Source organism: Anolis carolinensis, unplaced genomic scaffold (assembly GCF_035594765.1).
Source record: "Anolis carolinensis isolate JA03-04 unplaced genomic scaffold, rAnoCar3.1.pri scaffold_12, whole genome shotgun sequence".
Classification (NCBI taxonomy): Eukaryota; Metazoa; Chordata; class Lepidosauria; order Squamata; family Dactyloidae; genus Anolis; species Anolis carolinensis.
The window spans coordinates 18,413,210-18,485,298 of NW_026943823.1; the positions used below are offsets into that span (position 1 = coordinate 18,413,210).

General features: G+C 40.3%; 3 protein-coding genes across 4 annotated transcripts in view; all 3 read left to right on the top strand.

Moving 5' to 3' along the window:
- Nucleotides 1–4,040: 4,040 nt before the first annotated feature.
- LOC103280977 (adhesion G-protein coupled receptor G4) lies at nt 4,041–12,847 on the top strand. Its single transcript, XM_008121488.3, has 4 exons — nt 4,041–4,657; nt 10,048–10,680; nt 12,178–12,234; nt 12,591–12,847. Exons 1-4 carry the CDS (start codon nt 4,447–4,449, stop codon nt 12,785–12,787), a joined length of 1,098 nt encoding a protein of 365 aa, XP_008119695.3. The 5' UTR covers nt 4,041–4,446; the 3' UTR covers nt 12,788–12,847.
- A 2,288-nt stretch (nt 12,848–15,135) lies between these two features.
- On the top strand, nt 15,136–58,750 carry LOC103280974 (adhesion G-protein coupled receptor G4). 2 transcript variants are annotated; one of them, XM_062963687.1, is made up of 19 exons: nt 15,136–15,230; nt 16,777–16,816; nt 20,462–20,487; nt 21,808–21,950; nt 25,423–25,555; nt 27,363–27,481; nt 30,218–30,425; nt 34,558–34,723; nt 34,850–34,999; nt 37,097–37,219; nt 38,518–38,563; nt 41,951–42,054; nt 44,899–45,023; nt 47,524–47,792; nt 49,449–49,545; nt 49,640–49,929; nt 54,041–54,139; nt 56,679–56,844; nt 58,356–58,750. In XM_062963687.1, exons 1-19 carry the CDS (start codon nt 15,202–15,204, stop codon nt 58,384–58,386), a joined length of 2,364 nt encoding a protein of 787 aa, XP_062819757.1. In that variant the 5' UTR covers nt 15,136–15,201; the 3' UTR covers nt 58,387–58,750. The 2 variants fall into 2 exon arrangements, with proteins under 2 accessions (XP_062819757.1, XP_062819756.1); XM_062963686.1 differs by having other exon boundaries at nt 15,137–15,230; nt 58,351–58,750.
- A 10,444-nt stretch (nt 58,751–69,194) lies between these two features.
- Nucleotides 69,195–72,089, top strand: part of brs3 (bombesin receptor subtype 3) — a 12,208-nt gene continuing 9,313 nt past the window's right edge. Inside the window, exon 1 of the mRNA XM_003230412.3 lies at nt 69,195–69,917. Within this exon, the coding sequence (XP_003230460.2) occupies nt 69,463–69,917 (455 nt within the window). The 5' untranslated portion in view covers nt 69,195–69,462. The remainder of the gene's footprint in view (nt 69,918–72,089) is intronic.

Genomic DNA, 72,089 nt, shown 5'->3' on the forward strand with positions numbered 1-72,089 from the left:
GTTGACAAGCTGGAAAGCGTCCAGAGGAGGGCGACTAAAATGATTAAGGGTCTGGAGAACAAGCCCTATGAGGAGCGGCTTAAAGAGCTGGGCATGTTTAGCCTGCAGAAGAGAAGGCTGAGAGGAGACATGGTAGCCATGTACAAATACGTGAAGGGAAGTCATAGGGAGGAGGGAGCAAGATTGTTTTCTGCTGCCCTGCAGACTAGGACACAAGGGAACAATGGCTTCAAACTACAGGGAAGGAAGGAGATTCCACCTGAACATCAGGAAGAACTTCCTCACTGTGAGAAGGGCTGTTCAGCAGTGGAACTCTCTCCCCCAGACTGTGGTGGAGGCTCCTTCCTTGGAGGCTTTGAAGCTGAGGCTGGATGGCCATCTGTCAGGGATGCTTTGAATGCGATTTCCTGCTTCTTGGCAGGGGGTTGGACTGGATGGCCCATGAGGTCTCTTCCAACTCTACTATTCTATGATTCTATGAGGCTATAAAGCAGGCTTGGGCAAACTTGGGCCCTCCGGGTGTTTTGGACTTCAACTCCCACAATTCCTAACAGCCGGTAGGCTGTTAGGAATTGTGGGAGTTGAAGTCCAAAACACCCGGAGGGCCCAAGTTTGCCCATGCTGGCTATAAAGTAATGGATATTGGTACAACACTGACCTCTGCAGGATAAGAGCATAAAATGAGAATAAAATGATTTATTAAGTGCTTCGGCAACCGAAAAGCACAGCTTTGCAGACTTTGTACACACAACTGCTTCCATATTCCTTTGCTCTGAGCCCAGCAAATCCTTCGCAGCAAAATATTACATTCAATATATTAATGCTGATCTTTCTTTGTGGCAAAAAGGGAAAAAAATCCTGGTTCAATGCTATGGGATATTGGGAGTTGAAGTTTCCCAAGTTTTGAAGTTCCCAAGTTTTGCCTTCTCTGCCAAAGACGGCTGGTGCTCTAACAAATGACAACTTCCATGATTGTGTATCAAACTGCATTCGTTCCACAGTGTAGACGCACCCTATTCCCTCTATCCTCGCCAAACTTCCCTTTGGTTTTATTGCATTATTACACTCATATAATATATTTATAGCTCTCTATCAAGATTAGGTTTTATGGTCTAATACCTCAGCTGTCATTGGTATTTCCATGGTTGCTTCAGCCTTTAATAGTGATCATAGGTCAGAACCATCTGATCTATTCATTTTGCTCAGAAACTCACTTACGGTGCTTCTACATTGCAGAATTAATGCACTTCGACGCCACTTTCACTGCCATGGCTCAGTGCTATATAGACACCTGGGAGTTGTAGTTTGACAAGGTCCTTAGTCTTCTCTGCCAAAGAGGGTTGGTGCATCACTAAACTACAAATCCCAAGATTCCATAGCATTGAGCCATGGGAGTTAAAGTGCTGTCAAACTGGATTAATTCGACAGTGTAGACTAGATGCAGCCATAGCCTCTGTTCAGATTTGAGAGCACGGCACGCACACTATCCAAGCTTTCCTTTGGCTTTACAAGGAATGCACTCAAGTTTCTAGACCTCATGAATCCAGAGAGGTTATGAAAATGTAATGGTAATCTATTGTCATAGCAAATAACAAACGCCTAATGACAAATCTTCTATATATATAAAAGAGTGATGGCATCAGGGCAGCGGACAAAGCAACAAAACTACAGGCCCCCCAACCTCGAAATTTGACAACACAACCCATCATCCACGGCTCTAGGTTTATAAAACAAAAATAAAAATAAAATCCTAATTACAGGGAGAGGAATAATAGTTTTTTATCCAATTGTTGCCAGTTTGAAGGCTAAGCTCCGCCCACTTAGTCTCCTAGCAACCCACTCAGCCCAGGACACAGGCAGAGTTAGGCCTCACTTAGGCCTCTTCCACAGATTATCTAATTTGCACTGGATTATATGGCAGTGTAGACTCAAGACCCTTCCACATCTATATAACCTATTTAGAATCTTATATTATCTGCTTTGAACTGGATTATCTTGACTCCATACTGCCATATAATCCACTTCAGTGTGCATACTAAACATAAAGACAACCATACAACAGACATTCAATACCACCACTACCTCAACAATTTCTCACCAACACCACCAGACAACGTCACAGCAACGCGTGGCCGGGCACAGCTAATAACAAATATAATAATAACAACAACAACAATAATAATATTTTGCTTTCGAAGGGAGCAAAAAAATACTTGCTGTAAGAAAGCCCTTGGAAAACTCCTGAAATACTGCTTTGCATCTTAATGTAGAGATAAAAGTATTATTATTATTGTATGACACAGCAAACAAGATAGATATGCTGGATTTCATATCAAAAAATCACAACACTTCCCAAGTGTCTAGGACTGTGTGATGTATTTTTGGATGATACACGCAGATTCCAGTAGGGTGGCCTCGTATTATTATTATTTTTATTTATATGATGATTATTATTTCTATTATTATTATATTGTATGACACAGCAAACAAGATAGATATGCTGGATTTCGTATCACAAAATCACAAGTCGAACACTTCCCAAGTGTCTAGGACTGTGTGATGTATTTTCGGATGATGCGCCCAGATCTCAGCAGGGTGGCCTTTTGCAGTTGGCAGATCGTAATTTTGTCAATGTCTATTGTTTCCAAATGTCGGCTGAGATCTTTTGGCACGGCACCCAGTGTGCCGATCACCACCGGGACCACTAGCAATGGTTTCTGCCAGTCTTTGAAGTTCAATCTTGAGGTCCTGATAGCGGCTGAGTTTTTCCTGTTGTTTTTCTTCAATGCGACTGTCACCTGGGATGGCAACATCAATGATCCAAACCTTTTTCTTTTCCACAACTGTGATGTCTGGTGTGTTGTGTTCCAGAACTTTGTCAGTCTGGATTCGGAAGTCCCACAGTATTTTTGCGTGCTCATTTTCCAATACTTTTGCAGGTTTGTGATCCCACCAGTTCTTTGCTGCTGGAAGGTGGTACCTGAGGCATAAGTTCCAATGAATCATTTGGGCCACGTAGTTGTGCCTCTGTTTGTAGTCTGTCTGTGCAATTTTCTTACAGCAGCTGAGGATATGATCCATGGTTTTGTCGGTTTCCTTGCAGTCTGCATTTTGGGTCATCAGCTGATTTTTCGATCTTGGCCTTAATTGCATTTGTTCTGGTGGCTTGCTCCTGGGCTGCAAGAATCAGGCCTTCTAATAATTCTAATAATTCTAATTATTATTATTATTTTATTATGACACAGCAAACAAGATAGATATGCTGGATATTATTATTATTATTATTATTATTATTATTATTATTATTATTATTATTGTGATTATTATTGTGTTGGTGGTAGAATGACCCCTTCAAATAGTGTTCTAAACCTTTCAAAACAGCCCCAAAACATGCCATTTTGCTAGAGGAGAATTTTGCTACTAGTCGTGGACCACAGCAGGTAAAGTGGAACAATAGTGTGATAACTCGGCAGTGTGGACAGATCCCTTGTTGGATCACAGCCTCTATTTATGGCGCAGCATTTAGAGTGGCTTCAGTCAAAGATGTGTTCTTCCTCTTTTATTATGGAGACAAAGTTATGCGCTGCCCATAAACCAGGAAGCAAGGCTTTGAATGATGGAAAAGGGAGAAGTCATAAAAGAGAAGTTGGGCTGGAGGCGCATCACCTAGATTTCTTAGATCGCCTGAAAACTTTGCAAGGGAAACATTGTAGGCTGGATAGGAATCAATTTTTAAAATATATGTGTACTGAAACTGCCTCAAACCAGATCTTTCAGTAAGAAATGTTATTGGAGAGCATGGAAAACACATTAGATTCGGCAAAGTCGGATCACCGATCTCCTTAAGCTGCTTTCCTGCCAGGTAAGAGCACTCGTTTCTTGGTAGAAATGTTTGATATGGAAACTAAAACAGTTGTCCATGGGTTGATTTGTCTTTATATTGTTTTTGCTACTGTTCATCACTTTAAATCCCTTCAAAAGAAATTATTATTATTATTATTATTATTATTATTATTATTATTATTATTATTATTATTATTTGCCGATACATCATACAATCCTAGACACTTTTTTACTTTTTTACCAGCCTGCGCCACAGCCCGGCCCCTAACAATGCCATAACATAGAAGAGAGACAGAAACAGACGCAGGCTGGCCTCGAACTCATGACCTCTTGGTCAGAGTGATTTGTTGCAACTGGCTGCTAACCAGCCTGCGCCACAGTCTGGTGTAATGAGCTCCGTGCCTCTCCATGCTTGGAAAGAAGCTGACGCGTCCTATCGGGGGAAATGTCTCAATGTGATGAGGTCGATTGTGCAGTTCCGTCCTTCCAGGACACTTTGGTCTCTTTTCAACGACGGAGGGCTATGCATGGTGGCCGGAAGGAGTTTAATTCATGTGATGAACTCCATGCCTCTCCATGCTTTAAAAGGAATTTCTCAATGTGATGACATGGCTAATCTCTGGAGCCGGCATCCAAGGCTCAAAACACTCAATATATACAGGAAAGAGTTCACGAATGATTCCATTCCTCTTGCTTCTAGATGATGTCCAGAGAATGGGAGGACAAGGGCTGCGTGTCGCCGGGATCTGTCCACCGAAGTTCCTTTGCATCCTCCTCATCACTGCGGCCGCCTTGCTTATTCTTGCAACCGGAGGTAAACTTTCTCAACTGGAGAAGCCCATCTGCACGTACCAAAACATCCTGGTTTAATTAGTTAATTATTTATTTACAGCATTTATATTTACAGAACACATATACAGCAAACATTCAATGCTGTTATACACAGACATAATTTAGCACCAAAATATCACGATATATTGAAAACATTGACTACGAAAATGGCTTGGATAATCCAGAGGCTTGGATAAGCGAGACTGGGATAAGTGAGACTCTACTGTATTAACAGAGGTTTGCAACCAGCCTGCTAAGTCTTTGCTGCTTTCAGTTTGCAAAAGTATCCTTTTGTTCTTGAGACCGCCCCTCTTTCCTGGGGATGAAATCTCCATTTTGAGAAGCCTTTTTTGCCTTTTTACTGAAGAGAAAAGAACTCAGATGTGCTTGTGTGGTCAAGCCAGGCCAGCTCAGACAAGCCATCGTAAGTACTAACCTCTTGCCTTTAAAACTGGTTCTGAGTTTAGATAGAGAAAGACCTGCTCTTTCTAAAAATAGTAACTCAGCACTGGGGCAGAAAGTATCCCAGGATTTTTCTGCCATTGGAAGAAGCTCTAACCACTTCGTCTCCAAACTAGTTTTGAGTTTAGATAGGGAAAGACCAGCTCTTTGCTGCTTTCAGCTTGCAAAAGTATCCTTTTGTCCTTGAGACCGCCCCTTTTTCCTGGGGATGAAATCCCCATTTTGAGAAGCCTTTTTTGCCTTTTTACTGAAGAGAAAAGAACTCAGATGTGCTTGTGTGGTCAAGCCAGGCCAGCTCAGACAAGCCATCATAAGTACTAACCTCTTGCCTTTAAAACTGGTTCTGAGTTTACATAGAGAAAGACCTGCTCTTTCTAAAAATAGTAACTCAGCACTGGGGCAGAAAGTATCCCAGGATTTTTCTGCCATTGGAAGAAACTCTAACCACTTCATCTCCAAACTAATTTTGAGTTTAGATAGGGAAAGACCAGCTCTTTCTGCTAGAGCAACTCAGGGTTAGGGTAAAGAGTATCCCAGGATCTCTTCACCTTTGGAGGAAGTTAAGCCAGCAGCTAAAAGGATCTTCCTCCTCTTGTGTCTTCATCCCCTTCTCTTCCTTCTCCTCTTCGATATCTATTTAGGATCTTTTGATCAACCGAGGACACCAAAGAAAGGCACATTCCATTAAAATGACTCTTTGAATCCCTCAAATAGCTAGAAACCTATAGAAAGATTTCGAAAACTTGGCGCTTTCCAAACTTCTAAACTTCTAAACTTCCGTTCTGTGCAGTGAACTCAGTTCCCAAGATCTAGTTTGAAATAGAAATAAATACACCAAACCCTCTTGCTTGGGGACATAATCCATTGTGTGATCTAATGGTTTGGGCATTGGGCTGTGATTCTAAAGGTTCAAATCCCCACTTGGCCATGGAAACCTATTGGGCAAGTCGCACTCTCTCAGCCTCAGAGGAAGGCAATGTCATCCCACCTCTGATGAGGCTTGCCTTAGGCTTCCCATAAGTCGGAAAGGACTTGATGGCCCATAACAGCAGAAAGTTAAGCCACTCTCCTTTGAATTTGCAAAAAGATGTAGTGATAAAGGATCACACAAATGTGTATTCAATTTCCACGGTCAGTTTTCCACCTGCCATTCAAATGCATGGTTCCAAGTGGGCTGTGGCACACAACAATATGGGGGGATATTTGCATTTGTTTTGAGTGCTTCATGGAGGTGACATGAGTCCACTCCTTTGTGACGATCACAAAGCTGACGATCACAATGGAAGCACATATTATCTTTGTTTCTGCCCCAATATGGAAATCACTCCAAGAGCCAACTCATTGGGATTTCAGTACAACCTGGTTCCTTGGGCCATGATAAACTTTGGACTTCCTCCACCACGACCTCATTGTGGCGAATTAGGACTGATGCTATGATTCTGCTGCCATGGCAATGCAGCAATGCCCTTTGGGATTCTGGGATATGTAGTTTGCTAAGGCATTGGCGTTGTTTGTTCTCAGGCTGTGCGTTCCAAATAGTTTCCCCTTTTGAGTTGTTGAAGGTTTTCATGGCCAGAATCACTGGGTTGCTGGGACCATGTTCCAGAAGCATTCTCTCCTGACGTTTCACCTGCATCTATGGCAGGCATCATCAGAGGTTGTGAGGTCTGTTGAAAACTAGGCAAGTGGGATTTGTAGCACTTTATCCGTTATCTTGTGTTTACAACTTATAACAAAGTGCACTTTAGCTAGTCTATTACTCAACTTCGCTGTTTTTAATTCCGTGTTTATTAAGTGTGTTTTCATTTTCATAGGTTAATGTTTAAATTTTATAATTGGTGTATGTTTTTGTTTACTGATGAACTGTTTATTGTCATTGTTTTTATCTAATATTACAGTAGAGTCTCACTTATCCAACACTCGCTTATCCAACGTTCTGGATTATCCAACACATTTTTGTCGTCAATATTTTCAATATATCATTATATTTTGGTGCTAAATTCGTAAATACAGTAATTACTACATAGCATTACTGTGTATTGAACTACTTTTTCTATCAAATTTGTTGTATAACATGATGTTTTGGTGCTTAATTTGTAAAATCATAACCTAATTTGATGTTTAATAGGCTTTTCCTTAATCCCTCATTATCCAACATATGCACTTATCTAACGTTCTGCTGGCCCGTTTATGTTGGATAAGAGAGACTCTACTGTATCTGTGAGCCGCCCGAGTCCCCTTCGGGGGAGATGGAGGCGGGGTATTTATTTTATTTATTTACTAGCTGTGCCCGGCCACGCGTTGCTGTGACGTTGTCTGGTGGTGTTGGTGAGAAATTGTTGAGGTAGTGGTGGTATTGAATGTCTGTTGTATGGTTGTCTTTATGTTCAGTTTGCACACTGAAGTGGATTATATGGCAGTGTGGAGTCAAGATAATCCAGTTCAAAGCAGATAATATAAGATTCTAAATGGGTTATATAGATGTGGAAGGGCCTTGAGTCTACACTGCCATATTATCCAGTGCAAATGGATCTGTGGAAGAGGCCTAAGTGAGGCCTAATTGTGCCTGTGCCCTGGGCTGAGTAGGTTGCTAGGAGACCAAGTGGGCAGAGCTTAGCTTTCTAACTGGCAGCAATTGGATAAAAACTATTATTCCTCTCCCTCTAATTAGGACTTTATTTTTCTTTTCTTTTTGTTGTATCAACCTAGAGCCGTGAATGATGGGTTGTGTTGTTAAATTTCGAGGTTGGGGGGCCTGTAGTTTTGTTGGTCGCCGTGATGCCATCACTCTTTTATATATATAGATTTACAGTATTTATATTCTGCCCTTCTCACCCCGAAGGGGACTCAGGGCAGATCACATTACACATACAGTAGAGTCTCACTTATTCAACACTCACTTATCCAACGTTCTGGATTATCCAACGCATTTTTGTAGTCAATGTTTTCAATATATCTTAATATTTTGGTGCTAAATTTGTAAATACAGTAATTACAACATAACATTACTGCGTATTGAACTACTTTTTCTTTCAAATTTGTTGTCTAACATGATGTTTTGGTGCCTAATTTGTAAAATTATAACCTAATTTGATGTTTAATAGTCTTTTCCTTAATGCCTCCTTATCATCCAACGTATTTCCTTATCCAACATTCTGCCGGCCTGTTTATGTTGGATAAGCGAGACTCTACTGTATAAGGCAAACATTCAATGCCTTAACATAGAACAAAGACAAGACAAACGCGGGGCTCCGAGCTGGCCTCGAACTCATGACCTCTTGGTCAGAGTGATTTGTTGCAGCAGCTCAACAGCTTGTTCAATGGTCAAAGTTGGGACAAAGATGGAATGGGAAAAAAAAATAGCCTTGAACTCAGCATCATAAAACCGTCAGTTCTGTGGCACTTCCCTTTTCGAAAGCAAATTATCTTTAACGGCCTTGATAAACATGCCGGATGATCCCAGCTGGTTTAATCTAAGGCTGAAGAAGGATAGTTTGCATTTTCAACTTTTCAAACTTTAGCAAGGAATGTGAGAAAGAGAGAAGGGAAAATATGTTGTCAAAGGCTTTCATGGCCTTTGGAAATCAATGGAAATCAAAGTCCTAAATTGTTCGGAACCTGCCTATCTTCTCGACCTAAAAACGTGGATGTTCTGTTGTGCCTTCAATTAAGCAGTTCACTAGATACTCAGCCCCAACTTATTATCAGCTCCTGCACTTTATCACTGTCCCTTGTCTTATATGTTTAGCATTTAATTTGACATTGCCCTTCTAGCCCTAATTTATTATTGCCCTTACACTTTCAACTAGCCTGTCCCGAAGTCTATTGCACAAGCTCCTACCCTCCAAATTCCAGTATTTATTACCGTTCAGGCTATTGATTGTTGATGATATTGTTTTATGTTGTTATAATGATGTTAAATTTACTGATTAATGTTTTTAATCTATGTTTGATTGGCTTCATCCTTATGTAAGCCGCCCTGAGAGTCTTCGGGGAGATGGAGGCGGGATCAAAAAATAAAAGTTATTATTGGGTTGTTGTGTGTCTTATTATTATTTTATTTTATGACACAGCAAACAAGATAAATATGCTGGATTTCGTATCACAAAATCACAAGTCGAACACTTCCCAAGTGTCTAGGACTGTGTGATGTATTATTATTATTATTATTATTATTATTATTATTATTATTTTATGACACAGCAAACAAGACAGATATGCTGGATTTCATATCACAAAATCACAAGTCGAACACTTCCCAAGTGTCTAGGACTGTGTGATGTATTATTATTATTATTATTATTATTATTATTATTATTATTTTATGACACAGCAAACAAGACAGATATGCTGGATTTCATATCACAAAATCACAAGTCGAACACTTCCCAAGTGTCTAGGACTGTGTGATGTATTATCATTATTATTATTATTATTTTATTTTATGACACAGCAAACAAGACAGATATGCTGGATTTCGTATCACAAAATCACAAGTCGAACACTTCCCAAGTGTCTAGGACTGTGTGATGTATTATCATTATTATTATTATTATTTTATTTTATGACACAGCAAACAAGACAGATATGCTGGATTTCGTATCACAAAATCACAAGTCGAACACTTCCCAAGTGTCTAGGACTGTGTGATGTATTTTCAGATGATGATGTTTATATTATTATTATTGTGAGTGGTCCAGGCTGTATGGCCAGGTTCCGGAAGCATTCTCTCCTGACGTTTCACCCACATCTATGGCAGGCATCCTCAGAGGTTGTGAGGTATGCCTGCCATAGATGTGGGCAAAACGTCAGGAGAGAATGCTTCTGGAACATGGCCACACAGCCTGAAAGACATACAACAACCCAAAAGAGGGTCTTATTTTTCTTTCTTGTCCTCCTGTTTATAAACAGAAAGCAGCACCTCTCTCAAAGAGAAGCAGCTGGATTATCGTATGCAAAGGGATAAATACGTTTTCTTGGATGGTCACCCGGAGAGGGAACTGTGCAGCTTTACGGTGTGCATTGATATCAAAAGAACAGATGCCAACCTGGCTACCTGGCCAGCGTTTTCCTACGACGTCAACGGCTCCTCCGAGGACTTCAGGAAGGCGGAACTGGCTCTGTCCATGAACAAGTCCATCCTGCAGGTCTTCATCTTGGGCAGCGTGGTCGAGGTGAAGCAGGACCTCCCCGCCTTCAAGATGCACCGCCTCTGCTGCATTTGGGACGGTGCCAAGAGCCTCTTGGAGATCTTCCACCACGGGAGCAAGGTGAACACCACCACCGTCCACAACGTGACACACAAGTGCCTCAGGCCCAGAGGGACGCTGGCGTTGGGTCGGCTGCACAAGAACCAAGACGGCATCATGGTCCCCGAGCAGTTATTCACCTTCACTGGCATCCTGCACTATTTCCAAATGTGGGCTTCTGTCCGGGACCAGCAGAAGATGACCAGTTGTGACCGAGGGGACGTCATTAGCTGGCAGGACAGTTATTGGCATTTGAATGGAATCAAAACCGAGTCTGCCCACAACCAACACTGCGGTGAGTCTCCCGCCCAAATTTGGAGTGCTTCCAGTTGTCCTTATGGCCCCAGTTCCCATTGATCCCATGTCCAATGGTTAGGGATGATGGGACTTGTAGTCCAACAGTATGGGAAATAACTGCACCCAGTCTCTGGGCACATATCCCTTTGGGAAAAAATGGCAATCATAACCTTATTGAAAAGGAAAAATGATGTCACATCCATTTGGCAAATGTAAATCTCCATAATAATAATAATAATAATCATAATAATAACTTTATTTTTATACCCCACCCCATCTCCCCAAAAGGACTCGGGGCGGCTTACACGGGGCCTTGCCCGATACAACAATATAATAACAATAACAAAACAATAACACAATTATCCCAACAATAAAAACATCAGCATCAATAAAACAGTCATTAAAATCAACATGCAGCATAAAATGTTAAAAACACGAGACTAATTCATAGATCTAGGCCAAAGTGCAGAATATTCCGAAATGGGGAGAGGTAGTTTCACAGCTAAAATGGACAATAAAGTGCAATGTAATAATGGCAACGCATCAACAACTTTGTATATTGTATTTTATGACTATTTTATGACTATTTTATGATTGTTTTAACTGTTTTAATCATTTTAGTTTATTGTATATCTGTGCAACGGCATCAATTGCCACTTGTAAGCCGCCCTGAGTCCCCTCGGGTGAGAAGGGCGGGGTATAAATAATTGAAATAAAATAATTGAAATAAACAATGGAGCTATTTTAGAATGGGCCATGAACAAGTGGAGAACGCCTTTTGAAAACCACTAGTCAAGAAAAGCATGACTTTGTTAGAAGTCAACGCTTAGAAGAAGTGATATTAATGTAATGGCACACAGGTAACCCAGCTGTTAAACTGCATAACCATGTCTTTAAACTTCTAAGGACAAAGACATGCCACTACAATAATATATTTGGTTAGCAGAGGATGGTTGTTTCTTTGAAGCTGAAATTGCAGAAAGATATACACTCCAACAGACAATGTCTAAAGCATGCATGGGCAAACTTCAGCCCGCCAGGTGTTTTGGACTTCAACTCCCATAATTCCTAACAGCTGGTAGGAAGCTTAGGGAACTGGGAATATTTAGCTTAGAGAAGGGAAGGTCAAGAAGGGATAAATATTGAAAAGGATGTCCCACTGAGGAGGGGGAAAGTGTGTGTTTTACTGCTCTAGAGACCAGGGTTCAATGTACACTGCATTATATGGTTAGTGTTGAGCCATGTAATGCAGTTCAACCTGCATTATATGGGTTAGCACTGAACATATAATGCAGTTCAGAAGGCATTATACTGCCTAGGTCATCAAGGGGCAATGGATCTAGATTATAGGAAAGGATATTCCGCCTCCACATTAGGAAGAAATACCGTATTGACTCGAGTCTAATGCGCCATCGAATCTAATGCGCACCTCAGTTTTCAAAACCCTTAAACCAAAAATAAAGGAAAAGTATTTGTTCTTTGCTCTCTCTGATAGGTAAAGAAGAAGTCACTCCACCGCTCCCAAGCAAAACACCTGAATCCTCAGCTACAGGTACGGATGGACAGGAGGGCTTGGTTGCATCTACAGTGTGGAAATAATGCAGTTTAATACCACTTGGACAGCCACATCTCAAGGCTATGGAGTCCTGGAAGGCCTCTCTTGGGCTTAAGAAAGCCCAATTACAACTCCCAGCATTTCCTATCCCTGAAGCTATGGCAGCCGAAGTGGTTTGAAACTGCATTCCTTCTACAGTGTAGATGTCCCAACGCAGGATACAATGGGAAACCCAACAGGCTTGGAGTTGATAGCATTCCCAAATGTCCTTATCCATTGAATTTTTTTTTAAAAAAAAGGATTCTGAGAATGTTAGCCCAAATGAAAACTCATTGTCTTCTCTGTTCTTGCAGAAACCTTCTACAGAATCCGAATGGAATCTTCCATGTCCTTCCCTTCTCTGGAGATGTTTGATTATTACGATGCGATGGATCTTCTGAGAAAATTGGCAAGTTCTATTTCCCCAGCATATGTAGAGGCTGGTTGGTTTCCTAATGGTGGTTGGAAAAAAAATTATACTCATGAACTACAACTTCCAGAATCCATTTAGATCCCTGGGGATTCTGAGAGTTGTAGTCCAAAAATAGAATTTCCCCAATCACCAACTATATTGATAATGCCTGTTGTTTTTAGAGAAATACAGAATAATTTTCACCTTTGAATCAATTCAGGATCAAATTGTTTTGTGTCACAACAACAACAATTTAATAATAATAATAATAATAATAATAATAATAATAATAATAATAATAATAATAATAATATCTGCCTAGAAGATCAGGGGGCATAGGACTCTTACAAATAAATCAAGCAGTCAAAGAAGAAGAACATGCCCTGGCAGAATATGCAAAGCCAAGTGATGAACATGCTTTGATTGAAGTAAAAAATCAGAAATTCCTCAAAGCACAGCAGACAAAAAATCAGTACAAGAAAACCACACTACAAACTAGAGCTGACAGCTGGCGCAACAAAACATTGCATGGAAAGTTCCTTGACAAAATTGAAGGAAAAGCCGACAAGAAGAAGACCTGGCTCTGGCTCACGAATGGGACCCTGAAGAAGGAGACAGAAGGCCTGATCCTTGCAGCCCAGGAGCAAGCCATCAGAACAAAGGCAATTCAGGCCAAGATCGAAAAATCAGCTGATGACCCAAAATGCAGACTGTACAAGGAAACTGACAAAACCATTGATCATATCCTCAGCTGCTGTAAGAAAATCACACAGACAGACTACAAACAGAGGCACAACTATGTGGCCCAAAGGATTCATTGGAACTTATGCCTCAAGTACCACCTTCCAGCAGCAAAGAACTGGTGGGATCACAAACCTGCAAAAGTATTGGAAAATGAGCACGCAAATATACTGTGGGACTTCTGAATCCAGACTGACAAAGTTCTGGAACACAACACACCAGACATCACAGTTGTGGAAAAGAAAAAGATTTGGATCATTGATGTTGCCATCCCAGGTGACAGTCGCATTGACGAAAAACAACAGGAAAAACTCAGCTGCTATCAGGACCTCAAGATTGAACTTGGGTTCTTAGTGCACTCTGGATGTAGGTGAACTACAACTCCCTCTAAAGACCTCCAGTATTTTTTCTTGGTTCTGTGTGCCAAGTGAGTTCCAGGTCCATCTTTGGTGGAGTTCAGAATGCTCTTAGATTGCAGGTGTACTATACATCCCAGTCCCTACAACTCCTATAAATCATGGTGAATTCCTTCCAGAGTTCTCTAGTATGTTCAGTTGCTGATCAATTCCTCTGTTTGCTGTGAGCTGTAGAAAAGAATAGGAAAGGGCTAAGGGAGAAGCAGTGGGTGGGGTCATGCAAATTTCACACGAATAGAGAGTGAAAGGAACACTGGGATGTCTGTGGTGGAGGAAAAACAGAAAATCCAGGATGAAGTTGTCCCGATATGAAAGCCTTCACTTGGGTGGTGGGCAGAATGGTATTAGTGGAGGACATGGGCAGGGCTCTTGGACATGTTTATGGTGCTCGCTATAACCGGCAATGACATTGGAAAGAGGGCAATTGAGTAGCTATTTTTGGAAGTGGGAGCTTGTCTGTATAAGTGCACATCTCAGCCACATACTTACTATATATACTCGAATATAAGCCTAGTTTTTCAGCCCTTTTTTTAAGACTGAAAAAGCTCCCCTTGGCTTATACTCAGGTGAGGGTCCTGGTTGGCTTATATTTGGGTCAGCTTATACTCGAGAATATAAGGTACATTTATTATTTTTCTTTATTATTATTGGTATTATTACATTTATTATTTTTCTCTATTATTGTTGCTACTATTACATTTATTTTACTCTATTTTTATTATGATTATGAATGCATTTATTATTTCACTCTGATCTTATTATTATTGCATTTATTATTTTGCTCTATTATTACATGTATTATTTTCCTGTATTATTATTAATATTACATGTATTATTTTACTCTATTATTATTGAAAGGATACATAAGCACATTTACATTGAAGAAGATGAGAATAATGATTTATGTCTTATCTTAAATTTGAGCTTTATGTAAATATTCAAAAACATTTAACCTACTGATGCCTCAATTAATGTAATTTTATTGGTATCTATTTTTATTTCTGAAATTTACCACCCTCGGCTTATACTGGAGTAAATGTTTTCCCAGATTTTTTGTGGTAAAATTAGGTGCCTCGGCTTATCTTCGGGTTGGCTTATACTCGAGTATATATGGTAATAATAATAATAATAATAATAATAATAATAATAATAATAATAATGTCTTCTGAGTAGTGGGAGCTAAAGCTATTTGTGCAAGTGGGAGCTTGTCTGTGTAGGTGGACACCTCAGCCACACAAATACATACATACATATTTTCACTTTTATTGTATGTGCAGATAATAATAGTTTCTTTCTCTGTCTTCTCTTTCCCCCATTCAGTTTGAGGAAAAACTCAAGAGTTTCAAGTTTGTCATAATGAACATTCAGATCAAGCTAAATCTCACGTAGGTATTTTATTCACTTTCAACAATTTCTTATCACAGCTTTTTGTCACTCAAATTTAGTCTATAATTAAAATCTATCAGGAAAAAAAAATCTGGGGGTGGGGGAAAGTCTTACTTTGTTTGTGTCTGGAAGCTTTTTTATCTTCAATAGTGCATCTCCACTGCGGAATTAATGCAGTTTGATACCACTTTCACTACAACAGTGCAAAGTTATGGAATAATGGGAGTTCTAGTTTTGCAAGGTCGTTCGCCTTCTCTGCCAAAGAGGGCTGATGAAAAAAGTGGAATAATAATAACAACAACAGCAACAACAACAATGGTGGTTAAAGTGGTGCCAAACTGCATTTATTAGACCAGGGATCCTCAAACTTTTAAAGCCGAGGGCCGGTCCACAATCCTTCAGACTGTTGAGGGGCCAAATTATCATTCCTATGCACAAATTCCTATGCACACTGCACATATCTTATTTGTAGTGCAAAACAACAACAATAATAATGAAAGAACAATACAATATTTAAAAATGAAAATAATTTTAACCAACATAAACCTATCAGGATTTCAATAGGAAGTGTGGGCCTGCTTCTGGCCAATGAGATAGTCAGGTTAATTTGGATTGTTGTTGTTGTTGTTGTTGTTGTTGTTGTTGTTGTTGTTGTTGTGTGTCTTCAAGTCATTTCAGACTTTGGGCGAGCCTAAGTCCAAAATTATTTATTTATTCATTTACTACATTTATTTACTACATTTATATCCCACCCTTCTCACCCTGAAGGGAACTCAGAGCAGCTGTATGTACATACAATATATTATATTATTAGCATAGCACAATATTAGCATTATACTATATTGAACTATGCCACTATACTGTAATATTATATGTAATATATAACATATAATTAATATTATTATATGATATTATTGTTAGTATTGTATTGTATAAAATGATAATATTATTATCAATATTATATGTACAGTAGAGTCTCACTTATCCAAGCTAAATGGGCCGGCAGAAGCTTGGATAAGTGAATATCTTGGATAATAAGAAGGGATTAAGGAAAAGCCTATTAAACATCAAATTAGGTTATGATTTTACAAATTAAGCACCAAAACATTATGTTATACAACAAATTTGACAGAAAAAGTAGTTCAATACACAGTAATGTTATGTTGTAATTACTGTATTTACGAATTTAGCACCAAAATATCAAGATATATTGAAAACATTGACTACAAAAATGGCTTGGATAATCCAGAAGCTTGGATAAGTGAGACTCTACTGTATATACAATATATTATATTATTAAAACTGATATAAAAATATTATATAAATGAGGGTAGGGGCCAGGTAAATTACCTTGGAGGGCTGCATCAGGCCCCCCGGCCTTAGTTTGGGGACCCCTGCATTAGACAGTATAGATGCACCCCTAAGGTGGAACTGCTTCCCATATGAAATAGCAACAGCTTTGCAATAAGTGATCTTTAATATGTTTATCCATCCCAAGCTTGTACTTCTTTCTTCAATATCTCTCTTCCTTTGTTTTTGATATAGAGGAAGCACCGCACAAACAGATCTGCCGGTTAGAAGCAAGGTACGTATTCTGTATACTTTGAATAAAAGTGATCACTTTCATTTTCCTTCGTCTTGTTTTTCGCACCTCTTAGAAATTAGTTTCACAGTTTACCCGCCTTCCCTTTTTCTGTCTTGAGTTTTCTTGTCAAAGCAGAAGGAATTGCCATGGCAGCCGTGGGAAATATACCATGGCAACTAATATGGGGCGGTTAATAGTCATTTATGGCTTGAGGTTTCGTGTGTGTGTGTGTACATGCTGTTAATGTTGTTGTGTATTTTCAAATCGTTTCCGACTTATGGCAGTTTTTCCATGGGCCTTAGTTACTAACTTAGTTACCTATGAAGCTGAGAGAGTGTGACTCACCCAAGGTCACCTAATGGGTTTCCATGGCTGAGGTTGGATCTACACTGCCATTTAGTTCAAAGCAGATAATCTGGATTCAGAAACTGGCTTATATGGTGTAAAGAAGTGTGTGATTTTATTTTGATTTATGGATGACATGTTTATTTGATTTTGTTTAAACAGTCAGGTTTAGTTAAGTTTAAAATGGTAAGTATTGGAGTTGATAATACCAGAAGGTAACCAGCTCAGCATTGTGAGACAGGTTGCCATGACGACGGGGGCGGAGCCAACCGCTGTTTGGAAAAGAAAAGAGGGAATGTTTAAAACCCAGTTTAGTCTGTGATTTCTAGTCACAGGGGACAGACTGGTTCCAAGTTTGAGGAAAGCAGGGAAGTTTAAATCTTAGTCTGTGATTCTTAGTCACAGGAGAAAGACTGGTTTCAGATTAGGAAATCAGGGAGGCAGACCTCTAATAGGCCAGACTAAGCAAGTTGGGTGACTTGTTTAGGGTTATTTGTAGAGGCTGTGGAGTAAGGGAAATTAATCCCAGTGGATCCAAGTGATCAGTTTCTAGTTTAGTTTTGAGAGAAGGAAGTATTTTGAAAGTTGGAACACCTCACATCTATTTGTAACCGTTATTTAATTGCCTCAAAGAAGTTATAGAAACCATAAGCTTTCTTGAAATAAACTTGTTTTGGTTTTTAATCCATCTAAGTCTCTGTCACACTCATATTCTAAGCTAAGCAACAGCACCATCAAAAGTGAAATAAATAAAGAAGGCTTAAAAAAAGAATAAGTATCCTCTGCCTGACATCTCCTCTATTGGTGGCAGCGAAGATAGTTAAATATATAATAATATAATTAAAATCATCATCAAGACATCTTTACAATTGGTGGTAACTGTGTGGTGGGATCTGAAAGCATTCCTCCCTGCCACATCATCATTACAAATTGGTGGCAGCGGTGGGATCAAAAGGATTCCTCCCTGTCACAGTCCTCCACATATGGTAATGTAGATGACCCAGAGCTTTGATTCGAACCCTGGTCCCCAGAGTTATAGGCTGAGTCTACACTCACCATATCATGCAGTAGAAGCTACTTAGACCCATATACTGCAGCTCGCACTGCATTGAATGGCATTGTATGGGTCTATAATGACCTTATAATGCAGTTTGAAACTACTGTATATACTCGAGTATAAGCCTAGTTTTTCAGCCCTTTTTTTAGGCCTAAAAAAGCCCCCCTTGGCTTATACTCAGGTGAGGATCCTGGTTGGCTTATATTTGGGTCAGCTTATACTCGAGAATATATGGTACATTTATTATTTTTCTCTATTAGTATTGGTATCATTACATTTATTATTTTACTCTATTATTATTATTACTATTATTATTAATACATTTATTATTTCACTCTGATCTTATTACAGTAGAGTCTCATTTATCCAACATAAACGGGCCGGCAGAATGTTGGATAAGCGAATATGTTGGATAATAAGGAGACATTAAGGGAAAGCCTATTAAACATCAAATTGGGTAATGATTTTAAAAATTAAGCACCAAAACATCATGTTATACAACAAATTTGATAGAAAAAGTAGTTCAATACGCAGTAATGTTATGTTGTAATTACTGTATTTACGAATTTAGCACCAAAATATCACGATGTATTGAAAACATTGACTACAAAAATGTGTTGGATAATCTAGAACGTTGGATAAGAGAGTCTTGGATAAGTGAGACTCTACTGTATTATTATTACATTTATTATTCTACTCTATTTATTATTATTATTATTACATGTATTATTTTACTCTATTATTATTAAAAGGATACATAAGCACATTTTATACGCTATATACCGCATCTTGCACCACATTGAACTGCATTGCATGGGTCTACACTGACCATATAATGCAGTTAGTAACTACGTAAACCCATATACTGCAGCTTGCACCACATTGTACTGTATTGTATGGGTCTACACTGACCTTATAATGCAGTTTGAAATGATAAAACTCAGATAATGCTGTTTGCACCACATTGAACTGCATTATATCAGCCTACAATACAGTTAGAAACTACGTAGACCCACATAATGCGGTTTGCACCACATTGAACTGCACGATATGGCATGGGGCTGTAGTTTACAAGATTTGTAGCTGTAACACCCCTAGACTGCATGAGCCAATAAGGAGGCCAATAAACAATCTAATATCTTTATTAAAGCAATAAAAGAATAAAACAAAAGTATGCAGAGTATATAGTCAAGCAATTGTCTTTATAGAAAAGATCAAAAATAGTCCAAATAAATGAAGTTATATGTCCAGTATTAGAGTCCAAAGTCTACAATCCAATAACCGAAACACACTCAAACTCTTTGGAAGTTTGAGTGGGGAAAGAGCAAGGATTCACCGGGAGATTCTTGAAGTAAGTCCAGACAAGGATTCGAGGCTAGGCAAGGTAATTCGTGGTGGATCTGAAACGCAGTCCAAACTTGAACAGGAGTGAAAACACAACTCCCGGTCTACTCGTGAGTAAGCGCACCGAAAGGCCGCTTAGGAGCTCGGAAACAAGGGACGATGTTCTTCTTTGATTAATCACGTTGACACCGCGATAGGGAAAGCTCAGTGCAGAACTTTTATGAAAGTTCAAGAGCTCCCCCCAACAGGTGTTTAACTCCCCAATTGTTCCCAGAGAAAGTAGCTGTTTCAACATGCCTGCCTCCCCGAAACTTCTCAAGGGAAACGGTTTAATTACAATCGTCTCTCTCCGCTAATCTTGCGCTTCGTCTCAGAAACTCCTTATGGGAGCAATGTGTTTTGAGAAAGGACTTCCTATCAAACACAACACTTTCCGGGGAACCAGGCTCTGTTTCAAGGGCGTCCGTAATTGGCTTTGACACGAAAATGTCAACAGGGGACATCTGGAATGGAACAGAATCTTGCTGAGATGGAAAAAAACCCATATCCTCTTCAGTTTGATCTATGATGGCTGCGGGATCATGGGGCAAAGGTCCCTGAGACATCACAGTAGCCTTCTCTGCCAAAGGATGCTGATACTTCATGACACTACAAATCCCAGGATCTTATAGCATTGAGCCATGGCCATTAAACAGAGATGGCCACAATTCTACAATGTAGACATACCCAAAGTCATCATCAGTGCACAGTGACTAACGTAAAGCTAGATTCTGCTGTTTATTTTACATAACACAGTTTGCCTCTTTTTCTCTATCTTCTTTCTTTCTTTCTTTCTTTCTTTCTTTCTTTCTTTCTTTCTTTCTTTCTTTCTCCTGGGCATTGCATCTTGTGAACTGAAGAGGGAAGCTGCAATGACCTCTCAAAGGTAGGGCTATGCATTTCCCAATGTTTTGCATTTTGGTGTTTTTTGGTTCATTTTCTGAAAAGCTCCCAATTGACTCCATGAATTTTGCAGCATAGATGCCGCCTTGGCTATTAAGCATGATGAAGGCAAGACTCGGAGTATCATGCATGGCTGAGTAATATCCATTATGAATCACCCGGATAAGTGAACTCTGCTATATATCCCCCCTTTAACAGCATGAGAGTCAGAAGCTAGATTGTCCTCCTCCGTATAAAACTTGCCTGGGATCTTATACCAAACGTTAGATTTTTTTCAACTGTTTTGAGCTTTTGGGGAGAACATTTTTTAAAAAATATATGTGATTGAATAAGAAAATGCCTCATTGCCAGTGCTTTAAAAAGGTGTTATTTCCAAACATACATTTCTCTGTATGTGTGTTTCTACAAAGAGTGCATCTCCACTGTAGAGTTAATTAATTAATTTATTATTATTTACAGTATTTATATTCCGCCCTTCTCACCCCGAAGGGCGGATTACAATGAACACATATATGGCAAACATTCAATGCCAACAGACAAACAACATAGACAGACACAGAGGCATTGAACATTTTTTTCCCAGCTTCACGATTCCGGCCACAGGGGGAGCTGTTGCTTCACCGTCCACTAGTGGCTGTACTTCCTCATTCCTTTCCTCGTGTTTTGCTGGCAATTTTTTTTATGATGTTGTAAATTAGTTAAATTAGCCTCCCGCATAAAGTGTACCTAAATTTCCCTACTTGACAGATGCAACTGTCTTTTGGGGCTGCATAGGTCAACAGCAAGCCGGGCTATTTAATGGTCAGGAGCTTAACCCGACCCGGGATTTGAACTCATGACCTCTCGGTCAGTAGTGATTTATTGCAGCTGGTTACTAGCCAGCTGTGCCACAGCCCGGCCAAATTTGTCCGTTAATGCAGTTTTACACCACTTTCAATGCCATGGTTAAAGGCTATGGAATCTTTGAAGATGCAGTTTGACAAGGTCTTAAGCTTCATCTTCCAAAGAATGTTTGGTGCATCCTTAAAATCCCAGGGTTCTATAACATTGAGCCATAACACTTAAAGTGCTGTCAAACTGCTTTAATTTTACAGTGTAGCTTTGGGGAAAAAATAGTTTAAGTGATACCCATGCATTCACTGAAACAGCCAAGTAGAGTCCCATTTGTGATATGGGGACCATGCACTCTGGACATGCTCAGAGGTGCTTGCATTGACTTCATAGGGTTTTAAGGTTTTTCCAAAGGAAAAAAAAACAACCGTTGTTGACGTAGGATTTTGTGTGTGTGTTATTATGGTTCCAGATATTCCTCCAAGTCGATTGTTCGGATCACATCCGAACTAACCAAAAGGGAGATACAAATGAGGCTCGGAGCATATCTACTAGGCCATTATGGGGGACTGGGTTGCTCAGTGAAGGTGGACAACACAAACATCACTAACTTTGGTAAGAAGCCATCTGATTTCCCTTTTGCTATAAAGAGTCAGCAGGATAACCTAGGACCTCATCCCATTTGGGGCAGAAAGCGGAGGGAATCATCTTCTCCCCGAAGCGTTTAGTTTCTTTCTGTTTTTAAGAAAGCTGGTTAATATATTCAACCCATCACATGCAATGAGCTTTGTCCATTTCTACAGAAATCCTCCGAATTCTGAGCAATCACACAAGCGAGTTTATTCTCTCCCCATTCCACATTCTTTATATCTATCTATACACATAATAAGAGTGAAAATATGTATGTATGTGTGTGGCTGGAGTGTCCACTTCCACAGACAAGCTCCCACATCCACAAATGGCTATAGCTCCCACAGTATCTGAAAAATGTGCACCACGATAAAGGTTCAAACCATAGAACACAATATGTATATTTGAGCATCATATACATAATAATGTTAATACCCTGTTTCCCCTAAAATAAGACAGCCTCAGAAAATAAGACCTAGTAGAGGTTTTGCGTAATTGCTAAATATAAGGCCTCCCCTGAAAGTAAGACCTAGCAAAGTTTTTGTTTGGAAGCATGACCGCCGAACAGAACACCAGAGCATGCAGGATCCGTAAATGTATGTATCATAGATTGTTGTATATGGAAATAGTGGTAGTAACAAGAAATTCTTGATAGGATTCACAGTTTGGTTATGTTGGTTTGTGATGACAACTACGGTACAGAATATAATAAATGTTATTTTTTTTTGTTCAATAATAAATGTGAATTCTTCTTCATGGAAAACTAAGACATCCCCTGAAAATAAGACCTAGCACATCTTTGGGAGCAAAAATTAATACAAGACACTGTCTTATTTTCGGGGAAACACGGTAATAATACAAATAATAATACAACTGATAATCAAATTCTGTCAGCTGTAGTGGCATACAATCATCCAGATTTAAATGCTACATAGAGCAGTTTTCAGTATAAAACATATATCAGACATATATCAACAAGACTCCAACTAAAGTTTGTTAGCGACACAGTATGTGTACATCCAGTCTGTCCAAATGCATGTAATATGCTGTAAAACTCAATAATCTGTGGTCAAATCAATTGGCTCAAACTTGGCTTGGAGTCAAAACAAATCAAAGTCTCTGCAGTCTTGAAGCAGTTCTGTAGGACTCCTCTGGATGTAAATACAGTCAATACGCTGTAGCATTTAAATCTGGATGATTGCAGTCTATAAATCTTTGTAAGTTATGACTGTATGCCACTACAGCTGACAGAATTTGGTTATCAGTTGTATTATTATTTGTATTATTGTTAACACTATTATGTATATGATGCTCTAATATACGTATTGTGTTCTATGGTTTGAACCTTTATCGTGGTGCACATTTTTCAGATATTGTTTAGAACAGACAGCTGTGTTTAGTTATTATTATAGCTCCCACAGCTCAGGAGACACCACTGGCCCTCCCTCCAATGACATTGTAGGTTATAGGGAGTGCCGTAAACATGTACCCCATGACCAACAAAAATACTGGAGGTCTTTGGAGGAGTTGTAGTTCACCTACTCCCAGAGCAGAGTAAGAACCCAAACAATGACGGATCTGGACCAAACTTGGCATGCATACCCGATATGTCCACATTTGAATACTGGTGGGTTTTATCTGCTTTGAACTGGATTAATTATCTATATATATAAAAGAGTGATGGAATCCTGGCGACCCACAAAACAACAAAACTAAACACCCCACAGCCACGAAAATTGGCAGCACAACCCCTCATCCATGCCTCTAGGTTGATACAAAGAAAAGAAAAATAAAGTCCTAATTAGAGGGAGAGGAAGAATTGTTTTTATCCAATTGCTGCCAGTTAGAAAGCTAAGCTCCACCCACTTGGTCCCCTAACAACCCACTCAGCCCAGGGGACAGGCAGAGTTAGGCCTCACTTAGGCCTCTTCCACACTACCTATAAAATACAGACACCACCAGACAACGCCACAGCAACGCGTGGCCAGGCACAGCTAGTATATTATATATTACATGTAATATTATTAATAATATCACAATATATATAGTAAGGTAAAGGTAAAGGATTCCCCTGACGTTAAGTCCAGTCGTGTCTGACTCTGGGGGTTGGTGCTCATCTCCATTTCTAAGCTGAAGGTGTCCGTAGACACCTCCAAGGTCACGTGGCCATGGGCATGACTGCATGGAGTGCCGTTTCCTTCCCACCAGAGCAGTACCTATTGATCTACTCACATTTGCATATTTTTGAACTACTAGGTTGGCAGAAGCTGGAGCTAACAGCGGGTGCTCATTCCGCTCCCAGGATTTGAACCTGGGACCTTTCGGTCTGCAAGTTCAGCAGCTCAGCGCTTGAATGCACTTAGCCACTGGGGCTCCTTATATAGATATAGTACAATATATAGTACAATATGGTAATTTATTGCCAGTATTGTGCTATGCTAATAATATAATATTGTACAGTAGAGTCTCACTTATCCAACATAAACGGGCTGGCAGAATGTTGGATAAGCGAATATGTTGGGTAATAAGGAGAGATTAAGGAGAAGCCTATTAAACATCAAATTAGGCTATTATTTTACAAATTAAGCACCAAAACACCATGTTGTACAACAAATTTGACAGAAAAAGTAGTTCAATATGCAGTAATGCTATGTAGTAATTACTGTATTTACGAATTTAGCACCAAAATATCACGATGTATTGAAAACATTGACTACAAAAATGCGTTGGATAATATAGAACGTTGGATAAGCGAGTGTTGGATAAGTGAGACTCTACTGTATGTAAATTTAATTTGTAAGCCGCTCTGAATCCCCTTCAGGGTGAGAAGAGCAGGGTAAAATGTATTAAATAAACGAATAAATAAAATTATACGCAGGCCTATTTGCACTGCCATATAAAATCCAGATTATCTGCTTTGGACTGGATTATATAGTAGTGTAGACTCGCATAATCTAGTCCAAAGCAGATATTCTGCATTATAATCTGCATTCAGAAACTGGGAACAATTGGATTAAATGGAAGTGTAAATGGTGCTTTAGACTCAGGATTAAACCAGATCCAATCTGGATTATGTGGCAGTGCGGGTCCAGTCTGAGTCTACACTACCATAAATCCAGTTCAGTGCAAATAATCTTGTTTTTTATATAACTTTGTAGATCCAGCCTCACATAATCCAGTTCAACGCAAATAATATGGATTATATGTCAGTGTAGATCCAGCCCCAGATCTCATTGTTAGTCTCAACTGGAGTAGTCCCATTGATTGAAAGGAAATTATCTCTGTATTGATTTCTGAAGTTACTGTTGATCCCATGGACCAACTATGAATGGGAATGACATTTCAGATTTAAAACATATAGATAAAAACAAGACCATTAAAACACATATATTAGAAGACAGATGCATTGCATGTTCATGATTTAAGAGGTGCCCTTATGTTCTTCCCTTGCTCTGAGATCCCGAGATGTGCCTTGAAGAAGCCATCCAAACCAAGTACAAGGGGAACTTCAGGTGGCCGAAGACAGTTCCTGGCAATGTGACACACATCTCCTGTCCGAACAACACAACGGTTTTGGCGGAAAGGACCTGGTGAGTTTGGGCCCATTGCTTTCCGCTCCTATCAACGAGGTAGGAATAATTCTCTGAAGGACAACGGAGGGAGCCTTTTCTCTGCTTCCAAGCTGAAAGGTGTTGTTCTACACTATGGAATTAATGCAGTTTGACACCACTTTGAACTGCCGTGCCTCAATGCTATGGAATCATGGGAGCTGTATGTTAGAGGTTGTAGATATAAATAAATAGAAGCTTTATCACAGTTTCTGAACCAAGATATACCCTGCAGTATAATAAAGTGTCACTCAGACTTGCGTAACAAGTAACGGTATCTTTACTTCAGTTCAAAAGGTCAAACAGGGCAACAATATATACAGCAGTCTCTCTGAATTCACACAGAGAACAGAGGAAATAAACAGTTTAAGCCTTTAAGCAGTCTTTAAATATATCTCGTTTTTCTTATAAATAACCAGGTTTCGGAGAGTGGCAGCCATTTCCTCCCTGACTATTTCCAGTCAGCGCTCTCTTCCTTCTCCGAGATGAAAGCGTCATTTAAAACTGTTTGTTTCAGCAGCAAGCTAGAGAGAGCAGCCAATCGGAATTCTTGCTCCTGGCTGACTCGGCCAATCAGCTGTCGACACATGCCTTTTCAGTCAATCCATTCCATCATGGTGTCTGTTTACAAATCCTCACACTGTAGTTTTGTCTTGAGCCAAAGAGAGCTACAACTCCCAGAACCCCATATCATTGAGGCACAGCAGTGGAAGTGATGCCAAACCACATTAAATCTACCCAGGGTTATTGCAAGCACGGTGTTGTAGATCAGCCAGAGGCTGATGGTTTCACTGAGGATTTAGAAAGGATTGTGGGCTTTCCTGTAGCACAAAGTGATGGGCTCTCAAGTCTGGGAAATTCAGATCTGGGAAATGATGTTCCTCTGTGTGAGAAAACTGGCTCAGAAAGTGCAGGGCCTTAAGGCCAGTTTGAGAAGTCAATAGTAGATAAGGATTCGAGTGAAGAGCTGAGTGATAAGGAGGGTTCCCAGGAGAAGCCACCTGTAGCTACGGAGATCAACAAAAGTCTCAGTTTATAAACCAGAGCCAAAAATAGAGTACTGAGAGATTACGTGGGAAAGCTGCGGAGAAAATTTAGGGGAGACATAATGCTTTCATGGGTGGCTATTAAACAACAAGTTGTTTACTTTAAGGGCAGTTCAGGCAACTCTGTGTTAGAGTGAAAAGCTAAGTCTGAGTTCTCTTGTTCATGGTTCAAGTTAAACCTTGATTTTGGATTTAATATATCCTGGAAGTTTTCTATGTCTATGTTCATGTGCTCCTGCTCAAATCTTGCTAGTTATATCTTCCTGATTGTGGATTTATGCTGTATCTGGGATTCTTGGCTGGTCCTGGACTTTGTCACCTTAGGAACTTTATGAGACATTTGAATTATTATTTGGTTCTCACCTTTTGCTAAACCTTATTGGGTTATATATCTTCTTTTTCCTGATTTTTAAAAATATTTTATCTGGTTTTTTTAAAGGTTTTTTTTTACAATAAACAGTTGGTTTATATTCCTAATCTCTTGTGTGGTCATAGGTGTTTCCAGGCCTGGAGTGCAACACATGGCCGAAAAGCTCTTAAACTACTTTACTTTTTCATAATCTATATCCTTATTACTTTTTTAGTAATACAAGTATCATTATAGGATGAGTAGGGTTTTTTAAAGTAATTTTTTAATTTTAGTTTTATTTTTGGAATTTACTAAACTACCGCATTACTGATGTTGATGATCTATTACATGTTTTTTAATCCCGCACTTTCAATCTCTCTGCCCTCATTTAAAGTTCAATCAATATCAAGAATGAAAAAGCCCTTTGGAGAAGACACAACGTGACCTCATGTCAGCTACTGGAAAAATTGCCAGATAATATTATATCCCTTGATAATGTGAGCATCACAATGGGTAAGAGCTCCAGTGAGATTGTGTTGTTGTTGTTGTTGTTGTTGTTGTTGTTGTTGTTGTTGTTGTTGTTGTTGTTGTTGCCGTGTGCCTTCAAGTTGTTTCTAACTTATAACAACCCTAAGGAGAATCTTTCACTGGGTTTTCCTAGCAAGATTTGTTCAGAAGAGGTTTGCCATTGTCTTCCTTTGACCCGCTAAAAATAATTTAGTTTCATGTAGCAAACTGCCCAGATTAACAAGAGTGTAATGAAGCCACATTTCAACAATGTAACCGACTGAAATTACTGTGACAATAATAACAATAAGGCAACAAGTATCCAGTGTGTATTTACTTTTGTAGGATACTTTTAAAGTGGATTTTACGAGGTCTTTGGCAAGTTCTTCTGAAGTTTCCACAAAGTAACAAAAAGTCATCAAGTAACATAGCAAGATGTTTGTGATCACCACAACAAGTCATTTTTTAGTTTGCAAAACACTGCAGAGTGGTGGGAGAAACAGTTTAGGAAAAAGTAACTTTCCAAACTCTTGATCCAAATCGTTCCATCCATTTGGATCCTTATTATTCTGTTTGACTCCTTGCAATCCTTGTTGATTTTCACCTTCAAGGGAGTAATTCTCAGATTTGGAGTTTTGAACTTTTAAGACTCTCCTGTTCACAAGGGCGGGTCTCTTGCCCGGTATGCAGTACTACCTTGAAAGCCAGGAAAAATATGATCGCGTTTGAAGGCAGAAACAGAAATTTATTCATCTGGCCAGGTGGATGTCGGAACAACTTTATCGCCAAAAGAAGTGACATAACTATACAATACAGGCATCTTATCCCCTTTGGAAGCCAACCAAAAGACCCGCTCCCTGCCCTGATTGATTCAGAAATGGCCGATCTAGGATCCAAGTTGTCGTTGGCTGGGGATTCTCTGTGATGTCAGAGATGGGCAGAGCCTTCCCTGTTTTAGGGAAAAATGGAGAGCTGCTCTTTATCCATTTGAAGCTGGAACAATTGGAAAAATCCTCCCAGGAGGCAAAGGACAAGGCTTAGGAAATGGTCTAAGGCAATATAAATAGTCCAGGATGGGATTATAGGGATTTTCAATCAGTGCCAGCTCCAGAGATAAAGACTATGCTTATGTAAATACAGTAGAGTCTCACTTATCCAAGCCTCGCTTATCCAAGCCTCTGAATAATCCAAGCCATTTTGGTAGTCAATGTTTTCAATATATCGTGATATTTTGGTGCTAAATTCGTAAATACAGTAATTACAACATAACATTACTGCGTATTGAACTACTTTTTCTGTCAAATTTGTTGTATAACATGAAGTTTGGATGCTTAATTTGTAAAATCATAACCTAATTTGATGTTTAATAGGCTTTTCCTTAATCCCTCCTTGTTATCCAAGATATTCGCTTATCCAAGCTTCTGGCAGCCCGTTTAGCTTGGATAAGTGAGACTCTACTGTGTCTATGTGCTTGGGAAACTATTGTGGGGGTTGAATGCTCAGGAAGCCAAGCAAATATCCATTGATATATCCTCAGAGAAACAAGGCATCTTTAAAGATGTAATAAGATCAGATTATGAGAAAGCCATCCAGATGTTTCGGAAATATCAGCTAGGAGATGTGCCTCAACGAAATCTGTATTGTGTTCATAGAATTATAGAATACTAGAGTTGGAAGAGGCCACATGGGCCATTTAGTCCAACCCCCCTTCTTCCATGCAGGAAAGGCACAATCAAAGTATCCCTGACAGATGGCCATTTAGCCTCTGTTTACAAGTTTGCCAAGGAAGGAGCTTCTACCACAGAGTTTGGAGTGTGGTGGAAACTCCTTCCTTGGAAACATATATGTTTTATATGTTTTCTAATGAGTTGTATATACAGTAGAGTCTCACTTATCCAACATAAACGGGCCAGCAGAATGTTGGATAAGCGAATATGTTGGATAATAAGGAGGCATTAAGGAAAAGCCTATTAAACATCAAATTAGGTTATGATTTTACAAATTAAGCATCCAAACTTCATGTTATACAACAAATTTGACAGAAAAAGTAGTTCAATACGCAGTAATGTTATGTTGTAATTACTGTATTTACGAATTTAGCACCAAAATATCACGATATATTGAAAACATTGACTACCAAAATGGCTTGGATTATTCAGAGGCTTGGATAAGCGAGGCTTGGATAAGTGAGACTCTACTGTATATAGTTCAAGTTTGTTTGGGCGCCCAGGAATATGTCCGTGGTTGCACTCCAGTGCTTGAGCATACATATGCGAGTCCTCTCCCTGCTTTGTTCATTAATAAGGAAAAGATATGTGCAAGGGTTCTTCTCCAGTGGCAGATTGAAAAACATAGTTAATTCAATAAAGTTGTGTATACTTTTGTGTAGACAATAGTAGCAGAGTAGAGAGGAAAAGAGGAGAATTGGTTTGAGGAAGCATAAATGGGGTCTCATTCTTAATTGCATTGTAATGAAAGACCTTTTCCTGTTTGCGCTGTTTGGAATGAAGGGATTTTCTTGCCAAACTAGTTTTCCAGTTTGTCTCTTAGGCTTGGAAAATGATTAGATTAATCCTCCCGGGATGGGTTGGGGCTGGGCTGGGGCTCGAGAACCAGCCAAGCTCTATTTGTACGAGTCAGTAAAATATGTTATAAATTTATAGCTAGTATTAAAGGAGGGTGGTTGAATTTCGATAACTCTCTCCATGGTCTTTTCTCCTCCTTGGCCCTTCTCCTTTGCAGATAATGCTGAAAATCTCGTGGATCACATTTTGAGCCTGTTGAATTCTTCCACTTGGAGTCCAGAGGTAGTGGAGGTTCTTGTGAATAAACTGACTGCCATCGCCAACTGCGAGGAAGTCAGCTCAACATTGGCGCAGAAATCATTGCAAGTAATAGATGCCTTTATGACAATAGAAGCCAGTGACCACTTGCAAGGGAAGCTCAACAGGTAAGGGATTCAGTGAGAGCATCACTTGTCAAATAAAGGGATTGAAATGGAACCCTTTAAGGCAGGGGTACCCAAACTTTTAAAACTGGGGGCCAGTTCACGATCCTTCAGACCGTTGGAGGGCCGGACTATAGTTGGCCACCGAGCAATAATAATAATAATAATAATAATAATAATAATAATAATAATAATAATAATAATTTATATTCTGCCCTTCTCACCCTGAAGGGGACTCAGGGCAGATCACATTGTACACATATAAGGCAAACATTCAATGCCATATACACATAGAACAGAGACAGAGATAGATGCAGAGGCAATTGAAACCTTCTCCAGCTTCCAGCTTCCTGAGGGTATGCTTGATTCCGGCCACAGGGGCAGCAGCTGCTTCATCATCCACTGCAATGGCAACTTCCTCATTCCAACGGCAGCTGGGTGATTTTTATGGGGTTGTAAATTAGCCTCCCCACATATAAGTGGTACCTAAATTTCCTACTTGATAGATGCAACTATCTTTCAGGTTTCGGGCTATATTTTATTTTTAATTGTCAGGTGCTCACCCCGACATGGGCTGGCCTCGAACTCATGACCTCTTGGTCAGAGTGATTTATTGCAGCTGGCTGCTAACCAGCCTGCACCACAGCCCGGCCCCATAATAATAATAATAATAATAATAATAATAATAATAATAATAATAATAATAAGCCCAAGCCCCTTCTGCCTTTGTGCACCAAAAGTACAAGTAAACCACCCCTGACAGATGGCCACCCAGCCTCAATGTTAATAATAATAATAATAATAATAATAATAATAATAATAATAATAAGAGTTGGAAGAGACCCCTTGGGCCATTTAGTCCAACCCCCTTCTGCCTTTGTGGACCAAAAGCTCAAGCAAAGCACCCCTGACAGACGAGACGGCCACCCAGCCTCAATGTTAATAATAATAATAATAATAATAATAATAAGAATTGGAAGAGACCCCTTGGGCCATTTAGTCCAACCCCCTTCTGCCTTTGTGCCATGGGGGCCGGATAAATGGCTTTGATGGGCCACATGTGGCCCATGGGCTGTAGTTAGGGGACCCCTGCTTTAAGGAGTGAAATGTCAGGAAAGAATGCTACTGGAACATGGCCATACAGCCCGAAAAACTCTCAGCTACCCAGTGATTCTGGCCCTGAAAGCTTTTGACAATGTATCTGTCAGGGGATGATGGGGTGCAGAGTGGATTCCAAAAATTCATCATCCTGGTCTCACCTCCTTCTCCAGACTGTATTCCCATGCGGAGAACCAGCACTGGTCAAACAAACACTCCAGCAGACGAAGTCCAACTGTTGATTAACTTTATTTACATGTCTATTTACAGTTTGCATTTCTCGGCTTCAGAGCATAGCATTCATAGTCCATCTTCAGCGAGAGCTCAAGCCGAACACAACAGATAAGATAAAACAACACATTCCTCTGTCCAGAGGAAGTTCCGACCCCCAAAGGCCGCAAACCATGCCTGATAGGTCATAGCAATCACAACAGGCTGTCAGTCAAAACCAGCCTGCTGTTAACTATTTCATTACTGAAAAATACACACTCTTGCTCATCAGCAGTAAACACTTGATTTACATTTCATACAAATACAACCATACTCCAACAGTATCTTCCATCTCTCTCTCTCTCTTACTATGTCTGTTTATCTGTCTATCTGACAAACTATCTATCTAATATAATATATATCCTATCTATCTATCCTGTCTATCTCATCTGCCTGTCTCAAAATATGGTAATAGAAAGAAAAAAAAGAAAGTGGGCTAAAGCAATCTGCAAACTTGCCAGATAAGGGTGTTTCTGAAGAGTCGTGATTTCCCAGCATCGCCTCCCTCCCACAAAAGCCTCCCAGGTCTCCAAATTATAGTAACTGCCCCCATCTTCTCCACCAACTTGGCAGCCCAGCTCTTGTTAAATTTAAGCCCCGACTTGTGTCGGTGCGGCATAAGAGGTTTATGAAATCCTAAAGATGCTCGGCCCCGAACCTGGAGGCAACGGAGTTTGGGGCCGAGCATTTCTCTGCTTGTATAAGGAGGAAGGAAAGCTGAACTTCCTTAGGTATTTTTTCGTGCAAATGTTACCTGCTCTCCACCTCTTCTGTGGCACCTTTCTTGGCATGATTTTGAAGAGCAGATGGTATGAGAAAATTGTGAATCTAGAGCCAAGATTCCCTAAAGAAATAACGAGGCAATGGCCACAAACCACTATGTAAATGCCACCCTTCTTTGAAATGTGATGCCTGCGAAATAATTCATTGAGTTGTCTATTGAGTCATGCTGGGAGACCTAATAAATCCTAGAAATTTCGGTATTTGCAGTTTTCATTTTAATGGGTGTCCTGTGTCTTTAACCCCAGCAAAGGCGGGGGGATGACAGCATAGCACTATAGTTCTATTATCATTGCTATGGTTGCACCCAGAATAGGATATATGGTACAAAATGCAGAAATTATAAGTTTGCACATACAGTAGAGTTCCGGTTAACCGACTTCCGGTTAACCGACACTCCGTATTATCCGACGTCCCAGGCCCCTTGGGAGGTGCTCATGCACGTTGCTAGGTAGCTTGCTATCTACCTAGCAACGTGCACAGGCACCTCCCAAGAGGCAGGGCGGCGAGCAGAGAAGCGCCCGTGCGCGTTGCTAGGTAGATAGCAAGCTACCTAGCAACACGCACAGGCGCTTCGCTAAGCCGAGTGCTCGCTGCTCTGCCCCTTGGGAGGCGCCTGTGCGCGTTGCTAGGTAGATAGCAAGCTACCTAGCAACGTGCACGGGCGCTTCCCAAGGGGCGGAGCGGTGAGCACTCGGCTTAGGAAGCACCCCTGAGCGTTGTTAGGTAGCTTGTTATCTACCTAGCAACGTGCACAGGCACCTCCCAAGAGGCGGAGCAGAAGCGCTCCTGCGCGTTGCTAGGTAGCTTGCTATCTACCTAGCAATGTGCACGGGACACTTCCTTCAACCGGCTTGCTGGATAATAGGGCCTCCCTATTATCCGTCAGATCCAGTTATTCGACATCCGGCCCACCCGTTTATGTCGAATAACCGGGACTCTACTGTATATACACATAAACCTTTTGAGGTTGAAACCTCGCAATTCTTTAAGTTGGGAAATGAAGGGTCTGTGTACTAAGTTTGGTTCAGATCCATCAAGCTAGGTAGGAGCCTTGGTGGTCCAAACATAAATACTTTGACATATATACATATGTATGTATGTATCCTTGGCATCTATCTATCTGCTAAATTCAACTATAATTTCAGCAGTGGGGAGATTGCTTTACATCTCCATTCATTCATTTTGTTGTGGCTCAACAAGTGGCAGAGGATTTTTCGGAGGATGGGGGATTTGATGGGTTTCAAAGTGAAGAGTCTGCTAGTGAACAGAGAGAATTGCAGGCCGGAAAGGCCATTGCTTGGATTCCTGTGTCCATTCCTAGGTAACAGACAGTGAAGTTTTCAGTTCCCTTGTAGAATGTCCTTCGGGCAATGGGGAGTTTTCCAGAGAAGCCAGATTAGGTCTGAGAATGGAGGGAGTGAAAAATAGACTAATTAGACATTCTGAGAGAATCTGTGAGAAGTCCTTGAAGCACAGGTGCATTCGGCATGATCTCATGGCTTCCTTGTCAAGCTTAAATTAAGTGGCGTTTACTTTGTGCTTCTCAGAGGAGACAACGTTGCCATAAGAAGGGTATTCCTGTCTTGGCTCTCAAGTTCATGATTCAAGTTTCCCGTCTTTGCCTTTGTTCCTTGAAGCATTTGTATTGGAAAACGCTCTTGTTTTCATGGATTCATATTTGAATGATTGCTGTGGATCTTGGCTCTCTTGACTTCATGTACTTTGTCATTTTTTGATTGCTTCTATTTTGCATTTTCTACTATACTTCACTTTTGGGAAACACCTTTTCCCCTTTGTACGTGCTTTTCTTAATAAACTGTTGTTGTTAGTACTACTGGAATCTGGTGTGATGCTGGGTGAAAATGTGTCACAAGGCTAAAGGGCAACACATTCATTCATTGAAGAGAGAAAGTGTGAAAAAAGGAGATAAAAAGGATAAAACTCAACTGACCAAATTGCATCTTACATTTCCTTTCTTGTCTAGCATCCTACAGCTCACAGAACAGATAGGATTCAAGATGTCATTTAATGGGAGAAATGCTTCCATTGTGACGCCCAAACTGGCTTTGGCCTTGTTGCGTCCAGATCCTGAAAATTTTCAAGGAATTGCTTTTGTGATAACGTCTTATGACTCCAAGACAGACCCAGAGGTAAGGCTCACTGTTATGGCCCAAAATGTAACTTTGGTGTGAAGAGAACATGTATTTCCTTTATTCCTATGTCAGCAGCTAATTGTAGAATCTTCTTTTTCCTCCAATTCTTTTTTCTCCTTGCAGCTCAAGATCCGCCAAGCCCCTTTCACCACAGGCATGGCCTCCATATTTCTGCCTGGATTATTGAGATATTACTTGAAGGCGCAGTCTTTTGAGCCGGAAGATCACACCAAGATCCAGTTTAGTTTCTTTGGCACAACTTCGCTGTTTCAGGTAAAAATGGCAGTCACCGAATATATAAGAAGTAGAATCTATGGATGGAGCCTTCAGTGGCTCAGTGTGTTAAAGTGCTGAGCTGCTGAACTTGCAGACCGAAAGGTCCCAGGTTCAAATCCGGGGAGCGGAGTGAGCACCCGCTGTAAGCTCCAGCTTCTGCCAACCTAGCAGTTCGAAAACATGCAAATGTGAATAGATCAATAGGTACCGTTCCAGCGGGAAGGTAACGGCGTTCCATGCAGTCATGCTGGCCATATGACCTTGGAGATGTCTACGGACAACGCCGGCTCTTTGGCTTAGAAATGGAGATGAGCACCAACCCCCAGAGTCGGCCACGACTGGACTTAACGTCAGGGGAAACCTTTACCTTTACTAGAATCTATGGATACATCTACACTGTAGAATGACTGCAGTTTGACGGCAGTTTAACTGCCATGGCTCGGTGCTATGGGATAAAGGGAGTCATAGTTCTAGAAGGTCTTGAACCTTCTCTGCTATAAATGTTATGATTTTCAGTGTTAGGGGAAACTACCCAAAAATACAGCAGAGCATCCAAAAATATGCAAAGACAGGATACTTAAAGTTGAGCATTGAGATCACAGCAAGCAGAGCGTGAAGGGCCATATGGCTGTAAAGAATTTAGAGCTTAGGAAGCAAAATGCAGAGTCCAATCTTAAGGATTACAAAAGGCTTATTTACAAAAACAATAACAAATTTTCTTTATACCGTGTTTCTCCGAAAATAAGACAGTGTCTTATATTAATTTTTGCTCCCAAATATGCACTAGGTCTTATTTTCAGGGGATGTCTTATTTTTCCATGAAGAAGAATTCACATTTGTTGTTGAACAAAAATATGAACATTTATTATATACTGTACAGTAGTTGTCATCACAAACCAGCATAACCAGACAAACTGTGAATCTTATCAAGAATTCCTTGTTACTACCATTATTTTCACGTACAATATTCTATGGTATGTACATTTACCGATCCTGCATGCTCTGGTGTTCTGTTCGGCGGGCATGCTTCCAAACAAAACTTTTCTAGGTCTTACTTTCGGGGGAGGCCTTATATTTAGCAACTCAGCAAAACCTCTACTAGGTCTTATTTTTTGGGGATGTCTTATTTTAGGGGAAACAGGGTAGTAAAGAACTCAGCGTCTCTAGAGCAGACAACATTGTCATAGATTCAAGTTCCAGTTTCAGCTCTCAAGCTCATGATTTAGGTCTCCTGTGTTTGTCTATGTTCCTGTAAGAGTTTTGACTTGGAAAAACTCATGTTTTCATGCTTATGGATTTATGCCTATGATCTTAGCTTCTTGGATTCCACGTACCTTGCTATTTTGGACTACTGAACTTTGTGTATATGGACTACCTCTATTTCATAGCACCTTTTTACTGCTTTTTGGGAAATGCCCTTTCTTTCCTTTTGTACATGCTTTTGTAAATCAACTGCTGTAGTTAGAAACTATTAGACTTTGGTGTGGTGCTGGGTGAAAAGGTGTTCCCAAAGCTATAGTGCAATAGTAACTGTAAGTGGGGCGAAGAAAGAAAATAATATCCCTGTTTCTGGGTATATGTCACCTGCTGATTCTCCAAATGGCATCATTTTGCTCCTATCAGTGCTAGTTTTTGAGATAGTGTCACCATATGTTCACCCATTGAAAATCATCATGACCTTTTTGAAGAAACCAGAACCGATGTGGTCTATCCAATGCAGTTTTCTAAATACGTGCCCTAAAGAACCCCAGAACAGGCCTAAAAACCAAAGATGTTATCCCACGCAGCCCTGCTGTTTCTAAACACTTGTAAAACAGAAAGGAAACAGTGTATAACAGATCTCATCACACAACACTATGAAATGGGAGAAAACAGGTGAAAAACAATTGGGGTGGGATCTGTCAAATTTGAATAGTTTCCGTGCCATGGAGCAAGGGGCATTTGCTTGGGCTGTCCCCTGCCAAGCATTGATCCTCAAATCCTGCCTTCGTGAGCCTGGCATGGTGAATATTTTTTAATTAATTTAATTGTTAGAAATGCCGTTGAGTCCAGAGCGGTGTAAACGTGTGCCTGTCTGTATTGTTTCGCTCGCAGGACAGCAGCTTTGAGGACACGAAGCTCAACTCTTATGTTGTGGGCGCCAGCATTGAGGACACATCCGTCAGGAACCTTAAGGAGCCGGTGAATGTCATCCTGCGGCATTTGGAGCCCAACGTGGTACGGCATCTCTGTGCCTTTAAAATGCATTGGGTTGAATTGGGCAGCACCAATTGGGTTGAATTGCATAGCTCTGGCGTTGAGATATTCTGGATGCCTATAAGGATCCAAAAGGGTGAATCTCGGACAAGTGATTGTTTTCTTCACTACAACAAGCAGGATATAAATCAATAGAATAAATCTATATATATAAAAGAGTGATGGCATCACGGCGACCCACAAAACAACAAAACTACAGGCCCCCCAACCTCGAAATTTGACAACACAACCCATCATCCACGCCTCTAGGTTGATACAACAAAAAGAAAAGAAAAATAAAGTCCTAATTTGAGAGAGAGGAATAATTGCTTTTATCCAATTGCTGCCAGCTAGAAGGCTAAGCTCCTCCAACTTGGTCTCCTAGCAACCCAATAAAAATAATAAAAAACACTAAAAATTAATACAATAAAATACTATAATAACAGAAAATAACTAAAAATAATACAAGAAAATATATACTAGCTGTGCCCAGCCACGCGTTGCTGTGGCCAATTGGAACTGCAGTGAGTAGACTCGCTGCTTGTAAGCCTGGGGGCAGGTGGAGATGGAGCATTCCAGTTTTTGGGGTTTTTTAGGCCCCATGGAGGTTGGGGATGTCTAGTTTTGTTGTATGAACCTAGAGATGTGGATGGGGTTCTGTTATCAAATTTTGAGGTTGGGGGCCTTTAGTTTTGTTGTTTTGCCCGGTGGAGCGATGCCATTCTCTCTCTCTCTCTCTCTCTATATATATATATATATAAATATAAATATAAATATATAAATAAATATAAGTATATATATAAATATATATAAACAAATATAATAGCAATATACTGTATATACTCGAGTATAAGCCTAGCTTTTCAGCCCTTTTTTAGGGCTGAAAAAGCTCCCCTCGGCTTATACTCAAGTGAGGGTCCTGTCCGGCTTCTATTCAGGTCAGCTTCTACTTGAGTATATAGGTATTCAGAGTTGGACAGTCTTATCTTATTAAAGTCTTATTATTATCTTAAATTACAGTTTTATATAAATATTCAAAAACATTTAACCTACTGATGCCTCAAATAATGCAATTTTATTAATATCTGTTTTTATTTTTGAAATTGACCCGAAGCTGCTGCATTTCCCACCCTCGTCTTATACTCGAGTCAATAAGTTTTTCCAGTTTTTGTAGTAAAATTAGGTGCTTTGGCTTATATTCGAGTTGGCTTATACTTTGAGTATATACGGTAATAACAAATGCACTGCATATCCTAAGCTTTTTCCTTTCTTGTTTGCAGAATAACGCTTCAGTGCATTGTGTCTTTTGGGACTTTAGTAAGAACAGTGAGTATGAAGAATGTCAAGCCAACCCCAAAGCATTGGATCAGATGGCCCAGCATCCCCTTACTTTTGGGAAATCACAGTCTAGGCCAGGGGTCCTCAAACTTTTTAAGCAGGGGGCCGGTCCACAATCCTTCAGACTGTTGAGGGGCCAAATTATCATTTGAAAAAGAAATATGAACAAATCCCTATGCACACTGCACATGTCTTATTTGTAGTGCAAAACAACAACAATAATGAAAGAACAATGAAATATTTTAAAATGAAAACAATTTTAACCAACATAAACCAATGAGATAGTCAAGTTAATTAGGATTATTGTTGTTGTGTGCCTTCAAGTCAAGTGGGCGAGCCAAAGCCTAAAATTATTAATTTATTCATTTACTACATTTATTTACTACATTTATATCCCACCCTTCTCACCCCGAAGGGAACTCAGAGCAGATGTATGTACATACAATATATTATATTATTAGCATAGCACAATATTAGCATTATATATTACTATATTGAACTATACCACTATACTGTAATATTATATGTAATATATAATATGTAATTACCGTAGAGTCTCACTTATCCAAGCTAAACGGGCCGGCAGAAGCTTGGATAAGCGAATATCTTAGATAATAAGGAGGGATTAAGGAAAAGCCTATTAAACATCAAATTAGGTTATGATTTTACAAATTAAGCACCAAAACTTCATGTTATACAACAAAAATTGACAGGAAAGGTAGTTCAATACGCAGTAATGTTATGTTGTAATTACTGTATTTATGAATTTAGCACCAAAATATCACGATATATTGAAAACACTGACTACAAAAATGGCTTGGATTATCCAGAGGCTTGGATAAGTGAAGCTTGGATAAGTGAGACTCTACTGTAATATTATTATATGGTATTATTATTAGTATTACATTGTATAACATGATAATATTATCAATATCATATGTATATATATTATATTATTAAAACTGATATAAAAATATATTACAAATGAGGGCGGGGGCCAGGTAAATGGAGGGCCGCATCCGGCCCCCGGGCCTTAGTTTGGGGACCCCTGGTCTAGATGTATTGGCTCCAGGTTGCTTCTCCCATTGCCTCCTAGAAATGATTGATTTCTTCTAATGAATGGAGTGAAGGGCAAAGAGAGGTGGGGATGAGACTCTATTTGTGGCCATCGAAATGCCATTCTCTTATTTTGAGACATATAGAAATGGAGCATATGGGATTTTGATGGTTAAATAGACGTTTTGAAGGAGCTCTGGAAAGGGGTGGGCGGAAAGCGCCTCTCGTTTGAAGACAGAAAGACATTGGAAAGAGGTGAGATTTCTTCCCACGGAAGGAAAGTGTTGGGTATTTATAACAGGGTTCGGTGCAGATAAAGGGATATTCTGGGAGTTGCATTTTTGTACTTTAATGTACTGTGCTGGAAACCTGCAAGATAAATCTTCACTTAACATACTTTATGCCCCCCTTTTCTGATTTCAGAGGCTAAGATTAGTACAGTTGTTCTTCTGTTCTTGCAGGGATAGCTCTTGTAGATGTAATAATGCTTGCTTTAAGAATATTTAGCTTATTTATTTATTATTTACAGTATTTATATTCCGCCCTTCTCACCCCGAAGGGGACTCAGGGCGGATCACATTATGTACATATAGGGCAAACATTCAATGCCCATATACACATAGAACCGAGACAGAGACAGAGACAGACGCAGAGGCAATTTAACCTTCTTCCTGAGGGGATGTTCGATTCTGGCCACAGGGAGGAGCAGCTGCTTCATCATACACTGTGACGGCACTTTCTCATTCCAGGTCGTAAATTAGTTAAACTTGCCTCCCCACTTTTATAAGTGGTACCTTATTTCCTACTTGATAGATGCAACTATCTTTCGGGTTGCTAGGTCAGCAACGAGCAGGGGCTATTTTTTTATTTTTAATTGACGGGTGCTCACCCCACCACGGGCTGGCCTCGAATTCATGACCTCATGGTCAGAGTGATTTATTGCAGCTGCTCAACAGCCTGCGCCACAGCTTCTCCAATGTGACTCAGGGTTGCATGGGAGGACCTAGACATGCCTAGAGAAGTGAACACCTAGACTTTAGGAAGGACATCCTGACTGTAAGAAGAGTTGTTCAACAGTGAAACTCTCTGCAACAGAATCCACCAGAAGCTCCGTCTTTGGAGGTTTTTAAACAGAGGCTGGATGGCCATCTGTCGGGAGGGCTTTGTTTTTGCCTTTCCTGCCTGGCAAAATTGGGTTGGACTAGATGGCCTTTAGAGAAGTCCCTTCCAACTCTAGGATTCTATAAATATTCTCTCAAGTGAAAAAAAAAGCACATACAGTAGAGTCTCGCTTATCCAACGTAAACGGGCCGGCAGAACGCTGGATAAGCGAATATGTTGGATAATAAGGAGAGATTAAGGAATAGCCTATTAAACAACAAATTAGGTTATGATTTTACAAATTAAGCACCAAAACATCATGTTATACAACAAATCTGACAGAAAAAGTAGTTCAATATGCAGTAATGCTATTTAGTAATTACTGTATTTACGAATTTAGCATCAAAATGTCACGATGTATTGAAAACATTAACTACAAAAATGCGTTGGATAATCCAGAATGTTGGATAAGTGAGACTCTACTGTAACTCCAAAGTTACCCAAAACGGGTTGTTGTGAGTTTTCTGGGCTCTATGGCTACATTCCAGAAGCATTCAAAATCAGGACAGTAAATAAAGAACAACACTCAGAAGGTAGGGGAATTTGAGATAGGAAACAATCGGGGCCAGCTAACACCTATTTATTTTATTTATTTATTAGCTACATTTATATGCCGCCCTTCTCACCCCGAAGGGTTTGTTCTAACAAAAGATCCCCCCAGGCAGGAAGCAGCCAGACCTTGAAGCTGCAAGGCTATTCAATGCTAATCAAGCTAGCCAATTGCAACATTCATACATGCCTCCAACAGACAAGAGTTCTTTCTTTCTCCCACCCTGGACATTATTCCACAGATACATAAAACTCACTTGCCTAGTTTCCAACAGACCTCACAATCTCTGAGGATGCCTGCCATAGATGTGGGTGAAACATCAGGAGAGAATGCTTCTGGAACATGACCAGACAGCCCAGAAAACTCACTCACCCACCGGTTTAGCAATACATGCTGGAAGCATGAAAGCACCCAATTTCTTTCCAAGATGATAGATGTTGCCTCTGATTTTAAATTGTATTGAAATGCTTTTCATGTAAGCTGCTTTGAGTCTCCTTTGTGGAAGAGAACAAGTGGGGTAGAAATAAACATAATAATAAACACAATAATGAAAATAATACTAATAATAATCATAAATGTGTGAAATATCTCATTTCCGTGCAACACAGATGGCAGCGGCGGCTGGAACACAACGGGCTGTGAATCGGTGCATACAGACGCCAACTACACAATCTGCAACTGCTCCCATCTGACCCATTTCGGAGTTTTGCTGGTCAGTTCTAGTTCCAGAAAGGCTCTTTTGGGATCGGAGACCCATGCTATACTATTTATTTTATTTATTTACAGTATTTATATTCCGCCCTTCTCACACCGAAGGGGACTCAGGGTGGATCACATTATATACATATATAGGGCAAACATTCAATGCTCATAAACACATCAAGCAGAGACAGAGACAGATGCAGAGGCAATTTAACCTTCTCCTGAGGGGATGTTCGATTCTGGCCACAGGGGGGAGCAGCTGCTTCATCATCCACTCATACGGCACTTCCTCATTCCAAGTCGTAAATTAGTTAAACTTGCCTCCCCACTTTTATAAGTGGTACCTTATTTCCTACTTGATAGATGCAACTATCTTTCGGGTTGCTAGGTCAGCAACGAGCAGGGGCTATTTTTTATTTTTAATTGATGGGTGCTTACCCCGCTACGGGCTGGCCTCGAACTCATGACCTCATGGTCAGAGGGATTTATTGCAGCAGGCCTGCGCCACAGCCTGGCCCAGACTTTGGACGAGACTCAAGTAAAAAAGGATTTCACCCATTTCACAGATAGGATTGAAAATCCCCTTGAAATCAGTGGTAGACTTGGGAGCCCAACCAAATTCTATCCAAACTGATCAATCAACTGGCAATACAACCACATGGGCTGCACTTCCCAGTGGAAGATGGGTTATATAATACAAACATGGGCAAGCATGACCCATCTTTACCCTAAGATCCATAAGAACTGGATAGATTTTAGAACAGAAGGAACTTCATTCACCTTCTGTCCCTCACCTTCATATTTCCCCCCAGAGTTAAGCTGCCAAGTTAATGCAAAACTATCCAATAACTGTTGCTATGAGTTTTCCGGGCTGTATGGTTATGTTCCAGAAGCATTCTCTCCTGACGTTTTGCCCTCATCTATGACAGGCATACTCAGAGGTTGTGAGGTCTGCAGGAAATGCCATAGCTGTGGGTGAAATGTCAGGAGAGAATGCTTCTGGAACATGGCCATACAGCCTTGAAAATCCACAGCAACCCAGTGATTCTGGCCATGAAAGCCTTCGACAACACATATCCAATAACTTATTACAGTAGAGTCTCACTTATCCAAGCCTCTGGATAATCCAAGCCATTTTTATATATACACACACAATATAATTTACAATAATATATAATAATTATAACATATTGTATATACATATAATATTCATAATATTATATTGTAATACGATATAATACTAATAATACAGTATAATAATATTAATTATATATTACATTTTACATGTAATATTACTAATAATATTACAATATATTGATACAGTACAATATAGTAATTTATTACCAGTATTGTACTATGCTAATATAATATTGTATGTAGATTTAATTTGTAAGCCGCTCTGAGTCCCCTTCGAGGTGAGAAGGGCGGCATATAAATGTAGCAAATAAATAAATAAATAATTTTTTGTCAATGTTTTCAATATATCATGATATTTTGGTGCTAAATACAGTAATTACAACATAACATTACTGCACATCGAACTACTTTTTCTGTTAAATTAAGTTTTGGTGCTTAATTTGTAAAATCATAACCTAATTTGATGTTTAATAGGCTTTTCCTTAATCCCTCCTTATTATCCAAGATATTCGCTTATCCAAGCTTCTGCCGGCCCATTTAGCTTGGATAAGTGAGACTCTACTGTATTTGACTTTTCCATGACAGCTTTTAATGTTTGGACAAGATGCAAACAAGGACTCCAAAGCCCATCTGCCTGATGACAAAGGGAAGATCATGATATGTATGAGTGGCACAACACGGGGCCGGGCTGTGGCGCAGCTGGCTAGTAACCAGCTGCTATAAATCACTACTGACCGAGAGGTCATGAGTTCGAAGCCCAGGTCGGGTTAAGCCTCCGACCATTAAAAATAGCCCCGGCTTGCTGTTGACCTATGCAGCCCCGAAAGACAGTTGCATCTGTCAAGTAGGGAAAATTTAGGTACGCTTTATGCGGGAGGCTAATTTAACTAATTTACAACACCATAAAACTGCCAGCAAAACACGAGGAAAAGAATGAGGAAGAACAGCCACCAGTGGATGGTGATGCAACAGCTTCCCCTGTGGCCAGAATCGTGAAGCTGGAAAGATGTTAAAATGCCTCTGTGTCTGTCTAAACTGAATGTTGTTTGTCTGTTGGCATTGAATGTTTGCCATATATGTGTTCATTGTAATCTGCCCTGAGTTCCCTTCAGGGTGAGAAGGGCGGAATATAAATACTGTAAATAAATAAATTATGTTGAATGAAAATGTTGGACATCTGAATGTCCATCTAAACGGGCAATTGGATGCAAAAACCCATTTGCATTCATGTGCATTGCAACAATGGCAACAAACTGCATTGAGCTTCAGTTCCCATAATCCCCTCTAAGGGCCTGGAATTCTACATCCCACACCAAACTACAAATCCCAGGATTCCATAGGATGGAACTGTTGCAGTCACAGTAGCATCAAACTAAGTGATTTCAATGACAGTGGTGCAGTGAATCCCATCAGGGTTTTAGTCTGAATTAAAGGGATTATGTGAACTTGTTTTGCAGATCAGATTCAGCACCTTGGTGAGCTCCTCCAAAGACAAAACATTTGGGTTTTGATATTTATGGATTTGATTTAAACATAGGTCTCTCGGTCCTTCAGTGTGACCCTATGGACGGCTTCCAGAAGAAGTTGACCATATAGTTGTGCTGGAAGACCTAGAAATTCCTGTCGTAATTTGCAGCCAGATGCAAGACAAATACTCCGTGTTTATGTTGGCAAACTTTACCTTGAGGGTGATACATTTAACACTGGCTTCTCTTAGGACATCTTCCAGAATCCAGTCGAAAATGAGGCCGATAATTGGAATTTAACATTGATCTCCAACGTGGGCTGTGGGATTTCCTCCATCTTCCTGGGCTTGGCGCTAGTAATCTACCTATCCATTGAGTAAGTAGGATTGCCTTTTGTGTGTTGCTCCCTTCACTCCATGGTTTCAAGGGAGAAATATTCAGATCTGGGTTCTGACTCCCAATTGTTCAAGGAAAGCCTGCGGTAGTGAAAGCGACATCAAACTGCATTACAGATGATGGAAATGGATAAAAAGCAAAGATCTTTACTTATCTGTGTATTTATGTTGTTGTTCAAGTTAAAAGGCACTGAATGTTTGCCTTATATGTACTGTAATCCGCTCTGAGCCCCCCCTCCCCCCTCAGGGAGATAAAACAGAATATAAGTATATTATATATTTATATATATGAAAGGGTAATGAAATTTTGAGTTAATGAAATTTCGGCCTAGGACAAAACAACAAAACTGCACATCCCAGAAACACTAAACTTGGCAGCACAACCCCTCATCCATGCCTCTACGTTCATACAACAAAAAGAAAAGAAAAATAATATCCTAATTAGAGGGAGAGGAATAATTGTTTTTATTCCAATTGCTGCCAGTTAGAAGGCTAAGCTCCGCCCACTTGGTCTCCTAGCAACCCACTCAGCCCAGGCTCTTCCACGCAGCTATATAACCCATCTATAATGGACAATATCAGGGGAAAACCTTTACCCTTTACCTTAACTACCACCAATTCCTCAATACTTTATTTCCCATACCACCAGACTTCGCCACAGCAACGCGTAGCAGGGCACAGCTAGTATTATATATAAATGTATTATTATTATTATGAGATGCACCCAAGTGCCACTCTAAGAGAGGCATTTAAGGGTTGTTGTATGTTTTCCGGGCTATATAGCCATGTTCCAGAAGTATTCTCTCCTGACGTTTCGCCCACATCTATGGCAGGCATCCTCACAACCTCTGAGGATGCCTGCCATAGATGTGGGCGAAACGTCAGGAGAGAATACTTCTGGAACATGGCCAGACACCCTGGAAAACACACAACAACCCTATGATCCCGGCCATGAAAGCCTTCAACAACACAGAGGCATTTGAATGGAGAAAAGGCACATGCTGAATTTGGGAGACTGGCCAACAATAACGGAGAAAGGGAAACCGCCGAGTTTCACCAAAATAAATCTCAATTGTGTCAAAATTAGTTTTAGGAATCACTTAAACGCAGAGGCTCTTCAAACATAAAGATAGGACATGGCTGACATTATAAAGCAGAGTCCCAAGTTCGATGGCACAAGCAAAGTTTCCAAAATAACATACAGTAAACTAGGCAAACTGATGCCCAATGTCCAGAAGTACAAACTGGTCTTTCCAATCCAGGAGTCACGCCAAGATGTCAGTCCATATCCAAACACGGGGTTTCAAGGTAAATGAGGTTCTTGGGTTTTTCAGGATATAATGCAGGCTCATCAGGATCAAGGTCTGGGTATCAGGATCCAGCCCAGGATATAAGTCCCATAGCATAATGCATAGTGTTCTCCAACAAGCAATCTCTTCCAGACCTCTTTTGATGCAAGGATTCACAGTTGCAACCTATATCAGCAATCCTTCCGCAATAATCTCTGCAGCCTGTGAGCCGTTACTTGGAAGGGAAGGCCAACTGGACCTCATGCAAACAGGGAGATTGGTCCCAAGCATTCCACAGCAGTTGCACTAAACCCACCAAACTGCTGATCATGACAAGTTCATGCATGATGGAGAGAAGGGGAATCTGTTTGGGGCCCCTGATTCAGACCCAGGGCTTAAAGTTTCCCAATGTTTACTTATGCTTAAGAAAGGTTGAATAGGAGAACTGTTGTGACTCTGCCTTTGTGTGACTCTGATGAGGATCCTGGGTTATATGTGCATAATGATGAGATTCAGAATGAATTTGAAGATGACTCTGATGCTGGGAATTATAGGAGTGCTCCTGCTGTGTGAAATGAAGAGCAGGGAGTTGTTCCCATGGGAATAAATCATGATGTTGTTTCTAATGATGAATTTCAGGTGCAGGAAGCAGAAAGGGAGGGTAGCGCTTTGCTCAGTGGCCTTGACTCTGAGGCAGCATCTCTCGATCTCAATCAGGCTACAAGACTGGAATTTAGAGGGTTGCATAGAAGTCTTCGCATAGCTAATAAATGGGAGGTCAAAAGGCAAAGGAATGCCTTTATGTCATGCTTTTAAAACAGTCTGCTGAAAGAGAGATCTCTGTCAATGCAACTTATTGATCGCTTGATCAAGAAGCAAGTCTGCTTTCCTGTGCCAAGTTTGCTTTCCTATATTACCATGTGGATATATTCTGGTTGCTGGGGCTTTTGGCTTCTAAGAAAAGGACCTTGTTTCATGCTCTATGTTTCTAAGGACTTATTGCTTACAGCCTTGTTTTGTATCTACCTTTTGGATCTGAACTTTTACCTTTTATGATCTATCTTTTGCCTATTTTCTAAATATACTACAAAAGACTACTTCCTGTGTGTGGCTTGGGGTCTTTAGCAAGGTGAAACTAGCCTGAGGTGCGACAAAAACAAGATATTTCTCCGCCTCTCTTTTTCAATTCCAGCAAGCTGCGTCAGGACCACCCTTCCCGGATCCTGATCAACCTCTGCTTCGCCCTTTTGATGCTCAACCTCACCTTCCTGCTCAACCCGTGGCTGTCCTCCTTCCAGAAGCGTGGCCTCTGCATCTCCGTGGCCGTGGTCCTCCACTACTTCCTCCTGGCGTCCTTCACCTGGATGGGGCTGGAGGCCGTCCACATGTACTACGCGCTGGTCCAGGTCTTCAACATCTACATCACTCGCTACATCCTGAAGCTCTCCATCGTCGGTTGGGGTAAGGATACGCGTCCCTTGATCCCTTTCTTCCTCAACTGATATATGGGACTGATAGCGCTGTGATATCACATTTTTATCTGGCAAAAGGAGGGCAAGAATAGAGGACCCCTGGGGTCTCCGTTTGAAAAGAATCAAAAGCTGCTTTCTCAGACTGGATGTACACTGCCTTATATCGCAGGATCTGATCCCAGATTATCTGCTTTGATCTGGATTATATGAGTCTACACTGCCAGATAATCTGGGATAAACAGATCTGAGATCAGATCCTGGGATATAGGTCAATGTAGATCTAATCTCAACCTCTCCAGGCAATGAGGAAAAGCACACAGCTTTTTGAACAAAAGAGCTTGGAAGGACTTCTGATAAGATTCATGTTCTTTTGCTCTCTGCCTTGTGCAAAACCAAGTAAAACAAAAAAAGGTAAAGGTTTCCCCTGACATTAAGTCCAGTTGTGTCCGACTCTGGGGGTTCGTGCTTATCTCCATTTCTAAGCCAAAGAGCCGGCGTTGTCCGTAGACACCTCCAAGGTCATGTGGCCAGCATGACTGCATGGAACGCTGTTACCTTCCCGCCGGAGCGGTACCTATTGATCTACTCACACATTTGCATGTTTTTGAACTGTTAGGTAGACAGAAGCTGGAGCTAACAGTGAGTGCTCACTCCTCTCCCCGGATTTGAATCTGGGACCTTTTGGTCTGCAAGTTCAGCAGCTCAGTGCTTTAACACACTGAGCCACCGGAGGTTCCGCAAAATCAAGTAGAAAAGGACAAATAATAATAATAATAATAATAATAATAATAATAATAATAATAATAATAATAATGATAATAATAATAGTTGGGTGCCATGCCAAAAGATCTCAGCCGGCATTTGGAAACAATAGACATTGACAAAATCACGATCTGCCAACTGCAAAAGGCCACCCGACTGGGATGTGCGCATCATCCGAAAATACATCACACAGTCCTAGACACTTGGGAAGTGTTCGACTTGTGATTTTGTGATATGAAATCCAGCATATCTATCTTGTTTGCTGTGTCATACAACGTAGTTGTGTCAATAATAATAATAATAATAATAATAATAATAATAATAATAATAATGAATGTATTACCTGCCTCTCCCTGTCACTCGAAGTGAGATACAACACTACTGAAAGACATACAACAAGACAGGTAAAGGTAAAGGTTTCCCCTGACATTAAATCCAGTCGTGTCCGACTCTGGGGGTTTGTGTTCATCTCCATTTCTAAGCCGAAGAGCCGGCGTTGTCCGTAGACACCTCCAAGGTCATGTAGCCATAGGGATGACTGCATGGAGCACCGTTACCTTCCCGCCAGAGCAGTACCTATTGATCTACTCACATTTGCATGTTTTCAAACTGCTAGGTTGTCAGAAGCTGGGGCTAACAGCGGGCGCTCATTCCGCTTCCGGGATTTGAACCTGGGACCTTTTGGTCCACAAGTTCAGCACCTCAGCGCTTTAACGCACTGTGCCACCGGGAGCAAGATACTCAAAGTTAAAATACAAGTTTAAAATGCAGATAGATGGGTCATTCACAGTTGTACCCATCATCCTAAGAAATTTCACTTCCCCAAATCTGGCCAGAATTACATCTCTTCAGGGCTTAATAACACTCCTGTTTATATCATTAGGAATTCCTGCTGCTATTGTGGCGACTGTCCTTGCCATAAGCAGAGACATCTATGGGACCGAACCTGTTTCCCGAAGCGCTGAGCCGCAGGAATTGTTGTGAGTCTCTCTTGTTCTGTTTGAAACAAAGAAGTAACTTTTGGAAATGAAAGGGTCCCTATAGTAGGCCTAATGGGGTCTTTGTCTCCTGCAGTTGCTGGATTCGGCACAAAACGGCCTTTTACGTCTCGGTGGTGGCCTACTTCTGCCTGGTCTTCCTGGTCAACACCTCCATCTTCATCACAGTCCTCTTGCAGATCCGCGCCATGACGGCCAAGAACCACTTTGAGGAGGGCGGCTGGGGCCAGGACTTCCTCCGCAACATGAAGCGGGTGGCCAGCCTGTCCTTCCTGCTCGGCTTGACGTGGGGCTTCGCCTTCTTTGCCATGGGGCCCGTGCAGGTCTTCTTCCTGTACCTCTTTGCGCTTTGCAACACTTTCCAAGGTAAGGAAAGCACGAAGGTGGGAAAGCTTTAGCAGAAAGGAACTCAATGGAGCACGTTGTCATGATGTGTCTTGTTCACACCCAAAGGCAGAGTCAATATCCAAGTCTAGAGGTCATACACAGAGAATTCTTGGATCCAAGTGCCAATAGCACTATGTAACGAACTTAATTTTTTCTTGTTCCTTGTTTGAACAAATACTGTATATACTCGAGTATAAGCCTGGTTTTTCAGCCCTTTTTTTAAGACTGAAAAAGCCCCCCTTGGCTTATACTCGGGTGAGGGTTCTGGTTGGCTTATATTTGGGTCAGCTTATACTTGAGAATGTATAATAATAATAATAATAATAAAAATAATAATAATAATAATAATAATAATCCTTATTTCCTGTTTAATTGTGCGGTACTTACTTTGAAATTAGTTGTTCTACTCTGGAAACCTCATTTTTGTGGCTGTCATTTTTAACCTTTCAATGTGCCATTTTTAACTTTTGTGCAGTTTAATAAACTTTTCCCATGTTTTTATGATAAATCCAGTTATGAAATGATGTTTATAATTAAAGTAATGAAAGGACCAAGGCATTGACATCTCCAGATCGTCCTCTGTTCGGATATCAGCCAGCATGCCAATACCTTAAATCAAGAAATACAGTAGAGTCTCACTCATCCAACATAAACGGGCCAGCAGAATGTTGGATAAGCGAATATGTTGGATAATAAGGAGGGCTTAAGGAAAAGCCTCTTAAACATCAAATTAGGTTATGATTTTAAAAATTAAGCACCAAAACATCACGTTAAACAACAAATTTGACAGAAAATGTAGTTCAATATGCAGTAATGCTAATTAGTAATTATTGTATTTATGAATTTAGCACCAAAATATCACGATATATTGAAAACATTGACTACAAAAATGCGTTGAATAATCCAGAACATTGGATAAGTGAGACTCTACTGTAGCTTGATTTAAGTCTCAATTCACTTCTGACATGATAAATAAAATAAATTTAGTAAAAGGAAAAGGTTTTCCCCTGACGTTAAGTCCAGTCATGTCTGACTCTGGGGGTTGGTGCTCATCTCCATTTCTAAGCCGAAGACCCGGCGTTGTCCGTAGACACCTCCAAGGTCATGTGGCCGGCATGACTGCATGGAGTGCCGTTACCTTCCCACTGGAGCGGTACCTATTGGTCTACTCACATTTGCATGCTTTCGAACTGCTAGGTTGGCAGGAGCTGGAACTAACAGCGGGCGCTCATTCCGCTTCCGGGATTTGAACCTGGGACCTTTCAGTCTGCAAGTTCAGCAGCTCAGTGCTTTAACACGCTTCGCGACCGGGGCTCCCAAATTTACAACCCAGGAAATCCAAACCCAAAATAAATTTACAACCCAGGAAAAAATCATGTTACATGGTGCCGTCAGTGTCCACATTCCATAGTCAAATAAACCAGTAAGTAGTAGTAGTAGTAATAATAATAATAATAATAATAATAATAATAATAATAATAACTTTATTTTTATACCCCGCCCCATCTCCCTGAAGGGACTCGGGGCGGCTTACATGGGGCCTTGCCTGATAAAACAATCAAATATCAAAACACAGCAATGAAACAATTATCCAATAAAAACATCATCATCATCATCATCATCATCATCATCATCATCATCAGTATAACTGGTTGCAAGACAGAATCCAAAGTATGTAAGTCTAGTTCCGGTCCAGGGTTGACAAAGCTAGTCACACAATGAGTTTATGATAACAGCAAGACGTTGCTTCCAGCAACAAGTCTGCGAATTCAAGAGTCTTTCTTGCTAAGGCCACAGGTGTTGCTTGTGGATAGCCTGTTTCTCAGCTAACCTGGCAGATATGCATAATTCAAATTGCTCTCTTTGAAATTGCACATGAGAAGGAGCCTGACCTGAAGGAATGGTTTCTGCTTGCTCCTCCTGCTGGGACTGATGGTGGTTAATAAGGGTTCTCCTTCCGCATCTACTACACTGCTGAAAACTGTTGGTCTGCAGCTCCAACCACTTGGTCTTGTTGTCAAACCTGACAACAACACATCTTCTGTATGGAACAAGAAGCAGATACAGTCCTCGTAAACTGAAACAGGAGGAAGCAGAGATGGGACAGAGATCATGCGGAATAATCCCCTCTGATGGAGCCAATGGGAAGGATACTACCAACTCAGGCTGCATCTACGTTGGAGAATTAATGCAATTTGACGCCATGTTAACTGTCACAACTCAGTGCTCTGGAACCATGGGAGCTGGAGTTTGCTGTCTTGGGCAAAGAAGACTCAAGACCTGGGAGAATGGCAACGCCTAGGATTCTTTTGCATTGAGCCACAGCAAGAAGTGCCAAATTGCATTCATTCTACAGTATAGATCAGGGGTCCCCAAACTAAGGCCCAGGGGCCGGATGCGGCCCTCCAAGGCCATTGACCTGGCCCCCGTCCTCAGTTTTAGACTTAGGCTCATCCAAAGTCTGAAATGACTTGAAGGCACAAAAACAACAATCCTACTTGATTATCTCATTTGCCAGAAGCAGGCCCACACTTCCCACTGAAATCCTGATAAGTTTACAGTATGTTGGTTAAAATTATTTTTTATTTTTAAATATTGTATTGTTCTTTTATTTACCAATATTGTAAATGAAATATTGTAAATGAATGATATGTAATAATATAATGTATTGTGTATACATATAATATTGATAATAATATTATAATGTAATACAATATAATATTTATTTCAGTATTTCTACCCCACCCTTCTCACCCAATAGGGGACTCAGGGCGGCTAATAATAATAATACAATATAATAATATTGTATAATATAATAATATTAATTATATATTATATATTAATATATAATTAGTATATATGGTATATGGTATAGTACAATATAGTATTATATAATGCTAATATTGTGCTAAGCTAATAATATAATATATTGTATGTACATACAACTTGTAAGCCGCTCTGAGTCCCCTTCGGGGTGAGAGACGGTGGGGTATAAATGTAGTAAATAAATAAATAAGTAATTGTTGCTAGGGTTTTTTTTTCACTACAAATAAGACATGTGCAGTGAGCATAGGAATTTGTTCGTTTTTTTTTTTCAAATGATAATTTGGCCCCTCAACAATCTGACGGACCATGAATCGGCCCTCCACTTCAAAAGTTTGAGGACCCCTGGTATAGATGCACCTTTGGATTTCTCCTGGTGTGTTTGGATGAAGGCTGTAAAGTACAACAAATGTTCTAGTCCTCAAGGAGAAAACAAGTTGAGACACTTCATCGAGAACAGTCAATAGCTAGATTTTTTTTTCAATTCAATGACTTCGTCCTCTTCTTCTTCTTCTGCCTCTTTCTTCTTCTTGTCTGGCTTGTTCTATCAGGAAGTTCTTCCTAATACAGTAGAGTCTCACTTATCCAAGCCTCGCTTATCCAAGCTACTGGATTATCCAAGCCATTTTTGTAGTCAATGTTTTCAATATATCGTGATATTTTGGTACTAAATTCGTAAATACAGTACAGTAGAGTCTCACTTATCCAACACTCGCTTATCCAACGTTCTGGATTATCCAACGCATTTTTGTAGTCAATGTTTTCAATACATTGTGATATTTTGGTGCTAAATTCGTAAATACAGTAATTACTACATAGCATTACTGCGTATTGAACTACTTTTTCTGTCAAATTTGTTGTATAACGTGATGTTTTGGTGCTTAATTTGTAAAATCATAATGTAATTTGACGTTTAATAGACTTTTCCTTAATCCCTCCTTATTATCCAACATATTCACTTATCCAACATTCTACCGGCCCGTTTATGTTGGATAAGTGAGACTCTACTGTAATTACAACATAACATTACTGCGTATTGAACTACTTTTTCTGTCAAATTTGTTGTATAACATGATGGTTTGGTGCTTAATTTATAAAATCATAACCTAATTTGATGTTTAATAGGCTTTTCCTTAATCCCTCCTTATTATCCAAGATATTCACTTATCCAAGCTTCTGCTGGCCTGTTTAGCTTGGATACTGTATTTCAGTGATACCTCTTTCCTTGCCATTTGAATCCACTGGTTTTAATTTTCTCTTCTTGTAGGATTCTTCATTTTCCTCTTCCATTGCCTCATGAAGGAGAACGTGAGGAAGCAATGCCGAATCCACTTCTGTTGCGGGAGGTTTCGTCTCAGCTATTCCCGTAAGACAAACCGTCATTTTGGTTTCAGTTCCTCTCGAGGGGCATCTACACTGTAGAATTAATGCAGTTTGACACCCCCTGAACTACTATGGTTCAATGCTGTTCAATCGTTGTAGATTTACAAGGGCTCTGGTGCCTCACCAAGCTAAGGCTGGATCTACACTGCCATGTAATCTAGATTATCAAGGCAGATAATCCAATTACACTATGTAACAAAATGTGAAAATTATTCTGTTCCTGGTTAGGAAGTGTTCTTTCTAGTTTAATTGTGCGGTCCGTACTTTGAAAGTAGTTGTTCTACTCCAGAAACCATAAACTATTTTTTAGTTGGTTAAGACTCTATAAGATATTCATTGAAAAACTACAGCAAAATGTGTTATAGCAGGATGTCCCTCCTGCAGAGACAATGTTTTTGCAGTTTAATAAGTTTTTGTGACAGAACCAATTAGGAAATGACATTTAAATCCTAGGAATAAACAGAATTATTACTAGTTTTATTTTTAATTGTTGGATCGTATGTTGTGTATTTATGTTTATTACTTGTGTTATTTTTAAATTGTTGTATGGTTCTGGTTTTATTATGTGTTTTGTATTGTACTGTATTGTATTGTATCGTTTTTAGTAAAAGGTAAAGGTTTCCCCTGACATTAAGTCCAGACGTGTCCGACTCTGGGGGTTGGTGCTCATTTCCATTTCTAAGCCAAAGAGCCGGCGTTGTCTACAGACATCTCAAAGGTCATGTGGCCGGCATGACTGCATGGAGTACTGTTACCTTCCCGCCGGAGCAGTACCTATTGATCTACTCACATTTGCATGTTTTCGAACTGCTAGGTTGGCAGGAGCTGGGGCTAACAGCGGGCGCTCACTCCGCTCCCGGGATTTGAACCTGGGACCTTTCGGTCGGCAAGTTCAGCAGCTCAGTGCTTTGACACACTTCGCCACCGGGCATGTTGGAAACCGCCCTGAGTCCCCTGAGGAGATAGGGTGGTATATAAATAAAGTTTTATATTATTATTATTATTATTATTATTTTATTATGTCACAGCAAACAAGATAGATATGCTGGATTTCATATCACAAAATCACAAGTCGAACACTTCCCAAGTGTCTAGGACTGTGTGATGTATTTTCGGATGATGCGCGCAGATCCCAGCAGGGTGGCCTTTTGCAGTTGGCAGATCGTAATTTTGTCAATGTCTATTGTTTCCAAATGCCGGCTGAGATCTTTTGGCACGGCACCCAGTGTGCCCATCACCACCGGAACCACCTGCACTATTTTCTGCCAGAGTCTTTGAAGTTCAATCTTGAGGTCCTGAGAGCGGCTGAGTTTTTCCTGTTGTTTTTCATCTATGCGACTGTCACCTGGGATGGCGACATCAATGATCCAAACCTTGTTCTTTTCCACATCTGTGACGTCTGGTGTGTTGTGTTCCAGAACTTTGTCAGTCTGGATTCGGAAGTCCCACAGTATCTTTGCGTGTTCATTTTCCACAACCTTTGCAGGTTTGTGATCCCACCAGTTCTTTACTGCAGGGAGGTGGTACTTGAGGCATAAGTTGCCTCTGTTTGTAGTCTGTGCCTCTGTTTGTAGTCTGTCTGTGCAATTTTCTTACAGCAGCTGAGGATATGATCAATGGTTTCGTCGGTTTCCTTGCACAGTCTGCATTTTGGGTCATCAGCTGATTTTTCGATCTTGGCCTGAATTGCCTTTGTCCTGATGTCTTGCTCCTGGGCTGCAAGGATCAGGCCTTCTGTCTCCTTCTTCAGGGTCCCATTCGTGAGCCAGAGCCAGGTCTTCTCCTTATCAGCTTTTCCTTCAATTTTGTCAAGGAACTTTCCATGCAGTGTTTTGTTGTGCCAGCTGTCAGCTCTAGTTTGTAGTGTGGCTTTCTTGTACTGGTTTTTTGTCTGCTGTGCTTTGAGGAGTTTCTGATTTTTGACTTCAATCAAAGCAGGTTCTTCACTTTGCTTGACATGTTCTGCCAGGGCATGTTCTTCTTCTTTGACTGCTTGTTTTACTTGTAAGAGTCCTCTGCCCCCTGATCTTCTAGGCAGATATAGCCGGTCAACATCACTGCGAGGGTGCAGTGAATGATGAATGGTCATGAGTTTTCTTGTTTTTCTGTCCAAATTGTCCAGTTCCACTTGTTGTTGTTGTTATTATTATTATTATTATTTAATTGTATGACACAGCAAAAAAGATAGATATGCTGGATTTCATTTCACAGTCTGCATTTTGGGTCATCAGCTGATTTTTCGATCTTGGCCTTAATTGCATTTGTTATTATGTTTCATAGTGTTATCTGCTTTGAACTGGATTATATGAGTCTACACTGCCATATTTATGTATAGCTCCCAGGCTTCCATAACATCGAGCTGTGGCAGTTTAAAGTGGCATCAAAAGTGCCTTATTTCTACAGTGTAGATGCACCCCAAAGCAGTCATTGGCACTGCACTGATTCTCACCCATCTGGGTTCCTCCTCAAGAATTGCAATAGTTCTGTAATGCTTTCTAACGGTCCATCCCTGTGTGTTGCAGAGTGGGCCACTTCTGCCACCAGTCTGGCCTATCCTCCCATGAGGAACCTGGAGCGGAAGCTGTCCTTTCTTTCCCTGAAGTCTCAGAAGTCTTGTGTCACCAACTCGACGTCCAACGGGTCGGGAAGCCTGACAAGGGAGCATCCCAGACATTGGGGCCAAAGCCGGTGAGTGGGCAGACAAAGGCCTAGCGTATGAAAAGCACTTAGTGAGATTTGAGATTCCTATACAGGTCTAGATTATTTGGAGGACCATTATTTGGAGCCGGCTTCCTTTCTCCTGCCCTGAAGACTAGGATTCAATGGAATAATGGGTTCAAATGGCAGGAAAGGAGATACCATTTGAATATTAGGAAGAACTTCCGGATGGTAAAGAAGAGCGGAACTCTTGGAAATCCACCAAAAAATACAAGAGATGTTGCAAATTAAGGTAGAGCTGGACCCAAAATATTTCCTCTTGGGGATGCTCAACATTGAAAAAGACAAAAATAAAGAAATTCTGTTTAACTATCTCACCACGGCGGCAAGAATGATATACGCCAAACATTGGAAAAATAAAGAAACCCCCCGAGCTAAGCTCCTTGTTAAATAAGGTGTTGGAAATTATGAATATGGACAAATTGACGTATTTACTAAAATATAATAATGGCATACCAAAAAGGCAAACAAATTGGGATTTGATAAAAAAACTATCTAAGAGAAAAGCAAATGACGATGTTAATTTAAATGAGTATTCAGTGGCAATAGATCAAATGTAAGAAGAAGTAAAGTATCTGTGTAAGAGATGGAAGTCAATTTTACTATCTATTTTATTGGTATTTTTGGTTTGTTATCTATACATATATATATACAGTAGAGTCTCACTTAGCCAAGCTAAACGGGCCGGCAGAAGCTTGGATAAGCAAATATCTTGGATAATAAGGAGGGATTAAGGAAAAGCCTATTAAACATCAAATTTGGTTATGATTTTACAAATTAAGCACCAAAACATCATGTTATACAACAAATTTGACAGAAAAAGTAGTTCAATACACAGTAATGTTATGTTGTAATTACTGTATTTACAAATTTAGCACCAAAATATCACGATATATTTAAAACATTGACTACAAAAATGGCTTGGATAATCCAGAGGCTTGGATAAGCGAGGCTTGGATAAGTGAGACTCTACTGTGTGTGTGTGTGTGTGTGTGTGTGTGTGTGTGTATGTGTATATATATATATATATATATATATATATATATATATATATATATATGACTATTGTTCTTTTTTGTTTTTTGTGTTTTTTTATCCGTTTTTCTTCTTATTTTATTGGGGGATCGTTTTTGTTTGTGGTTTTTTTTATGTGTGTTGGTTGTTTCTTCCCCTTACTCTTCTCTCTTTGTTTCTAATTAAATCCCTCACCTTTTCCCCTAAAAACCTCTTTATTTTCACACGCTCGCTATAAACTTTATTTGAAATCTCAATAAAAATTTATTTTCAAAAAAGAAAAGAAAAAAAGAGTGGAACTCTCTGCTTCGAAGACTCTTTGGAGGCTTTTAAACAGAGGCTGGATGGCCATCTGTTGGGGATGCTTTGATTGTGCTTTTTCTGCATGGCAAAACAAGGATAGGACTAAATGGCCCTTGGGGGTCTCTTCCAACAGTAATGATATTTGTTTTTCTTTTCTAGTCCAGATTTGGCACAGCCCCAGCTCTGGATCCTTGACTCACCAGGAGGCCCAGTTTCCTCATGTCAGAAGAATATCATGAATTGATGGTGACTTCTGGAAGACTGCTCTATTCAGATCAAAGTCAACTGACAGATCTTTCCCAATGAGATATATAAGAAATATCAATAAATCCAGACTTTTTTTTTGGGGGGGGGGGGGGAATGCAAAAGCCTAACATAATTGAAAGGGATTGGAGACCACAATCAAATAGCATGAGAATTGTCAAGGATTTCATAACATTATGCAACTTGATTTTTGTTCCTGGGTTATAAATGTCATTTCCTAACTGGTTTTATCATCAAAACATGGGGAAAGTTTATTAAACTGCAAAAAAAAAATGTTTTTGCCAGACATCCTGCAGCACAGTTTCCTTTAGTTTTTCAATGACTATCTTATAGAGTCTCAACCAATTTAATCTAGTTTGTGGCAGCCACAAAAATGAAGTTTCTGGAATGTAACAACTACAGTAGAGTCTCACTTATCCAACAGGCTCTGGTGTTCTGTTTGGCGGGCATGCTTTCAAACAAAAACTTTGCTAGGTCTTACTTTCGGGGAGGCCTTATATTTAGCAATTTTGCAAAACCTCTACTAGGTCTTATTTTCAGGGGATGTCTTATTTTTGGGGAAATAGGGTAGTAATAATAATAAGATAACTGTAATAGCAACAACATAATACAGTAGAGTCTCACTTATCCAACATTCGCTTATCCAACGTTCTGGATTATCCAACGCATTTTTGTAGTCAATGTTTCCAATATATTGTGATATTTTGGTGCTAAATTCGTAAATACAGTAATTACTACATAGCATTACTGCATATTGAACTACTTTTTCTGTCAAATTTGTTCTATAACATGATGTTTTGGTGCTTAATTTGTAAAATCATAACCTCATTTAATATTTAATAGGCTTTTCTTTAATCTCTCCTTATTATCCAACATATTCGCTTATCCAACATTCTGCCGGCCCGTTTACGTTGGATAAGTGAGACTCTACTGTACTTTCTAAATAAGGACTGCACAATTAAACAGGAATAACACTTTCAAACCAGGAACAGAATTGTTTCCAAATTTTGTTACATAGTGTAATTCTTATTTACATGAGAATAGAAGATAGGGGAACTATCAAACTAATACAGAGCAGATGAGCTGCATCTGGTGTGCAATGCTATGGGATGCCAGGAGTGGGAATTTGATGGTGCAGAAAAAGGCTTCCTTGCCAAACTACAACTCCTAAGACCCCATAGCATTGTGCCACGGCGGTTAAAGAACTGTCAAAACTGTTTGACATTATTATGCATATGCCTAATATACGGGATATCTCAGCTGCTTGACTGAGCATATACCAAAAGCCGTTTGACCCAGGCAACTTCCCTTAAGGACATTGTATAAAGGCAGAGTGCTTGGAAAAACAAAAGACATACACAACTGGAGCTTAGAGCAAAGGTATGCCAAAAGAGCAACATCGGCAGTGGTTTAAAAAGCTACGTCAGAAGCACTGATCCAGCAGCCACCCCCAGTTAAAGCATGGATAGAAAATGATAGAAGGACACCAGAATAGCGTAGTGTAAAAACAGTTTACTCACAAAGTTGCATGAAAGAAGATCATACAGGCAAAATCTTGGGTTGCAGATAAAAATCCAAAAATACAGGTACGGCAAGATCACATGAGGCCTGAGATGCCAAAGGAGGCCCCATGCAGTATCTCAGGCCTCATGTGATCTTGCTGTACCTGTATTTTTGGATTTTTATCTGCAACCCAAGATTTTGCCTGTCTACATTGCCAAAATGGTGCTCAAAACGGAGCTAGGCAATGCAAGACTGACAGCAAGAAGGAAATCACGAGGAGAGAGCAGAACAAAGAAGCATCTCCCCTTTTTATGAGGTTTGGTGATAAAAAGGACTGGCCTACGTGCTTTCTTACCATGTCCTCAGTGGCAACTATGGTCCCCCAAACCCACATGCAACAGTTATTTTATGAGAGGCAATAAACTGTCAAAGCAACTAGTGATGCTACGCAGACAGCATGAAATGAAGGGCTTGACCATTGTAACATGCATGCAAGATTGTTAGTTTTCCCAACAAAAACTGCATTAATTCAACAGTGTAGACCAGGCATGGGCAAACTTTGGCTCTCCAGGTGTCTACCGGCTGTTAGGAATTGTGGGAGTTGAAGTCCAAAACACCTGGAAGGCCGACATTTGCCTATGTCTGGTGTAGACGTATCCTTAAACAGGATGCAAGAACAATAGCATTTTGTGTCTCTATTGCTTCCCAGGAAGTAGTATTGAGAAGTACAGGCTGAGCTACAAACATCAGACTTATAAACAACTCCTAGTTAAAATGGGGCTGAGACAACAGGAAGGGAGAAAAATCTGTCCCTCGAAAGGGAAATCCACTCCTGGAAGAGTTATTATCATGGGGAAAAGGAGTCTCCAATGAATAATAATAATAATAATTATCATCATCATCATCATCATCATCATCTTTATTTATACCCCACCACCATCTCCCAAATGGGGACTCGGGGCGGCTTACATGGGGCCATGCCCAGAACAATACAATATAACGGAATATAAAAAGAACAACAAATCATAACATATTGAACAATACAATAAATGATAATATACAGTACAACGCAAAATCAGCAGAACAATAAAAACAAGGGCGGACCACATGAACACGAAGTTAAAACTCGGGGTGAGAAAAGAAATAATAACAACCACAAAGAACAGGGTCATAAAATAGTGGTGCAATCTGGAGGAAAGATATTGGAGGAGAGCAACAGAGAGGATGTATGTAGTAATTACTCTCCAAAAGCACAACGGAAGAGCCAATGAAGCTTTATCTCCAATCCTTGTTTCCACAACAAGCCAAATTTTTCAAAACCCAATGATAAAAGGGACAGAAACTGAGGTGAAATCTTCTGAACAGGGGCGCAAACAGCAAAGGAGACACAACATGAGTGTTAACCCTTCCCTATGTGTTCGTTCTCTCTCTCCCTCTCTCCACACACACACACACACACACACACTCACACACACACATATGCATACACACTTTGAAATGTACCTATTCCCACTTACAAACAAATCCAACTTAGGAACAAACCTACAGACCCTATCCTGTCCATAACTTGGCGACTGGCTACTTGGCTACTTGGTGGGGGTTGGACTGGATTGTCCATGAGGTCTCTTCCAACTCTACTATTCTATGATTCTATGATTCTATGACTGCCTGTATACTATCCCTGATACTATAGTACCATCATGACCTGAAGCCACCCAAAGCCTTGCCATCCATGAGATGCTGCTGCTTTGGAGTCAGAAAAGTCCGCATGGTCCGAGTGAAGCTAAATCTCATCATGTCATCCTATTGCCCTGCTTTCCAGATTGCTCAGGTCCATTACCCATTTTGACAACTCCCGATAATTGTTCTTTGGCACCCCCCGAGCTGCCTTTAGGATGACAACAACAGTGAAGGGGCTCAGAGGGAGGGGATGGAGCCATTCTTCAGAGCCCCCCCACAGTCATGGGAAAAGTGCCGTACAAAAGGATCTTTTCTTCAAGAGAGCGGCTCCTCCTACGCAGCAATTATGGAGAAGAGGAGAAGTAGTGCGGGAGGAATAATATTTCGGCAGCATCTCTGCCTTTCCCTGAAATTCGGCATCTTCGGGGGATGCTTTGAACTGGGTTGGGAGGTAACCAATATCTAGAAAGACACACAATGGCATGTAGTTGTAGATGGTGCCTCCCAAGTGAAGATGTACAGCTAATAGTACTTAAAGTTGTAATCTAAGCGTTAAAGGAACTATCCAAGGTGCTCAATCCAGTCCATTAAGGAAGCTGTCCAAGGAACTCAATTCTGCAGTCTCAGTGTTAAGTCAGCTATCCAAGGTGATGAATGCTATCCATTGACTCTTAGCATGGGAAAAGAACTTCCCAAGGGCCATCCAGTCCAACCCGATTCTGTCAGCAAGATGACATCATCAAAGCCCTCCTGACAGATGGCCATTCTCCTCTGTTTAGAAACCTTCAGAGAAGGAGACTCCCTCGGACTCCAAGTCAGCAGTGGATTCCAGTGTTGAGCAGCTCTTGCTGCAGTTTCACATACATGTTCCTATGGGAAAATTTTATTTATTTATTTTTTATTTCCAATATTTATATCCCGCCCTTCTCACCCGAAGGGATTCAGGGCGGCTTACAACACTGGCACAATGGTCTGTCTTGGAATTTTCTAGATCTTCCATGTGATTCTATGGTTCTCTCAGATGTTGCCATAGAATTTCTGTAAATAAATTCTAAATACTATAAAAAATAAATTTCTGTAAATACTGTAAATAAATAAATTTCATTGAAAGACTTAGCAAATTCCAAGAGGGGGTACCTCCAGTGCAACTCCATAGTATTTTGGGACCAAAAGTGAGGCAATTTGATGGCATTTGGTCTTATTCACAGATCCAGGTCACCACGATCCATGCACAATCTTGCTGTAACTGGAATCAACAAATGAAACACAGCTTCTTTGTTGTTGCAAAATTCAGAACACCAATTACGCTATGCAACATGATTTTTGTTCCTGGGTTATAAATGTTCTTTCCTAATTGGTTCTGTCATAAAAACAAGGAAAAAGTTTCTTAAACCGCAAAAACTTTTGTCTTTGAGGGAGGGACATCCTGCAGCACATTTCGCTATAGTTTTTCAATTAGTATCTCATTGAGTCTCAACCAAGTCAACCTAGTTTGTGGCAGCCACAAAAACGAAGTTTATGGAGTAAAACAACGGCTTTCAAAGTATGTACTGCACAATTAAACAAGAAAACATTTTCAAACTAGGAACAGATTTTTTTCAGATTTTGTTAGTGTTATTAGAGAAAGGAGCAGAGACATCCGTTTCCCATCTTCTGCCTAACAGCTCTCTTGACCTGCATTTTACAACTCAAGCATGTCTTATTTTTGCTTCAAAAGTGGCATTGTTCCGGTTGTCAGCTGGAATGAAGGGATGTAATTTTGTGATAAAGCACAGGTAATATCGCTCCATCTGGTTTGTTTTGTTCTTTCTTTCTTGACGCTGACGTTCTGTCACCGATTATCAGAAGACGCTAGAGGTGTGGTGGTCCAGAGAGGGATTTGAGAGTTGAGGGGAAGTGGAAAGCAAAATAAGGAGCAATTACGCTTCTTGAACTTGTGAGTCATTTGCTGATCATCTCAAATGAAGGGAGCAACTTCAACACGTTGGAAAGCTATGAGGTGGGAGGGCACATTTTGCGTTCGGAGAATTAAGTTGGGAATCACAGCGGCACACGAAAACATGTTTATTACGATGCAGATTGTATGGCTCTGGAGATGTTCCAAACTACCGGTAATGACATGTTTACCTTTTTAACTGCAAACCAGAAGGGAAAATGTTCCTCGCTGAAGATTGCCTTCAGCCGAGCACCTGAATTTATAATGGCCCCATTAAAAAGTTGTTTTATGGCATAGACATCAGAACCATAATGCGTGCCCAAATGGAGATGTGCTGGCTTATTCTCCTGGGGAGTATTCTGTGAGTAGGTGAGCTTAAGAGACACAAATTCTCAGAGCTTTCCATAGCTACAGCCAGGAACTACAACCAATGTTCTCAGGAGATCCAGTGGATTATCCTCCAGCAAAAGAAAGCAGTATATACAGCACATGGATTTCATGCAATCCTTCTCTGTAGTCTTCACAGCTGCTGCCAGATATACTATGTCAGCAGGGATGATGGGTAGCAGAGTGAAATCCAAAATTCACCATCTCGGTCTTGACCTCCTTCTCTCCAGACTGTCTCCCAGTGTGGAAAAACAGCACTGGACAAACACACTCCAGCAGATGAGGGTTTGGTTGGAAATCCAACGGCAATGAACTTTTATTTACATTTCTATATACAAACAGAGCAAATCAGTCCTTCTCTCCATGAGTGCTTGCCGAAGCGAACCATGCATGCACACACACTGCTCAACTCAGCTCTTCTCCGCTCTACTCAGGAAACTCCTCTGCATTCCACAGGAACAAGCAGAAAGTCCCGGCCAAAACAAACTTGACCCCATTGGTCCTGTGATACGTCAATCATAGCAGACTCTCATTAACTCCATAACTGCTGAAATGCCTTGCCGGAAAAACTAACACATAAGGCATTTCTAATAACCCAGATTGATTTTAACATTTCACAATACACAATACCCTGACATACTATGGCATCACTACCAAAGAGAAAGATATAGACAGAGGGAAAATCCCTCTGAAAACAAGGTGCACAGAATACACTTTCTATTGAAATTTGTTCTGAAAACAAGGTGCACGCAATACATTTTCTGTTGTGCTTCTTTCTTAAAGCAAGGTGCACAGAACACACATTCTACTGAAATTCCTTTCGAAACAAGCTGCATGGAATAGACTTAAAAACAAAATGTGCAGAGTACACTTTCTGTTGTGAATTTTTTTTTAAATAAGATGCACAAAATATACTTTCTATTGATATTCCTTCTGAAAACTAGTGGCATAGCATACACTTGAAAACAAGGTGCACAGAATACATTTTCTATTGAGATTCTTTTTAGAAACATGGTGCACCAAATACACTTTCTGTCGAAATCCCTTCTGAAAACAAGATGCAAAGAATACGCTCTCTGTTGTGATTTTCTTTTAAAATAAGATGCACAAAATACACTTTCTAATATTGATATTCCTTCTAAAAACAAGGTGCACAGAATACATTTTCTATTGTGATTTTTTTCTTAAAATAAGATGCACAAAATACACTGTCTATTACAATTCCTTGTTTATTTATTTCTGATATTTCTAACCCGCCCTTCTCCTCGAGGGGACTCAGGGCGGCTTACACAACTGGCAGGATCACTACCAGTATATCACAATACAATAAAATAATACAACAATTAAAATAGTTAAATAACATTGGAAAATACAATATATAAAAGATTTAACACAGTGCAACGCCGAATATATATGCCAGTCATCCATCAGACCTTGTGCAAGAGCCTTAATCCAATCCATGTCAATGCTAACTGAGTTCAATTCCTTCTTAAAACAAACTGCATAGAATACACTTAAAAACAAGGTGCACAGAATGCACTCTCTATTGAGATTCTTTCTTAAAACAAGTTGCACAAAATACACTTTCTATTGATATTCCTTCTGACAACAAGCGGCATAGCATACACTTGAAAACACGTTGCATAAAATACATTTTTGTTGTGATTCTCTTTGTTTTAACGAGGTTCACAGAATAGTCGTTCTGTTAAAATTCCTTCTGAAACAAGATGCACAGAATAACATTTTCTGTTGCAATTCTCTCTGAAAAGAAGGTACACAGAATACACGCTATTGGAATTCTTTCTGAAAACAAGGTGCACAGAACATACTGGTTTCTATTATGATTCTTTCTTAAGATAAGAAGCATAAAGTATGCTTTCTATTGAAATTCTGTCTGAAAACAATGTGCATAGAATACATTTTCTATCGTGATTCTTTCTGAAAACAAGATGCCTCTATGCACCATCTTTTGGCTGCCATTCAGCTTGGGATGAGTAGTTGAGCATGAATCCTCCCAACAGCGATTCACATAAAACCTTTCAACTGGCAGTGATGCTGAACGTATGAGTGGGAAGGTGTTATTTCTTCCAGGATCGATCTTCCAGTGGAGGAAAACAAGAATAATTCACTGATCCTTGATCTTGAGCTCTGAAGAGTTTTTCTCCAAACCTTAGGGTAGGAATTCTGCCCATGCAAATGACATTTTTCCTTCTGTCCCCAAATTTTTATCATTGCAGAAAATGAAACATTCATATCTAGAACTCCTAAATTGTATTCACCTTCCCTTGCAAACGTTGCCTGCCCCTCTTCAGATTTGATTACTCTTTGATTACTACCATACTTGAAATTTGGGGATTGAAGGAACATTTCATTGGGGGCGGCAGAATTTATGCTGGACCCTGAATACTTATTAACTGAATGGAAACAGATCCAAACTGATTTCTGCCAATTTTTAGCATCTGGAAAGTAGCTTTGAAGGAGCATGCCTTTTGCAAAGCTAGTGGGTGTTGTCAGCTCTTTCAACAATTGAGCCCCCAATACATTTTGTATTACGAAAACAGATGGCTTACAACAAAATATTGTTTCTTAGAGACTGCCTTCCAGCCCAGTCAGCTATTTTGAAGATTGCAACTAAGCTCAGTAGGAACAGGAAAGGCATGGAGGGTGAATTGCAAATGATCCCATCATCCCTGTGAATAAAACAGTCTATTATTATTATTATTATTATTATTATTATTATTATTATTATTATTATTATTATTACCCTACTTTCCTCTTTTTAAAGAGACTCAAAATGGCTATGATTTTTGGCGCTGCTACATCACTGTGTAAGGTGTTGTGACTCAGCTGGAACCTCAGATTGACTCTGATGACGATGATGGGATTCAGGTTCAAAATCAAGTTCAGAATTGTTGTAGATTTTCCCACAGTAAGGAATGATGTTGATGATACTGAAACTAAAAGGTAAAGGTAAAGGTTTCCCCTGACGTTAAGTCCAGTCATGTCTGACTTTGGAGGTTGGTGCTCATCTCCATTTCTAAGCCAAAGAGCTGGCGTTGTCCGTAGACACCTCCAAGGTCATGTGGTCATTGGCATGACTGCATGGAGCGCTGTTACCTTCCCGCCGGAGCGGTACCTATTGATCTACTCACATTGGCATGTTTTCGAACTGCTAGGTTGGCAGAAAACGACTGAACGAGTGAGACGACGACGACAAGGTTGGCAGAAGCTGGAGCTAACAGCGGGCGCTCACTCCGCTCCCAGGATTTGAACCTGGGACCTTTTGGTCTTTAATACATTGTGCCATTAGGGGCTCCTTATGATACTGAAAATAGCCAGGTGCAAATTGACTTGGAAAAGGAGGACAGTTCTCAGTCTGACAGTGAGGCTCAGCAAACTAACTGGCAGGCTGACCTTGATGAAATGGAATCTTTAGATCGAGCTGACCGTTTGGAATTCAGGGTTCGGAGGAGTGTGAGAATCACTAACAAGAGGGAGGTTAGAGGCCAGAGAAATGCTTTCATGCTTTGCAAAGGGTATGTGTTTGGAGACAAACCTTTGTCAAAGCAACATTAGTTCAACCAAGAAGCAAGCTCTCATTTTCCTGGATTACCTTGCAGCCTTTGTGTTCATGTTCTTGGGACTTTGTCATGCTATAATGGGTCTTTGTTTATTCTTTGTGATTACTTGAATTATTCTCCAAGGCTTTATTTTGTAACTTTAGTTTTGCTTTTACAGAACTTTTTATCTTCTATTTTCTAATAAACTAAAAAGACTTCAACTTGTGTGCAGTTTGGTGTATACAGCAAGGTGAAGCTAACCTGAGGTGCGACATAAGGAATGTGAGAAGCCAAACTGTACAATAAGGCATAATACAGGTGTAAACCCTTTGCATGGGGTGGTATTCAATAGACACGCTTCTTGCTTGTTATATGAGGGAAGCAATTCATTCTTCTTTTTGCAACCATTCTTTTGTTTTGTCCAGGAACTTTCCAGCTTCTGAATACCGTGTTTCCCCGAAAATAAGACAGTGTCTTATATTAATTTTTGCTCCTAAAGATGCTCTAGGTCTTATTTTCAGGGGATGCCTTATTTTTCCATGAAGAAGAATTCACATTAATTGTTGGGAAAAAATGAACATTTATTATATAATGTAAAGTAGTTGTCATCATAAACCAGCATAACCAGACAAACTGTGAATCCTATCAAGAATTTCTTGTTACTACCAATATTTCCATGTACAACACTTTATGGTATGTACATTTACCGATCCTGCATGCTCTGGTGTTCTGTTTGGCAGGCATGCTTCCAAACAAAAACTTTGCTAGGTCTTACTTTCGGGGAGGCCTTATATTTAGCAATTCAGGAAAACCTCTACTAGGTCTTATTTTCTGGGGATGTCTTATTTTAGGGGAAACAGGGTACTAATCCTGAAAAGGATTAAGCACTTGGACAGCTCCAATGCCAATAAAGGCTAGATTGAATGGCCTTATTGTGATATGAATTGGGAGCTTGTTGCTTTGATGGACTTTCTAGTACAGTAGAGTCTCACTTATCCAACGTTCTGGATTATCCAATGCATTTTTGTAGTCAATGTTTTCAATATATCGTGATATTTTGGTGCTAAATTCATAAATACAGTAATTACTACCTAGCATTACTGTGTATTGAACTACTTTTTCTGCCAAATTTGTTGTCTAACATGATGTTTTGGTGCTTCATTTGTAAAATCATAACCTAATTTGATGTTTAATAGGCTTTTCCTTAATGCCTCCTTATTATCCAACATATTCGCTTATCCAACATTCTGCTGGCCCATTTATGTTGGATAAGTGAGACTCTACTGTAATTTGCAACCTATGATGACCCTAAGGCAAACACATCATAGGGTTTTCTTGGCACAATTTCTGCACAGGAGTGTTGCTTTGCCTTCCTCAGAAGCTGGACTGACTGACACCTTACAGCCTTGTAAAGATGCCCAAATAGAACAGAGGAATCATAGAAGCATATAGGTGACGTGTTTCCAAACTCTGCACATCATAGAGCAATGAAACACAATGGCTCCTTTCCCTTGAAGATGCTTGCTGCCGTGTCTTTGGGATCAAAATGTTCCCTCCCTCCAAATATTCAACAGAGACGCTTCCTACTTTTTATACGAGGTGCCGATTCTAACTCACTCTGAAAAACATGCAGAGAACCATCAAAGGCAAAAAACCAAAGCATGGTTGACAGGGTAACAGCTGGGGAGGGGAAAAGCAACGCATCTTTCCTCCCTCCTCCTCCTCTTTCCCCCACAAGTAGCTGTACAGCATATTTAAATCCTTTTTAAAAAGAAAAGTTCCCACCTCCCACTCAGTTCAGTAGTGAATCTCTGCGCATCCCTCCTTCTTCTGCTTTGAGGCTCTACGGCGAGAAGAAAGGAGCTCAGTGTCTTGTCTCTCTTTCTAACTCACTTGGATGGAAAGCGGCCAGATGAGGCTTTGAGATTTTGGAGCAACCTAATGCTGACCTCCCATGACAAGATGTCTAGGGCTTCATTGGTGGCAACCAATGCCATTTTGTATGACTTTACAAATGCCACAGAACTCTTGCCCCACGGAGAGAGCAACCACTCGGTGGAGGAAACGTGGTTTGAAGAGGTCCCCCTCGGTTTGGGGATCCTCTGTGTCATTTACGTGACGTACGCCGCCATCATCTCGGTGGGTCTCCTGGGCAACCTGATCCTCATCAAGGTCTTCTTCAAGATCAAATCCATGCAGACGGTGCCCAACATCTTCATCACCAGCCTGGCCTTCGGGGACGTGATCCTCCTCCTGACCTGCGTCCCGGTGGATGCGGCCTGCTACATGGTGGAGACCTGGCTCTTCGGGAGGGTCGGCTGCAAGATGCTCTCCTTCATCCAGCGCACCTCCGTCGGGGTCTCCGTCTTCACTCTGACCGTGCTCAGCGCAGACAGGTGAGCCAGAGAGCCTTCGGATTCAGAGCTCTGAAACATGGGCTTTCATAGGTGAGATTCCAAACCAAACAGGAAGGAACGAACGAGGGGGAGAATACAGTAGATTCTCGCTTATCCAACATAAACGGGCCGGCAGAACATTGGATATGCGAACATCTTGGATAATAAGGAGGGATTAAGGAAAAGCCTAAGTAAAGGTAAAGGTTTTCCCCTGACATCAAGTCCATTCAGTCTAGACCTATATAATGCACTTCATTATATATAAAGCAGTCTAGACCTATATAATGTGCTTCAATTCAGTCTAAACCCATATAATACGGTCTAGACACATATAATGCAGTTCAGTCTAGACCCATATAATGCACTTCGGTTCAGTCTAGACCAATATAATGCAGTTCCATTCAGTCTATATTGCAGCCTAGGTAAAGGTAAAGGTTTCCCCTGACGTTAAGTAAAGTCATGTCTGACTCTGAGGGTTGGTGCTCATCTCCATTTCTAAGCCGAAGAGCCGGCATTGTCCGTAGACACCTCCAAGGTCATGTGGCCATAGGCATGACTGCATGGAGCGCCGTTACCTTCCTGCCGGAGCGGTACCTATTGATCTACTCACACTCTGGGGGTTGGTGCTCATCTCCATTTCTAAGCCGAAGAGCCGGCGTTGTCCGTAGACACCTCCAAGGTCATGTGGCCATAGGCATGACTGCATGGAGCGCAGTTAGCTTCCCGCCGGAGCGGTACCTATTGATCTACCCACACTCTGCGGGTTGGTGCTCATCTCCATTTCTAAGCCGAAGAGCCGGCGTTGTCCGTAGACACCTCCAAGGTCATGTGGCCATAGGCATGACTGCATGGAGCGCCGTTATCTTCCTGCCAGAGCGGTACCTATTGATCTACTCACACTCTGGGGGTTGGTGCTCATCTCCATATCTAAGCCGAAGAGCCGGCATTGTCCGTAGACACCTCCAAGGTCATGAGGCCATAGGCATGACTGCATGGAGCACTGTTACCTTCCCGCCAGATTGATTTACTATTGATTTACTCACATTGGCATGTTTTCAAACTGCTAGGTTGGCAGAAGCTGGAGCTAACAGTGGGCGCTCCCACCGCTCCCGGGGTTTGAACCTGGGACCTTTCGGTCTGCAAGTTCAGCATCTCAGCGCTTTAACACACTTCCTAAGGAAAAGCCTATTAAACATCAAATTATGTTATGATTTTACAAATTAAGCACCAAAACGTTTTACAACAAATCGTCAGAAAAAGCACTTCAATACACAGTAACAGAGTATATATGGATTCATGGTGCCAAAACATTAAAGCTCACTTTATATGAACATGGACATTTTGGGGAGGATTTCTGAAGATTGCAAATAATTAAAATGTGTTGATGAAGGTTTTCATTGCTGGAATCACTAGGTTGCTGTGAGTTTTCCAGGCTGTCTGGCCATGTTCCAGAAGCATTCTCTCCTAACGTTTTGCTCACATCTATGGCAGGTATCCTCAGAGGTTGTGCGGTCTGTTAGAAACTAGGCAAGTGGGGTTTATATATCCTGGGCATGTGACAGATCTATAAACCCCACTTGCCTAGTTTCCAACAGACCTCACAACCTCTGAGGATGCCTGCCATAGATGTGGACAAAATGTCAGGAGAGAATGCTTCTGGAACATGGCCAGACAGCCCGGAAAACTCTCAGCAACCTAACTGAAGGTCAGTGTGGTCAGAAATGTAGCTAAGAGGAGGTTAAAATGAGGGCATTATTTATTTATTTATTTATTTAATTAATACATTTATTTCCTGCCCTTCTCACCCCGAAGGGGACTCAGAGCAGCTTACAAATTAAATTTACATACAATATTATATTATTAACATAGCACAATACTGGCATTAAATTACTATATTGTACTATATCAATATATTGTAATATTATTAGTAATATTACATGTAATATATAATTAACATTATTATATTGTATTATTAGTATTGTATTGTGCTACAAAATAATACTATTAATATTATATGCATATACAATATAGTACAATATTATATATTATTGTAAATTATATTGTATATACAGTAGAGTCTCACTTATCCAACATAAATGGGCCGGCAGAATGTTGGATAAGCAAATATGTCGGATAATAAGGAGGGATTAAGGAAAAGCCTATTAAACATCA

What these genes read in the sequence shown, in the direction of transcription:
- LOC103280977 (XM_008121488.3), top strand. Translation starts at nt 4,447, where the DNA reads ATGACATGGCTAATCTCTGGAGCCGGCATCCAAGGCTCAAAACACTCA. An exon ending in TGCCCACAACCAACACTGCG is followed by an intron (nt 10,681 to 12,177) that starts GTGAGTCTCCCG and finishes TCTCTCTGATAG; the next exon opens with GTAAAGAAGAAGTCACTCCA. An exon ending in ACCTGAATCCTCAGCTACAG is followed by an intron (nt 12,235 to 12,590) that starts GTACGGATGGAC and finishes CTGTTCTTGCAG; the next exon opens with AAACCTTCTACAGAATCCGA.
- LOC103280974 (XM_062963686.1), top strand. Translation starts at nt 15,202, where the DNA reads ATGAACATTCAGATCAAGCTAAATCTCAC. An exon ending in GCTGAGCCGCAGGAATTGTT is followed by an intron (nt 49,546 to 49,639) that starts GTGAGTCTCTCT and finishes TGTCTCCTGCAG; the next exon opens with TTGCTGGATTCGGCACAAAA. An exon ending in GCTTTGCAACACTTTCCAAG is followed by an intron (nt 49,930 to 54,040) that starts GTAAGGAAAGCA and finishes CTCTTCTTGTAG; the next exon opens with GATTCTTCATTTTCCTCTTC.